Raw genomic sequence first — 60,948 nt, 5'->3', positions numbered from 1 at the left:
GTTCTCATTTGATCTGCATGTGCCTGACTAGCTTTGATATATTTGTCAAATACAGACTTCTGTTCGCTTTTAAAAGCAAAATGCAGGTCATAATTGAATACACTTCTTCTATGAAGAGCATGTTTTTAATTTCTGAATTAAATTCATTTTAAGATCTTTTGGTGGCACAAAGTCAGAAATTTAAGTGTGATTTAACTGATTTTTAACTTTCTTAAATACCATTTTTCAAGAAAGGTTTAAATTGAATGACATATTTTTCTTACAGGAAAGGTTGTAAGGGAAATATGTCATTAAATTTAAACCATTCTTGAAAATGGTATAAAAGCATTTCAAATCAAATGTAACCAACTTGAAGAGTACATTTCTCAGAATATTTCCATTTTTATCTTTTGTTTATTTGTTTTAAAGTTTCCTTTTCTTTATTGCGGATGCTCTTTTTTTGTCAATGACCAAAATACTATTCATAATAGTATTTCCAATTTTGTTAGATAAACAGAACTGGATTCTGATGTAGCTGATGAACCTGCTCTTCTGTATAAATGGCAGCCAGGGGACTGAATGATTCTGTGGCCTAAATATTGAGTTTTTTCCAGCCGCTAATGTAGACGGTGGGCAGTGATTGGGGCTAAATGCTTTAAAAACTGGGTTTTGTGCTCATTCATTGTCTAGGCATCAGATCCTGTGGACATTTCAGCTCAGGCCAACAGGATTACTGCGTTTCGGGGGGTGATGGATCCCGCTTGCAGTATGTACCAAAAGCTCTCTTTAAGGAGAAGATCATGCAGCTCTACGACCTCCTCCAACTCGTCCACCTCCCCTCAGATGTTTTATTCTTCTCGAGGACGTGTAGGTTGGAATCTCGCAGCTGGACACACCAGCTGGAAATCGCGCAGCTTCACTTCCAGTCCCAGTGGACAGAGCACCAGCAACAGCAGCAGTTCATGGGCCTCTAGTTGGGATAGTATGAGCTCAGAGGCAACTACCTGCCTAAAGCTCAACACCAATGGATGCCATCAAGTAGAGCAATGTTGCGACCAACCAAAAGGACACAGCCCCCTTAGAGAACCCAAGACCAAAGCAGGGAGCTGCCAGCAGGGGGCAGTGTTGACCAGTGGGGAAGAAGGGAGGAGCTCCACTAAAGGTGTCAATATGACCTCTGGACAGGCCGCGTCGCATTTGGCTGTGTTACAGCATCAACTGGAACTAAAAATCGAAGCCAAATTGAAGTTCTCACAGTTCCTGGATGAAGTGAGCAGCCGAGTCCTTTGCCCTACCAACCTGTTCGTGTTGTCCAAGCAGACTGAATCCTCCAGGTCTAACTCTTCCATCTCCAGTCACAGTGGCAAGTCCAGGATCCTAGACCCTCAACAGCAGCCGGGGGACGTGGACTTTTCTCAGAGCCCAGATCAGCTGAAGAGCATCCAGTCCGTGGATGGGATGCAGGAAGAACAAGGTGCTCCAGAGACTCTAGAAAAAGCCTACCTGGAGACGGACATCGACTGTGTGCGAAGAGAGGATGAGATAAAGGAAGTGAAGACTAAGAAAGAGACGGCCATCACATTTGAGAGCAACGAGAGAAAAGAAGTTAAGACTACTACAGAATGTCTTCCAAACCCCATCCAGAGAATCAGACCTTTGAGCCCGCTGCTCTACAGAGAGGAAACCCCCACTAGATATCCTTGCCGATCAGTTTCCCTTCCCAGGGACATCAACATGGTAAGTCATTCCTGTCACATTTTATTTCATTTATGTTCCTTTTTTCAGTCATGCACATAGAGTATGAAATAACAAATCTCATCCCTTAAATGTACCACTTGCTTCTTCTTGGAGATAAAACAGAGACTTCTGTGTGAATCTTTGGCTTCTCAGATTATTATCCTGAAGTAAAGAACTAAGCATCTCATATGTGTCTCCTCTAGCCTCCCCAGTGTTATATATATATTTGTGGTCCCTTGAAAGTTTTCTGGGGCCCCCAGTAGACCCTAGTCCCTTGGTTGAAAACACTGATCTGAGCATCTAAGCTTTGCTATTGATATTAATTGAATAACTCTTATCATATGTCAACAATTGTCTTAAATGTTTCTAGGTTTTATTTCCTCTACAGAGTTTTAGTGAAAATATCAGAGTTGATTCCAAGTCCATAAAGTCCCCAGAGCTTTGAAAAACAACAACCTCTAAGAAGTGATTTTTTTTTCTTTAGGTACTGCTGCCATCCAAAACTGAAAAAAATGAATAAAAATACATTTTAACTACTATCTCAGCACACATTTTGGAGATATAAAGGCCTGGCTATGTAGGATGCGTTATCCTACAAACCACAGCAGTAGTAAACAATGCAGTCTGTCCCTGACTCATAACTATATGAGAAGGCATTGCTATTGAATCAAGATTTTAGTCTAGCTGAGCTCTGAAAAGATAAGACTGCCAGAACTCATGCAGAACAGAGCAATGGCACTTTACTGTCCATATTAGACCAAAACTCATGCACATGGGCACGTGTGTGCATCTTTAATGTTTCTGAAGCTCAAAATCCTCTCCTGTGTTCTCACTGCATGTCCCGTTCTGTGTGTGTGTGTGTGTGTGTTTTCAGCAGGAGAAACTGTATGCATCAACGAATCAGATGCTAAGAGGGGGGGGGGGGGCAACTATTGGATCAATGTAGTTTTACATAACTGTACTGTAAATAAACGTTTTTGGTTACATCAGGTCATGCTGAATTAATGTGATCATGTACTTTTTAAGTATAAAATGCACAGGGAATGGAATACTATCCAATAAGCTTTAATACTCCAGATTTGCTAGTTGAACCTGTTAACTTTTAAGTGATTTAAATATGTTAACCCATTATATTTTGTGTAGCATTCATTTGTAGAACACATACATGCACGCACGCACACACACACACACACACACACACACACACACACACACAAAAACGTTGCCTTAATTTATTATCTGATTAAAATGCAGTCTTTGCCGTCACCTTAGCAACTGCTTGAAAAAAGGTGGGTGGTGAGGGGGCAGAGACACGAGTCGGTGTGTGCCTGAGAAGAGAGAAAGAGAGAAAGAGAGAGTGTGCCTGTCAAATGAAACTTGCAGAGCTCCCTTGCCATTTGTCGGAAAGTGAGATTTCCAGTCGTTTTCTGAATACAAACATATGAGGTTGATCTTTATATCAGAAGATTGAGTCGATTTCCTGCTTTAATGGACACTGAAGATAATAAGTGAACATCTGCGTCATCAACTACAGTAGTACCAAATTTTCATATAAATGTAGGCTAAACAAAATATGGATTTTGATATGTGCATTCGGTAACACTTTAGGGAACATTTACTCACTATTAAAGAGTTTTCAAATAATAAACCCCTAATAATCTGGTTATTGATAGTAAAGTAGTTGTTTTAGTTATGTTTAGGTATAGGGTATAGGGATCTAGAATATGGTCATGCAGAATAAGGCATTAATATGTGCTTCATAATTACTAATTAACAGCCAATATACTAGTAAAAAGAATGCTAAATAAGCAACTGAAAAAAAAAAGAATTTTTGTAAACCTAACCAGAATTATGAATAAATTATATCTCATGATGAATTTGGTACAATTGTGGTATCCTATCCACCTCAACCAACATTTCTGCCCCTAAAAATGGTTCCAAAAAGGGGTTTTCATATTTTTTTATTGTTTATTTTGGACCCCAATTAATTTTTTTATTTATGAAAAAGTTCCAGGGATGTTAAAGGTTCTTCCTGGAACCATATCAATAAATACACTTTATTTTTAAGAGTGTGGTAAGTATTCCATTCTATTTATTCGACTTTTTTTAACAACAGTGTTAATGTGAATATGATAATATTTTAACATACAATGCCTAGACAAATTAATTCCGTTTCATTCCAAAAATGATTAAAATATAATTTCCGCCATTGCGATTTCTGTTGCATGAATCTATCAAACACAATACATCGTTCATGTTTGATGTGGTTGAAATGTTCACGACTTTAAGGGAAAATTACAAGTATTACAAAAGTAGGAAAAGTAATTAAACCAGTCAGTGTAACAAATTTGTATAAACATTGTAAAAGTGTTTTATGTATTTTTTTACCAAAAGTGTGTGAAGAATCTTTATTCACTGATAGCCTTTTAAAAGCAGGCGCACATTTTTTATTAATTTTTTATTTTTTTTTGCAAGAAATACATAAATCACACACACAAAATATAAGAGCAGGTTTTTTTTTTTTTTACCAGTAACATTTTCCGACACAACACATTTCCGAGGGAAATCTAACGCAGCATTAGTGTTCAAGCAGCAAATATGGTAGCACCCTGTCCTCATTATTTCGGGATGCAACTGCCGTTTTGAATTGCATGGGAATACTGGGAACATTTTTGCAGTCTCCTTTCATAATTCACATTTAAATTTCTAGATGACAAATCTAGTAAAACCCTCTAAAAACATTGTGCTATAAATTTTGTATAGCATTGGTTATACATCCATGTGAGATTTTTGGACTGCATAAAGGATATATTGACATGTATATACAACATAAAAATATATTATTAAGTACTTTACAAAATCAGTGTAATGTACAAACATAACATATCATTATTATTTTTTGATAGGCATTCAGACTATGAAACTAGCGTGTTATACCACATTGGATCACATATTGCCTGCCTGGTGTTGAATTAATAGGACTGCTGCACACTAAATCTGAATATGAATTTCTCTGACATAATCTCACTCTTGCATTATTCATGGGGCAGCAGAGAGACAGACCGAGTGAAAGAGAAAGCTGTAGCATGCAGTGGATGTGAGAAACGGAGTGCCTCCCCATCAACAGATGAACCCACCTGTTTCTCTCCTAAACCCCCCCCTCTCTCTCTCTCTCTCTCTCTCTCACACACACACCGTCTCTCACACTCTTTTTCTCACCCGCTCCCTCTCTCTGGTCAGCTGTCTGTCCTCACATCCTGTGGATCTTCGTGAAGCCGATGAGTGAGTATCTTTCGGGGAGGAGGAAGGCGAGGGGGCGGCGTGTATGATGTTGTGTATCTGAATTCTGGCTGCGACTGTGCTTTCCATTCGCACTTAATCTGTCAAGATTTCTCCGCTCCTTGCACATGAGATCGGTGCAGAAGTATACTGGCACTGTTAAGTAGAGAGAGAGCAAGAGAAAAGGGAGAGACAGAAGGAGAGAGAGAGAAGGAGAGAGAGCGGCTGTGTGTGCCTCAGACTGCGCAGTGATGCCTTGGCAGCTTCGGGAACCAGGCAAACATTCGTTTCAGTAATCTCCTCTTCTTCCTTCTTCCAGGCTCCTGATGAGGAGATGCAGACCATAAGGTAAGCGGCTTCACCTTTCTGTCATTTTCTGTCCCTCTATTTCTTCTATCCACGATGCCTGTTAAAGCAGGACTGCAGCATGAACTCACCTTCAAAATGATGCCCGCATTCTCCACCAGAAAATGGGAGTTAGCTGGTTAGAAAGCGCCTGTTCTGGAAACTCAATTGTTTTGGTTTGTAATGTGGTGTGGATCACATCCGAGTGTTCTTGATTAGTTACATTGGCATTTCACGATGTGCATGTATCGCTTCCCTCTTTCCTGGGGATATCGATTTGTCGGAGAAGACCTGTAGAGATGTTGAAAGCCACATAATGGCCATTCCCAAACTGAACGGCAGCTTTCCATTGGCTGGAGGATATCCAAGCCATGTGTGTGCTGCGATCAGATCGCTGTTCCCTAAGGCGACATCAGAGATGGGGCTTGGGAAATGATTTATGAGCATGCTAAGCGTTCACCGCCGCTGCTGTATATTATAGTATAGAAGTCATGCGGGGAGAGAAAAGATATGACTCAAGCTCTGTGAGGGAGGCTGGGCGGATTTATTGGGGGTTCCCCCTCCTTTGCATGAATTATTAATAAATTACAGGGTGAAACAGAAATGTTTCGAATCATGCTGCTGGATTTCAGCAGGCTTGTCTTTTTTTGTTGCTGAGAGAAATGAAAAACTGTAAAGTAAATGTGTTGGCAAAGACCCTGCATCCACGATGGAAACCTCTTGTCACAGTGGATCGCCACATTTGGCAGAGAGCAATCCGACATTAATTTCCTGCCTGATTAAACATGCCGATATGAACTATTTGCAAATTAAATAAACTGCAATGGAGTTGAAAAAAAAAAACAGACTTAATCATCCAAGTGGAATCATATGATGGTCATTTTAGTTGATTAGTTAGGAAGTGATTGTTGGTTAACTTCTGTAATAATTGCTCCATGGGTGATGTTGTTGCATTGTGTGGAGCATGCAAGGTGCATGCAAAGGGTGCGAAGGTCTGAATCATTATATCATCGACGATTCTGCAAAGGAGGCACGAGAGCTGATGGACAGAATATGCAAACATAAGGTGAAACACCAATTATCATCCCATTTTTTTTTTGCAAATGGCCAGCTTTGACCCCTCAGTGCAGCAAATCTGATGTAACACACTGAAATCGCTTCTTCTTGCTCCTTTTTCTCTTCTTCTATACTGTACAGTACAAGAAGATGAGATCCATTGACGTTTGTTTCAGGTATTATATTTCAAAAGACAGGAAGTAACATTTATACAAGTTACCATATGATGTTTTTGGGTATAAATTAATGAAATTCACAACCCTGTCAAAAACATGCCCACCTCATTTTCATCCCAAAATAAAAAAGCATGTAGAAAATGAAGACTATGTTTTTTTTAAATGTATAATTTAATTTATATTATTCATATTACATATAATAACAATTGAATAAGTATATTATATTATAATATTTTTGGTTGTGACATTTATTTTTATGACAATTAAGTGCAACCCCACACTTGTAATTCCCATTATTCTAAATCTGATGATTCTCATTAGATTCTAATTACTATATTTTACTATTTTACTATAATATACTATAATTACTATACTATACTATATATCAAAAGCAAAAATAAGCACAAGCTTACTGCACTGCAAACAAATCTGAATATAAAATTGGTTTTCTTTTCTTCGCACAAAATATGTATAATTTCTTTGGGGGTTAAATATGATTCAGACACATTGTGGTGAGATATACTGTATCAGGAAAATGACTGCATGCATGGTTAGCCGTTTCGAAACATGGTAATATTGTAGTTTTGTGTTTCAAGGTTGTTTATGAGATTATTTTGAGTAACAAAAATTAGCTCCATGTAATCTGCGATGTAACTATTTGGAAAGTGTATGTTTTTGGAAACACTTTACATGAGTGTCTTTGAAAAGTATAATGATTATTTTCCAGAATCTTAAAATAATGGTTGCTATGCCACTCAGTGTCATCAATGTAGCACTAAAAAGTGACTTTTGATTGTACAGCAGCACAGTTAGTCTTCAAAATCTGTTGCATGTGGTCATTCTGTTGGTTTCAGTGAACTGTATGTGGCTTTGTGCATTTAGTCAGCTGAACGATATCCGCAATGACGTGTCTGAAAACAATCCATGTTTTTTTAGCCTTGGGCGCTGATGTTCTCTGTCTCTTCTGAAGAATTGTTTATTAAAATGTGTTTTAAATTAATCGGTGCTGCTATTTTTAACATGTGTGAGCTCGTCTGTTCGCTCTTGTATGTGTACATATCCCCGCATGTTCAGAAATCTCTATGTACCATTCAGCCTTGCACGTTTAATATTTTATATACCAGCAGATCCCTGCATCTCAGGGGTATTCTCTCTCTCTTTGTGTGTGTGTGTGTGTGTGTGTCTGTGTTTATATAATTTGTTGTATTTTACCACAAAATAAAAATTCTGGACAAATGTATTTTGCTGGAAAAAATTATGCAAATTTTTTTTAGGACCCATTTTTTTTGGGCATTGTGTAGTTAACATAACTGAAAGCTTCCTTGGGGACAGAACAATTAATCTCATTCGGCGTCATCCCAAACTTTTCTATTCTAGTTTTCAAGCAATTACCCACAGAAAATTAACCTAAATCCCAAAGTTGATTTGCTGGGCACCATGACACATTTTATCACGGCCCTCGGCGCGACGTGTTGCTGCTGCTTCTTGGAATCCCATTCCAATCATCAGATTTCCGTTGCTCATCCTCAATTCGGCCCGGATAGATTGTCCTGATTCTTCTCCTCTTCTTTTATCTGCCATCTGCAGGCCGCATAATCCACTTAAGCCTTAATTATTCCTCGCTGTTCGCAAGTGGGTGGCTGGTGGAAGGAGGGATGATGTGAGATTGAAAGTGAGAGTGAAAGATAGAGAGCAAAAGAGATAGAGAGGGTAACAACAAATCAAGTCAGAGCAGATAAAGAAAAGAAAAGCCCAAAATTCACACACAAGGCACAATGGCACAATCCAGTCCTGATTGTGCCATGTGTGAATTTTGGGGCTTTTCTTTTTTTATAGTCAAACGAAATGGCATTCAAAAATCATTGATCTTCCACGATGTTCTGTATTTCAGATTAGAACAAATTAGTCAATGAGAAATACAAATGTAGGGCAGGACTTGTTTTTATCCATTGGGAATTGAGTGCATTGTATAAAGTGGGCGTTATATGCAAGAGAGGAGTCAGACCTGAATGTGAGTTTACAGTCGATTTTGAGGAGGCTTTCTGGCCAGGAACGTGGAGACTGAAGGTTTAGGTAGTTTTGGCTATGACGGCATCTTGAAGTAATGTGTAAATAACTATTTACTCAGGCTGCTCCTGTTGACTATTGGTTAATGTTAATAAAGTCATAACGTTAACACCCAGAAGACTGTACTTACTATAGTAGTAATAATAATAAAGTATGTATTATTACAGTAACTTATTCATATTATTCCATACGTAAATGTATAATTACACTGTAACAAAGCTACTGTAAAATAAAGTGCAACCAAACTTTATTCTTCTTTGGAATAAAGTGTAGTGATGAATCATGCACATGAAGAGCATTAGAGTGTGTTGAGAAAATATTGTAAATAGGTACAGACTGTGACTAAAATAATTTAAATAATTTCAAATCTAGCTGCCATTGGTGACATTTTGGGAAACTTTGAGTGTGTTTAGATGTGGCAGGGCATAGCACGATCCATTTCTTGAACAAATGACCCTATTCTGACAATAAAACATATTAAGCGGTGCAACAGTTTTCATGATCATGTGTCACTGAAGACTGGAATAATGATGCTGGAAATTCAGCTTTGCTTTATAGGAAAAAAATTACACTTTAAAATATTTTAAATGGAAAACAGTAATAATATTTCACAATATTACAATTTTTATTGTATTTTTCATCAAATAAAGGCAGCCTTAGTGAGCATAAGAGACATATTTTAAACACATCAAATATTCTTACTGACCCCAAACATTTAAATGGCATTGAATATCTTAAGTCTGTGAGACTTACATCAATCTACAGTGTTTACTGTTTTTCTCTCTCTAAGACAAACATGTAATTACAGATAAATAGTCACATTGTACTTATTATAATCAATCAACACTAAAACCCTTGTGTGAGTCACACTCATGGTCACGGTCAAAAGTGACTGGACACCTGAAATGTAACTTATATATATATATATATATATATATATAGAGAGAGAGAGAGAGAGAGAGATTTTTTTTTTTTTTTGAGAGAATTTCATGGTACTAATGAATATTTATGGAATAATTATGATTTTTTTTCCCCATTGAAAATGGTACTTTTCCCCCCAATTAAAAAATAAAAAAAAGATTTTTCATTTAATGCAGATTGCAGATTAAAATAGTGACTAGGCCTTTAAAATCCAATTTTTGAAGGTGGAATAGCACTTCTTGGTGGAGAAGGGTCTGGCTGCAGACTTGCACTCTCAGACACTTGCACTCTCAATGGATTTGCCAATGGAGACAAGACGCTGTGGTGGTGATTAAACAATTAAAACTAAATTAGTAGGCCTACTACTATAACATACCGGGTCCTGCAAGAAAAAGACAAAACCGGCAAATCCGTGGCCACAGAGCAGCAGAATATGAACGCAATGCACAAAGTCTTTCGTTAAGCGTTTTCCTCCTGTAGAAAAAACAAACACTTAATATGGCACAAGATACATTAAGTTCAATTAAAAGACCAAATTCGATATATAGTTATTATTTAATGTACTACAAGGCAAGCAGATATGAACACAATGCGCAAACTTTAACCTCCCATACAGCAAAACGCTTAATGTGGCCTAATAACAGACTAAGATGATAAAGACAATTCAGTAGGCCTAGCCTATATGTCTTGTTGTTGACTCAACGTATATACAGACCAGCAGATATGAACGTGCATTATGAAATGCATTAAGTGATTTTAAAAGGATCAACTCAGTACAGGCAAGCAGACGAGTAGAGAACGCAGTGCGTTAAATTGTACATTAAACGTATTCCTCCTATATAAATAAAACACATAATGTATCTTAAATGACAAAGACAGTGATATAAACAAGTTGTAGACAGTTTATTCTACATGAAAAAATGCTTAACGCGAAACTTTGCGTGTTGCGTTTACTCTGGGCTCACCTGCGTGCCTGTACATATTAGTTATGTATTTTAATAATGTAGAGAAGCATATTGAGTTTGGCCTTCATCATCTTAGTCCATTATGCCACATTTTGCGGTATGTGAGGAAAATACTATATACATATTTATTAAAATAATGAATTGTATTTTTAATTTGATATTTTAAGCCATGTTAAGTGTTTATGTTTTTCTACGCAAGCATTCATATTCTGGTGATCTGGCCACGGATTTGCCGGTCTTATCTTTTTCTTGCAGGACCCTGTATGTTATAGTACTAAATTAGGTTTAATCATTTAATCACCACCACAGCGTCTTGTCTCCATTGGCAACACGCATCATTTGTGTTGCAGGTAGCAGAGAGTGCAAGCGATTGCAAGTGACATTGTATTTTAGTTTATTTTTTCTTGTCTTCGCCACCTGGCTACTGTTATAAAATGTTGGGAAATTCAAACAAAAAGTAATAAAAAAAATTCAACTAAATAAAAAATAAAGAGTGCAAGTGATGTTACTAGTGTCTGAGAGTGTAATTCTGAGAGTGCAAGTGCAAGTCTGCAATCAGACCCTCTTGTCTTGGTGAGAGCAAAAAAAAAAAAAAAAACACTAAAATTTCATAGTGTAACCACTAGATTCCTGTATAGGACTTTTGAAACAATTGTTTACTTTTATTAGGTTGTGGAATTTAATGTATATTTAGGCATTCTCAAAGACTTTTTGTTCATAAAGGTTTATATTTATTTGTTGTTTAAAATGTTGATTTGTAGTGTAGGTTTTTGCATTATACTACATTCAAACCTGAACACAGAAACATTTTGTTACACAAAACATAAAAATTCTATAAAAATGTAACGAAAATGTACAGGAATGCTTTATCAGAGCTAAATCTTTCTGGGTCTGATCTGATTTTAACCTTTATGAGTCTTCTGACTCATTTTGGCTATATGGTTATAGCCATACCAATTCATTTGAGTATGTATAATTCTGTATGTGTGTGTCTGTGAGTGAGTGTGTGAGAGTGGATGTATCTGTTTTACACTCTTGATGTTTTAACCCCTTCCTTGCTGTCCACTTTTTTACTCCATTGTACTCTAATTATTGTTATTTTTTTTACAGTCACACCAGTTCATAGGTGTGTATTTGTGGGTACAAGTGTGTGTCCGCGCGTGTGTGAGTTGGTGTGTTGATTTTGCATTATATTATATGTTTTAGAGTTTCACCCCTTCATTTCTGTGCAACTTTTGTCTGCATTGTGGGGGATTTGTAAATTGTACCTATAAAATGCTCTGTATTTTTTTCCCATTCAATTCCTATGGTCGGTCATTTCTGACTGAAGACAATGAGTGTGACTACTTTTTGACCGAAGACCACACAAGGGTTAAAACTATTTATATATTATTGGTGTTAATGCAATTGCTTATCATATGAGATCCAGTTGTAAGTTTGGTCTCTCACAGTGTTGCCAAGTCTGTGGTTTTCCCTCAGAGTTGAGCTACTTTTACACTCTTGTTGTATTTTTTTCGTTTAGTCTGTGGGTTGAAGCCTTTCTTCCATCTCACTCCTGCCCCTCTACTCTTCCAGCTCCACTTGTCTTTCATTCCCTCCCTCGTGCCTCTAAAATGTCAGCTTCTCTTTCCGAAAGATCAAATGCAGCCAATGCAGCCCCCCGTGATATAAGATGCATTGACTTCCATGGCCTGCTGTGGGAGTAGACTTGCCCCTCGTGATGTGGTAAATGTTCGTGGGTGAGGATTTAGGGAGAGGTGTTATATTGACACCCTGCGGTGATTCAGATGGCAGAGAGAAAAAAATGAGTGTGCGATGAGTCAGAGGTGGGGGAAACCAATGAGAAACGCATAACCAATTGTCACAAAAATCTCTCCAACCTCACCTGATGGACTGGATGGAAATAGACAACGAGATGACAGGAAGAATTATGTCTTTCAGTGCAATATAATAATATATATAACACTTTCCATGAAAAGGGTTTAATAAATTCTATTATTACATTTTTAAAGCATTGGAGGCATAAATAGTGTTTGTTTATTCTGCAAAGTATTAGATAAATCAGATTATCTACTAACTCTCTTAACTATTCACAGTTTTAGTATCATTATCTAAAACTAGAATCATAATTTTTTAAAATTTAAATTAACATTATAACATATTTTAGTTCAGCTAGCTTTCAAGGTATTTTTTTCGTTATTATTTAAAGTAAATTAAACATAAAAATAAAACAATAAAAACTATAGACATTTAAACAAATAAATAAAACAATAAAGCATTACAATACAAATGACAGAATACACAACATCTAAAACTTACTAAAATGTTAAAATGAAAAAAAAAAAAAAAAATCTAAGTCACAGAAACTATAATAGTATATCAATGATAGAATAACTCAAACTAATAGATCCTGTATGCGAGATTAAAACACTTTAAAGGTTAGCACATTTCTGATTTTATCTTGTTGCACGCCAAAAATTCTTGTATATTTAAAAATGAGTGTTAAATCAAGATTATCAAATATGTGAAAAAGACGTTAAATAATTCATGATACCTCATTTAGAATATAGTACATGTTAAATGGTAGTGTATACTGTAACCTTGATGTAAAGAGTTTGGACTTACAAAATCATAAATCCCCATTATACATCCCAAAAACATTTTCCCCAACACTTACAGAGTAGTGGTGGCACCCTTTAAAACTGAAACAAAATGATTAGAATAACACAATGCAATAATCTTCACATAATCTGTTGATATGTAATTCATTTTAGCAAAAATGATTTTAATTCACTCATTTTAACTGTCCAAACAAAAGTAATATCTTGCCATGTTTGGCTGTATTAACTGCATTCATGCTTTAATCTCTTAAATACAGAATAATACAATGAAATTGTGCAATTTTATAACAGCTTAAATTAACTGTATTCTGTTATAATATATATATATATATATTTAAAAGGTAATTTATTCCTGTGTTGCAAAGCTGAATTTTTAGCATCATTACTCCAGTCTTCAGTGTCACATGATCCTTCAGAAAACATTCTAACGTGCTCAATATTTTCATCATTTATAACAAGAAATGTTGAGCACCAAATCAGCATTTGAAAACACTGAAAGGGATATATTACTCATTTATTGTATTTTTGATTAAATAATACAGTCTTGCTTTGCATAAGAGACTTCTTTCAAGAAAACAACAAATTTAGCGTTTCCCAAATCTTGGTAACGAATTTAGCAAAAATGACAAGCTTCAGCCAAAATACATTTTCAATAGCTCAAATAAGATATAGTGGGACGGACAATCCTTTTCTAAAATTTAAGCCCCTCCTTTTAAAATTTTGAAGAGTTTTGGGACTTGTTTCGAACCCTCTTAGTGGAAAAGGTGCCATAAATGTGAGGTATAATATTCCCCAAGCTGCAGCACTCTACAGATGAACTATGTGCTTCCAGCTAGGTGAATGTTTTTTTGATGAAGTCGCAAGCTGTCTCATCGTGTTCCTACCTTAATTCATCTTGTCGCTCACAAACGCACCCGGCCCAAAGAGGTTAATTAAGCCTGTCGCCGCACGCTCATTCTCGCCGTGACAGTTTCATGCATGAAGCTTCGAGATGAATCACAAGTTTGATGAGACTGTTTTAATTGCTGTCGCTATTATTTTGTAATATGATTGCAAGCGCAGCCCGCCACTCTCTTTACTCTGTTGGCAGGATCTCCAGCGGTCTGTCAGGGCTGCATGGGAAACCTAACCTGAAACTCAAGCAGGAATAAGAGGAATCCCTGTTAGGGAGCAGAGAATTTATACACAGCCCTTCATGAGAGGTGGTCTACTGCCAAAACCATGAAAAAGATATATATTGGAAAAACAGCCCTTAAAACCTCTCGAAATGGTTGTAAACTTCAGAAAAAGAGGTAAGACGCTCTCTCAACCCCGTCGTCCGCCCACCACAGTCATCCCATCGACCATTTCCATCTCCGTCCAGTGCTGACCATCAAGACTGCTGGTGCTACAAGTGTTGACCAGTGAATATGCTATTGTACACACATACAGGACCATAATCATGTGCTCTCCAATCCACTCCTGACTACGGAAGTGTTATTGTTTTGTAAAATAGGGCTGTTTAAAGAAATTAGTCAAATCAACTTGTATATATATATTTATATATACAATGTCGGTATACAGTGGGTAATGTGGAATAAATCATGTAGTGTCATATACAGACTATAATCAGTGTAGAGACCGACTCATCTCCTTTATATAGCAAAGTTCATAGCAAACCAGGCTAGTTGTCACATATACTGTATCTCAGCAATTGTTACGTTTTGAGTTGAGAGTACACACTGGTATATATTATATATAAGGAGAAAAGGGATATGAATTATATGATGAGGGTAGATTATAACTAAAAGTTTGAACTGTGTTCTTGTGAGAAAAGTAAATAATAATAATAATTGTGGCAAGCCACCATGAAAAATATAGACTGGAGAAAAAAATTCTACTAGCATCGTCTGTCCAATACTTTATAAAATACATTAATGTGGAGATGTGAAAATATATTTAGGAATTAAAATTTTAATGAATTAAAGAAAGAAATATGTGCCATTATTATTTTTTAATTATTATTATTTTCCTATAGGCCTATAGTTTTTACTATTTTTTTGTATGATTTTTTAACAAACTAGTTAACTTGAAAATTAAAATGACTTTCAGTGTAAAAATTTTAGTGCTATGTGCAATTATATATTTTTTTATCTATTGACAGACCTAGTTTTTACTATTTCAATTTATGAATTTTTGTTTATTTGAATTCTCTAGTTCACTTGCAAACTAAAATTACTTGCAATGTAGAAATGTTAATGTTATGTGCAATTATTCACAATTATTCACAGAAATCTGTGCAATTATTTTTTTTATATCTTTTGACAGCCCTAGTTTTCACTATTTCATTTCGTGTTTATTTTATCATGGTTATTTTTTAATTCACTAGTATACTTGCAGACTAAATTTATTTTCAATGTGATCAGCTAAACATATGCTGCGAATATATATATATATATATATATGTATATATATATACACATATAAATGCTAAAATAATAAATAAACAAGCACATAAATCAATAAATAAATGGACATGCAGAATTACCTACAGAGCAGTTCAGTGTCTATTGGGTTCTTTGACATTTCATGGAGTACCATGAATACCATGATATCTGAATATGTTATTTATTCATTTTCATAATATTACCATGGCACCACCATACTACATTTTATTAGGGGAATCCAACTTTCATTTGATGTCAGACTTAATGTTTTGGCTTGTGTGTGTGTTGTGTGTTCTACTGCGTCCTGCAGAGAACAAGTGTGTGCTGGCTTGTGCGTGTGCTCATTTTCAAATACACGTGTGCATCGATTGTGTTGCATCCTCACTGCTTTAGACACGTGTTGTCTGCACGTCTGATCAAGTGTGGTTTGTGGCATGCTGAAAGCCGCCGCCTCTATCAGCAGGCAGTAAGTCATTATCGTTCACCACACATCTGTCCATCAATACGAAATCATTAGGGCCCTCAGTGGTTCTCTTGTGTATTGTAAAAAGCTGTGTTTGGTTCCATCCATCTCTCTCACCCCATCCCCACTTGTGTGTTTGATCTATATATAGACCATTTGTACATGGCATAGGTCATGTGACTAAGTATCGATGTGGGAAATGAGAAAAATGAGTGTTGGGGATTAAATAGATCAGTAAACCTGATTTACCAAGGCACTCTTGACGTGAGTGTGTTTGGGTTACATTAAAAAAGTGAAAAAAAAAAGTGAAAGTGAAGTGACATTCAGCCAAGTATGGTGACCCATACTCAGAATTTGTGCTCTGCATTTAACCCATCCGAAATGCACACACACAGAGCAGTGAACACACACACACACACTGTGAGCACACAACAGGAGCAGTGGGCAGCCATTTATGCTGCGGCGCCCGGGGAGCAGTTGGGGGTTCGATGCCTTGCTCAAGGGCACCTAAGTCGTGGTATTGAAGGTGGAGAGAGAACTGTACATGCACTCCCCCACCCTCAATTCCTGCCGGCCCGGGACTCGAACTCACAACCTTTCGATTGGGAGTCCGACTCTCTAACCATTAGGCCACGACTTCCCACTGTGATTAAATGTGATCAGTGGGTTGTATGGCAGTTATCGATCATGTCAGCACAATGAAGTGAAATACATTCAGAAATCTGGCCCAAACTGAGATTTTACATTGCCTTAATTGATCCTGAATGTCTACCTGATCCATGTAGAACGGATTCAGGGACTATTTTTGTCATTTCTCGTCATATGAAGTGAATGTAATCGCATGCACATCTGTATGCAGCTCTCTGCAGGAACAAAAAGAAGACCTGCGCAAACGTCTCTCCTACACCACTCATAAGCTGGAGCTTTTAGAGCGCGAGTTTGATTCCACGAGGCAGTACCTGGAGACCGAGCTGCGCCGAGCCCAGGAGGAGCTTGACAAGTTCACCGACAAATTACGCCGGTAAGAAGAGTGTACACAATAGCATCTGGCTTTTAAATAGTGTGGCTTTCTGTTCACATATGGAAACTCATTGAACAATTTATCAGACAGGACAATCAACTTGGCTGCATCCCAATTCGCCTACTATGCTCTCTATGTATGTACCTGCTGTTGTTGCAAAATACACAGCAGTATGTAAGTGCTAACATCTTTCCAAATTCGTCACCTTAAAACTTACTCATATTTAAGGTTAATACAGTAGTGTAAAAAAAAAAAGTATTTGCACCCCTCCTGATTTCAATTTTTATGGGTTTATATTGGTCAAAACACAAAGAAAGCGTCCAAATATGCCTACTTCTATTCTATGTAGTAGGCAGTAATCAGTCAATGAAATTAGTAGCATGTCTAAATTTGTAATGTTCATAAAACACTTCTACTACTATTTTCGCCTACACTTCTGAATTGCACATCCAGCGGACACTTTACTATCCCATGAACCCATGGGAGAAGATTTGTTAATGGCAGCGAAGTGATGCAACTGATGTAGTCACATGACAAAGCCAACATTGTGGATGTAGTACATCTGAATTTCATTTATACAACACACATTCATCCAACATAGAACATATATTTTCTGGTCACAAAGTGTGTTCCTTAACAAATTTTGTACCTATTTAGATGATATTCCATTTAAGACTTTTAAATCAATGGAATTTATATAATATAAAAAGTCAACGAAACAGCTGAGACTCTTTGTGCTCTCATCACATGATTGTTGGAAAACCCTTTTGAAACTTCGCGATAATAACCTAGACATGAATCAAAATATACAATTTTAAAGGTTGTGATTCTTCTTTTAAGGAAGTCAGTAAAAAGTGAAACATGATGGTGGAACTCTGATTATTTTGGGATATTTTGCAGCAGTTTCCCAACAGCATTGTTAGCCAACTATGGACGCAAGTTCCATCATTACCAACATAGTTCAACGATTTGATGTTTTCCGTATCTATAGTTCCAATGAAAATTCACAAAACAACACATAAGTTGTGCGGTTGGAACTACAGTTCTCAACCTATGCTTAGAAGCGTAGTTTATTTATGTGACTAAGTTCCTGTTTTCAGGTAACAGTCTTGACTAGCTAGTCATGATGAGCTTGTGAAAAACAAAACAGAAAAAAAAAACGAAATAATGTTTGTAGCTACCAAGTTTCAGAAGCACGCAACATCCGGTAGGTGGCTATTGTCAGAGGCAGCCTAGTCCCAGCCTCAGACGTCACGCCCACGGACCACTGGCTAAACATCTGATGCATATGGGACACAAACGTGGAAACACTTCAGGAGTGTCAAAGTCATCATCCGATTGGTTGAATTCTACAGGATTTCCAGGAGACGTGCGTGTCGCGTTCTTTAACGTTCTGCCTCAGGATCAAGTAAATGCTGGAGTTATAAAAGTATGTGAAATTAAAGTGCGCGGCATGGCATCTTTAAAATATGTCAGAGAGTTTTACACTTGGTCTGTTATCGTGGCGACATTTCCACGCCTCGAAACTTGAACCTGAAGAAAACTAACTGTGATTGGTTGTTTGACATGTCGGTCAAATGGCCTCATGGGTGGGCCTTGGCCAATAAAAGCTGCGATGGATTCCAGACTTTCAGCCGTCAGGCTAGAGTCTAGAGACTAGAGGCAGCCGAATCAAAACATGTTTTATATTTATGTTCGGGGGACACTCTGTCTTGATCAAAAAAACCTTTGCAGCAAGTCTCGAATTCGGCCTGCCCCATGCTAATGAAATAAAGTACTAAAGACTGACAAATAGCACATATAAGCTACAGTGATGACATACTTTTGTAAGCCTACCTTGAAGTTTGAATCATCCTGGTTCCCTTGACACAAACCCAATAGTATTTTTTCATTGGCATTTAAATTATTGCAGAAAATAAGATCAAGAAAAGTTCATGATTTTTATAGATTTTGTTCATCACAATAATCTTCACAAATTACCATAACTTTTAGGAAATTTAGAGCCTAAATACAGTCACCAGAAGTAAAAAGCAAACCATAGGCTATAAACTAACTACACCATGGTCACTTGAATGTGTGTCACGCTGTCTGGTCTCTGTTTCCCTGAGTCTCCACTAGTGGTCTCACTTCCCCATAGGCACCTCACCGTAGGCACTACAATTCCCACAAAGCCTTCTCCCTTCATCACATTGATTGCACTCCTGTTAATTGCACTCAGGTGTCTTCACTTGATGACTTGATAGTCATTACCCTGCCTATATTACCGGTCTTTTTCTGTTTGTCTTCATGGAGTCCTTTCACTCCGTCACCCAGTTTCCTCGTCTTCCGAGTTTCCTGTTCCAGTTCCTATTCCCGTTCCTGTTCCTTCCCTGTTTGTTTGATGTTTGGATGAATTTATGGTTTTGACCCCTGCTTGTTGGATTCTGATTCGGATTACCCATTAAACCACACTGCGTTTGGATCTCTCGTCTGGGTTCCGATCGTAACAGAAGGACTCCATCAATGTCATAGACTCCAGATGTGGTGGTCTTCTGCGCCGCCTTGGTGGGCTTCTGCCTCGACCGCACGGATGTGGTGGTCTTCTGCGCCGCCCTGATGGGCTTCTGTCTCGACCGCATGGCTGTGGTGGTCTTCTGCGCCACCCTGGTGGGCTTCTGTCTCGACCGCACTGATGTGGTGGTCTTCTGCGCCGCCCTGGTGGGCTTCTGTTTCAACCGCATGGATGTGGTGGTTTTTTGCGCCACCCGGGTGGGCCTCTGTCTCGACCGCACGGATGTGGTGGTCTTCTGCGCCGCCCGGGTGGGCTTCTGTCTCGACCGCATGGATGTGGTGGTCTTCTGCCTCGACCGCACGGATGTGGTGGGCTTCTGTCTCGACGGCACGGATGTGGTGGTCTTCTGTGCCGCCCGGGTGGGCTTCTGTCTCGACCGCACGGATGCGGTGGTCTTCTGCGCCGCCCTGGTGGGCTTCTGTCTCGACCGCATGGCTCCAATTCCACCTTGCTCCTCTCTGGATTCCTGCCCTGTCGGTTCGGCCCTGGGCCACTGAATGTTATGTTCCTTCCTGGACCCGTGTTTTGTTGTTGTTTTTGTTTTTTGCTCTTCTTTTCTCTGTTTCCCTCTATGGACCTGGTCCTCTGTCCCTCCCTCTGATCCTCCGCTGGTCCACCTCCCTCCTGGGCTCCTTGTTTTTGTTTTTCTCTCTGTTTCCTTCTATGGACCTGGCCCTCTGTCCCTCCCCCTGATCCTCCGCCGGTCCACCTCCCTCCTGGGCACCTTGTTTTTTGTACTTCTTGTATCTGTTTCCCCATTTTACCTGGCCCTCCGTCCCTCCCCCTGGTCCTCCGCCGCTCCACCTCCCTCCTGGTCTCTGTGTTCCTTGGTCTCTTCTTGTGTTCAGGTGGAGCATCTGGTAGCTGCTCCGTGGAGGAGGGGGTAATGTCACGCTGTCTAGTCTCCACTAGTGGTCTCACTTCCCCATAGGCACCTTACCGTAGGCACTATAATTCCCACAAAGCCTTGTCCCTTCATCACAGTAATTGCACTCCTGTTAATTGCACTCAGGTGTCTTCACTTGATAGTCATTACCCTGCCTATATTACCGGTCTTTTTCTGTTTGTCTTCATGGAGTCCTTTCATTCCATCACCCAGTTTCCTCGCCTTCCGAGTTTCCTCGTCTTCCGAGTTTCCTGTTCCAGTTCCTATTCCCGTTCCTGTTCCTTCCCTGTTTGTTTGATGTTTGGATGGATTTATGGTTTTGACCCCTGCTTATTGGATTCTGATTTGGATTACCCATTAAACCACACTGTGTTTGGATCTCTCATCTCCTGTGTTTCCCTGGGTTCTGATCGTAACAATGTGACCACCATTATGCTGTGTTCCCACCAAACGCGAATAGAGCGTCAAATTCGCGTCTACCGCGTCTAGTTTGCCGCTTGAACATTTTGAATGCATTCGCACGTATAGAGGCGAAATCCACTTCTTGTGGGAGGGGCAAGTGCTAGTGGATGTCTGTTTGCAAGATGGCTGATGTTGATCGAGCACTCAGGTCTTTTCCACTTTTTCCTGCACACGTCCTCGGAATAAACGCATTATCTTGTCAGCGAAAAGTAGCTGTAGGCTATATGTGATACTTGTGTCATAAAGCTCCGGTTGACTGCTCACTGACAACATCAGTATTTCCTCCATGTTGAATGAGTGACTCCTAAGCAGGCTCCTGATTGGTTAACGCGCAAATTAGACGCGCGAATGAGGCGAATTCGCGTCTTCCGCTCCGCACTAAACGCCTCATTCGCACCGCGAGACCTCCAGACGCGCGTAGACGTGCCTTTGCATTGACTTATCATTGAAATCATTCGCGCCAGACGCTCTATTCGCGTTTGGTGTGAACACAGTATTACGCTTCTGACAAGTCTTTATTAAAAAACAAAAACAAAAAAAGTTTTAGAATAGTTTGCATGAGCGCAATCAAAAACACAACAAGGCTGTAAAAGCAGATGAGTGTGTAGATAAGTTTACCTTTCTCCGTGATAATGTTAAATGTCATGATAACCACTGAACTGTCACTTCATATCAAGTAAAAGCTTTTTAAACAATTGTAAAGAAATGTAGGCACTTAACCAAAAACCCATATAACAAAAACATTGACTTTAGGACGATACTACCAGAAGTGCTAAAATGTTTACATGATTAATGGTTTTAGCCTACAGCCTAAAATGCAGTACTCTATGCCCCCGTCCCAAATGGCACCACCTTAAACCCTTGCGTTCTTTCTCTGGGTCCACACTTTCATGACGTAATGCCACTTTGACTGTTAGGTAGAAGTCTGCTGTGGAGCTTACCTCAGTGCGGGCTTGGCAGAAATATGCATCAAGGGCACAGAGTACTGTAGCTACAAAGTCGACACTCGCAAGCACCGTTCAGAAAGCTAAAATTATGAATATTGACTAGAGTGAAACAGCTACAATTTTTCAAGGAAAGAAAAACAAAGCACATTACAACACTGCATTATGCCTATGGTCATTGCTTATGGTATTTTACATTAATTATCTTTGGGGAAGAAAATAGCAACCATTAAGCTGTGAATACAGTTAATAATAGTGAATAATAGAGAATATCACAGACTTCTTGACATCATATACTTTTAACCATTTTTAAGGCAGCTACCATCATGTTCCTTTCATGCCACTTAAAAAGGTGCCTCTGCGCTAATGTTTAAACATACTATAATTTGGGATGCACTGTTTCTAGCCTTGCCTACTATTGTGGATGGAGTGAATTGGGACACAGAGATTGTTTTACTTCACTTGGCTGATGCCAAATATGTAGGAGTCAGTTATACAGTTATAGCTTCGCCATGTGTTGGGCTCCTCGGTCCACTGTAAAATAAATGTTATGAATTAATACTGCAACAGATACCATAATGATGAAGATAAACAGGCGGTGAGAGTTTTGGTAACTGACTTGTGTCCATGGAAATAAGGAAAGCATTTAAGACTTCCCAGTGCATGTTGGATTAAAAAAATATATATATATATGTTTTGTTCATGTGTTTCCCACAGAATACAGAGCAGTTACTCGGCACTGCAGAGGATCAACCAGGACTTAGAGGATAAAATCCACCAAAATGTGAGTGCACACATCGGCCACACACTAAAAAAGCCCAAATTATACAAGAGGTGTTAGGGTAAGTGCACACGCACTGCTTTTTGTTTTAATGTGTGAAGGTTTTTGTTTGCATATGTGTTCACGAGTACTCATCATACTTTAAGTGTTTTTCAGATGGAAGTGTTTACATCGCTGTCCACACTTCTGTACATGTGTGTACTTGTTTTTCTGGTGTGAAAGATTAGGGAATGTGTTAAACATGTACAATAGCGCTGAATGCACTTAGAGTCTATTTGAATATCAATACACTGCCACTGGTGCGCCTGACGTTAATTATAGTCCATTACATCAGCCTATCCGCCTTCACATGACAATGTGATAGTGAGTCTATTATACTCACAAAATCTGCATCACAGCCTGTTTGTTAAGTTTGAAACAATTGAAATATAATTAGCCTGCCTGCTGCAGTTCATTGTATGACCATTACATGTCTCTATTAGGATCCACTCCTCAGGGTTTATTCCGAGCTTGTTATAGTAAACAAATGTTTTTAGCAAAAGATTGCGCCCATAGACATCAATAATGACCCTGAAGGTTAAGGGTTCAGGTATGAAAGGAAAATCATGTGATATCAGCCTTTTATTGATGTTCCTTTGAATACGCAGATTAATTCCCATCTGCTGCAGGAGTATAGAATGACTTAACACATGCATTGACTTCTCCCTTTGTGAAATTGTCTGTATTCATACTGGCGGTATGAATTAGGGTATCAGGGTATATATTATTGTAAATGCATAGCATATAGGTTTTTTTTTTTTTTAAATGTGCTCCTTTCATCCAGTCACAGCACCACGATGATGAGAAACGGGCTCTTAGCAGAGAAATCATCGTCCTTAACAATCATCTCATGGAAGCTAAGATGACCATTGAGAAACTGAGAGAGGACAATGTAAGAGAAATAATGACAATGTGATTTCTTTTATACACTGAGGCTTAATGGCAGCCCTTTAGAGGAATGTGTATTTGCTTTTCTATATCTAAAAGTTGCTTTTCTGCCACTCTCAATAGGACTTGTACAGAAAGGACTGTAACCTGGCTGCACAGCTCTTGCAGTGTAATAAGTCACATTACAGAGCCCAGTTATCTGAGGTAAGTTATCACATTTTACCTTGATTTGAGCAAATGTTGCCAGTATTATGTTTATGGGTACTACAGTATGCAGTAATTTGTGACATGAAACACTTGTTAGCTTCTTCATTGTTTCCTTTCTTTAGTTAACATTTTTTTTTTAATTAACCCATAATTTTATAAGAATGTTTAATTTTTGTTAATTGGTTTATTGACTATTAAGTTTAAAACTTTTCAATCCTGTTAGATTCTATCCTGTTAATTTTCTTGCCATTATGTAGACTCATTATAACTAATACATGTATTTAAAATTAATTGATTGTGATTAATTTCAATAAATAGCTTGACCAGAGCCTATTTAAAAAAGACAGAAATACATCTTTAAATTAAAACAAAGGTAGTAATAAAACATGTACTTCCCCGTTATATGGACATCTTAGATTTCTTTCATTATGACTGATAAAAATAAGGTAAGTGTCCTAATTTTAGACACATTCCCATAACAAATGATGCTAATAGGCATAATTCTAATAATAATAATAACATAGATCACTTATTGCCTCTGTGGTACACTAACATGTATGAGCGGAGTTTACTTAGGCCCAATTCTACCCCTTAGCCCTTCCCCTTTCCCCTACCCCACCGTTTCGCGCATTCACGTGAAGGGGTAGGGGTGTCTCGATTCTCTTTTGGTTGGAGGGGTAGGGGTAAGGGGAAGGGCCAGATAGCCCTTCAAACGAAGATTTTTCGGGACCACACTTCAGACGAAGGGGTATGAATTATCACGGCAACATGGCAGCTACAGCGAACAAAAAGACACATAAATGTAAGCTTTTCTGGCATAAATAAAGATTTTAACGAAAAGTAATCATTTGTTTTATGTTACATTCAATTGTGAGTTCATATTAACGGTCATGTTACTCAAAGAAATGTTTGCAAAAAATCGCTAATATTTGCTAACGTCATATCATTACAGAATGCGTGATAGTGCCACAGCATATGTCTGATCAGGGCGATAACTGCCGTAGACTAATCCCCCCAATAATTAGAAATCGCTAAACCATTTTCTCAAATATTGCCTATTCGAGAGAGAAAGAGAGAGAGAGAGAGAGAAAGGGAAATTGTGTGTATTCGCGTCTGTGCGTTTATCTTTTTAGAGTGAGTTTACTTAAAAACAGCGATTGTATCCTCTCATTGCTGGAAAATATAATGTAGCGATTCAGTATTTAAACAAGTTTATTTTCTCCTGGATGTGTGAGCTGCGCGATTTCCGATATGTGTGTGGGTCAGTAAGCAGCTCACTAATACAGAACGATAATTAAAGGCTCTAATGCACACCAGCACACCAGTATATGGGTGTATTGTAAGAGCTAGACGACGAATGATGGCGTGTGACGTCATGGTAGTGGTGTCCCAATCCTTAGGGGAATATTTGTCTCCCCTACCCCTTGACACGCTGTTTCAAGGAACAAGGGGAAGGGGTAGGGGAAGGGGAAGGGGTATAAAATAGAATTGGTATTGGGCCTTAGCTTACCTGCTACATTAGGCTATCTGTTCAGTTTTTGAATTTTTTTCAATTTGACAGTTTTTGGGAAAATTAAGTATCTAAAAATTAAATATACAGTGAAATGTAATTGGATATCTTTTTAACAACGATGAATAAAAAACCCACTCTGTCAGCCTTTTTGGATGTCATCCACACAATATATTTTCCAAAATATATTTGATCTAAATAAACCCAACTATTCCCTTTAGTGCAATATCGTTTAAGTTTAGCTACAGAAACTTTGTTTGAAAGAAACTAATATTTAGGTCAGCCATAGTAAATCAAGTTCTTGTTTAAAGAAAAATTGAGGCTCTGTCCCAATTAAGAATGGGTGACTCTTCTGGCAAGGAAGAAGTAGGAGGATGTTCAGTAATAATACTCTGTGCCAATAAACCTGGCAGTTTATTCTTAAAATCTGCTCCAAGCCTTACTCCAGTCCCACGATGTTTAGAGAAGAGACTAATGTTGAAATGCTGCCTTCTGTAAAAAACCTGTTCATATTTGGCAGATATATTTGAATGGAAACATCAGTGTGTCTGTTACACAATGTGTTGAGGGAATTCAGCATTGCATATTGTTTTATATGAAAATGTCAAAGATTTGGCACTGAGCATTCATAGATGGACATAGCTGGACAAGAGGTGTCTCGTGGTTATGAGGAAAAATCAAGTTTCTGAATAACCATAGAGAATATTTTTAAAAGCAGCTCAAATGTCTCAAAAGCAACAACACTCAACAGATGTTGTATGAATTAGATATCAACCAAAATCTACCCTATTGATTTTGAAAGAATACATTTTTTGATTTGTCTTTGCTCCTCTTATTATGTTTCTATAATTAGCCATATACTGCAATTTACTTTCTTCTTGTTGCTATGGTGAAAAAACTGAGAAGTAAAAAGGGTTGTGATATTGGATTGATGCTTAGTACTCTGTGTGTTGTGTCAGTGATAATGAAATCTGTGGTTTTCTCTCTGGCCAATTTTCACTAAATGAAATACTAAAAACCATGTACTTACGTAGACCATTTGTACGGACTTGTCTGAACACTTAATACTGGTCTTTAACAATATCTTTGGTGGTTTGCTTTACAAATGTATGTGTTCACTTGGTGCTTTGGTTTCATTCACCAATCTCTTGCATGTTTCTTGCAAACTTCTTACTGATATTGACCTTACCTATTATTCCCCACTTATCCCTTCCAGATACGTTTCCATAACCGTTTACCTTTTTCTCTTTTTGTGCAAGTTTCTCAACTCTTATTGTTCATTGGTTCATCTAATATAAACATTTGGTTTACTCTCTCAGTTGCCTGCAGAGTTTCAGGAGCGTGTAAGCTTGCACATGGAGGGTTCTTCTCTCTGCCATTCCCCGTATGCCGACACAGTGCCTGCCTCTGTCATTGCTAAGGTCCTGGAGAAACCAGATGAGGTCTGCGGCAGTCAAGCCTCTCGCTCACCCAGCCCACAACCCAAGGAACGCCAGGGATTCCTTGTGGGCACAAGCCTTGTGGGTAGCACTGAGCGCCTTGGCCTCCGAGCTACTTACAAGTCAGACCTACATAGCAGTGACACAGCACTTTATTGCCCTGATGAACGGAGACGAGAGCGCAGACCCAGCATGGACCTCCATGGACAGCGGAAAGGGTATGAACCCCAGAACTCCACTGACAGCAACCCAGAAGAGGGATCCATGTCCCTGCAGCCTGGCTTCTCCCAGGACTTCAGAAAGTTTACAACCTCTCTGGGAGGAGGTTCTAGCTCTTACTCAAGTTTTAGTGGAGGAGGATCAGAGGACAAGGGTCAGGATCCTCCAAGCAGTGCTGCATCTTCTCCGCGCCACCAAGCTCTTTACATGGACTGGAGGGATGGAGGTGAATACGAGCACAAGAGTGACTCTTCCTGGGAGAGGGAGAGTCCAAGCGCCTTTACGAAGGCCCACACTTTTCAACAGCCTGAGTCTAGCCACCATCAGAATGGAAGCTCACCCATTTACAGCAGAACAATGTCTTCCTGTTACAGTGAACCTTATGAGCCCCTGCCACCTTCCACCTCCCCCAGCATCACCTATGGTGACAGTCGCCGTGGAAGTGCTTTTAATCCTGAGGAAGAAGAGCTGATTGGTCGTTGGAGGCAACTGAGTGTGGAGGACCTGAGTGCCCACTCATACCGTAGTCCCGGCCGGGCATCACCCTACAGCTTCTCTGAGCAGCACTTCTCAGTCCGGCCTGCAAAAATCCGTCTTGGTCCTCTCTACAGTAGCTTTCAGGAAGGTACTGATGTATACCACCATCATGCCGGGGTAGTAGATCCCTTCTCTAGCCCCAGCCCTGATTGCAGCCCAGGCTTACGGCAGCAGCAAAGCCAACCTCACCTTTACCACTCCAAGGAGGACAGCCAAGAGTCTGAGCACAGCCTCTACAGCCCCAAGGATGGTGGGGTGGCAGCTGGGGGCCAGGCAACAGAGTATGTTGACGTAAGTCCCAACAGTTCAAATGAGTCACTGGACCATGGATCTCTGGAGATGGCTGCTGAGCTGCAGCATTACCAACCAGAGAGGCACAGCATGTCCCCTCAGGGAACCACTCCACCACCTCCTCCACAACAACCGTACCAAAAATTTGGCACACTAGGACTGTCAAGAAAGGACAGTCTCACCAAGGCACAGCTCTATGGTACTCTACTAAACTGAGAGCAGAGTTTCCTGGTAACTCTCTTTCACAGCTCTGTAGTACTCTACTAAACTAAGAGCAGGGTTTCCTAGTTACTCTCTTTTGTCAGTAGGTTTTGAATGTTAAGCTACAGTTTGAGCCAAACATTTGATGGGATTTTCTCTTGAATATTTTCAGTCCATAAGCTCTCTTATCTTTTTTCTCCCTCTATTTCTGTATCTGTTACAGTGTTTTCTAAACATTGAACATAATTTGCTCATGTTCCTACAGTTAATATAAAGCTCTAACACTCAGCACTATTTGTATAGCCTATTTTGAAAGTTTATTAATAGTTCTGTGTGGTTTTTGGAAAGTATTTTAAGTACATTAGATGCATTATTAATTTTTGGAAACTTGTCTGCAGAGAGAGAGAGAGAGAGAGAGAGAGAGAGAGAGAGAGAGAGAGAGAGAGAGAGAGAGAGAGAGAGAGAGAGAGAGAGAGAAAGACAGACAGAGAGAGAGAGAGAGAGAGAGAGAGAGAGAGAGAGAGAGAGAGAAAGACAGACAGAGAGAGAGAGAGAGAGAGAGAGAGAGAGAGAGATTAACTTTGTTTTACCAAAAGCCTTCTGGGCTCATAAGGGTTTCTGAATGGACAACACATGCTTTGTAAAAAAGAAATGCTAATTTTGACAAGACATTTGAACTTTTATTTAATTTATAAATAGCTGTATTTATTGTTAAGTATGCTATATCTATAACTGTTTAATAAATGTAACACTATGGAGAGACTGACAAATCTATATAATTGTAAATTATTTATATTGCTATAAATAAGGAAGTCAGCACAATTACACGCTGCAAACTACGGTGCCTGTGAGAAGACATGGTCGGTTCACTTAGTTTTGTCATTGCCACGAAATAATAATTCGTGGGAATGTGATAATGTGTCGTGGCCATGAGATATTAATTTGTGGGAACGTCATCATGTCGTGGCCTCAAGATGCTATGTTGAGGGAACGACATCCACTTCTCTTATGTTGAGGGAACGGCATATTTTTCTCGTGGCCATGAGTTTAATGCGTAAACAAACCTGCGTGACCATAGCAACCCAGGATTATCAGAGATGTATTCATTATAATATTTATTTTGAATTAGGAAAATATGATATTATTTATTATAGAAAATATTTTATTATTAAATTATTATATTAACCATATGCATTGGCTACCGGACTTTATTACGTGCCAGTGGCTGCTCTAGAGTGGTGCTTGACATCAGAAACTTGCTTAGCCCCTAGATTCATTAGTAAATGAAAACACAACAGGCTCATTTATCATTTATCTGACAATTATGCCAATACAGTTTTGACATGATGTGATGATAAATAAGCGTGTTGTGTTTTCATTTACAAATGAATCTGTTTATTCATTCATTATTATAACAATTATTCATTCAGTTTATTATTTATTCATGATAAACTTCATTTGAATGCTGACTATCACACCCAATAAATTCCCGTAGCCAAGGCATATGGTTATTATAATAATCTAATAATGAAATACTTTCTATAATAAATAATATAATAATTTCATTAATTGAAAATAAAATATGAATGAGTTGCTATGGTCACGGAGGTTTGTTTATTATCGACTTATTATCACGTTCCCACGAGTTATTATGTCGTGGCCACGACAAAAAACTAAGTGAACTGACCATGTCCTCTCACAGGCAACGTAGCAAACAATTAAAAATGCCCCAAATGAGTTAAGTCATGATAACAATTTGATATTTAACTGCGACCCATTAAAGGATCGTTCTACAGCTTTGCGAGCGAGACCTTGTGAAAACATTTTTTTGAGAATAAACTCTGCATGGATTCATAATACACTAAGTCAGCCCTTCAAAATGAAGTCTCAACCAAAGTGATACTTCTAATCTATTTCTATTTCAAATAGATTTGATAATACTTGAGTCTATTACATCATCAAACAAGCAAACATTTTTTGAAAGCACTGGGCATTTATTTAACTCCTGATGTGTTTTGTTGGGCGATGGAATTTCCGAGGTGATTGTTCTTTTCAGTGTTTTCTCTCTTTTGTTTCTCAGTGCTGTAAGCCCCTCCCTCAGGCCCTCTCTACCTCATGATTCAATCCCTCTCTTCTTTGTTAATCAGCGGGGATCCTGTGTCAGTTGACACAATGATGCATGACTCTGTTTCTTCTGTTTTGCTTTCTATATCTAATAAAGCACAAAATTTGCACAATGCCCGTCTCTTTAACTCCCCTTTATTTCCTACACTGCTCCTGTTGGGGAGTAAAGCTTGCTGCTGAGGTGTATTGGGGAGAATTTATAATTTAGAGTTCTGTATCCTGCATGAAATGTTTCCTTATTGTACAGTGTGAATGACAGCATACAAAGGAAGGACCTTGGTCCTCCTCCACAAACGACAGGCTTCTTTTCCAGCATTCAATTTATTCAGGATTTAGAGAATAACAGAAGCACAGCATTTACACTCAAAACATTTCATGTTAGTGCATGTGATTAAGGACAGTAGCTTGTAAACTACCTACACCTCCAGTGCAAATGAAAATGATCCAATAATGGCTAATGTACAGGAGTATATGGCGGATGGGGGTATATAGGAGGTATATGAAATTTTAGCTATTACTCTGATTCCCTTTTTTTTTATTTGAGTAGTGACACCACACTATCTGCAGAGCTGCAAGAAAACCGTGTTTCCTTTTACATTTCTTTTGGACACTGGGATGTCACAAATATTTTCAAATATATCTTGAAATGAGTCACAGGGTGGGAGCTACCAAGTTTACTTTCAGCATTATGAGAAGAGAATATTCTGGGAGGCTAAATTGTGACGAGTTCACTTCATAGATGAATAGTTCTGTCAAATTAATTGCTTCAACAAGATTCAACAATCTTGATGTATTGTATTAACTTGGACACATATCACCACTTAATCTACACTGAGAGATATACAATGGTGCTTGCATTATTCTATATTCACGATAGCTTTGAGCCATATGTTTCTCGGGCTCACTGCTCCTGTCATTTGTATTCAAGAGATATGTCGGACTCGATACTTTCAGGCTCTCATTCACAGAGTAGAATGAGTCACAAGCCTGAGGCCATCTCTGAAAACACTGCAGCAAAGATACGGGGAACAGATGGACATTTTAATTTCCTGTCTGTTATCCAGTAAGTCCCTCAGGCACTTGGCCAAAAACACTCCCCAAAAAATCCATTGCACTGATGTTTGATGTTTGCATTTGGCACATTTGTGAAGGGTAGGTCTGCTTCTTCCCTTCACCTCCTAAGACCCACCATGCTTTCACTTAGGTCCCAGAGCCGTTTAGCAGTAAGGTCATCGGTGGCTTTAGAAAGCAATTGTTCTTCTTCGCAATTAGAGAAGCATTTTCCAGACACACCCTCAACTTCAGGCGAGCATGCCAGGTACAGTGGGGTCTGAGCACCCTCCAGTGGGCTTTTGAAGAACAACCAAGAGACCAGCAAAAAAAGAGGCTTAATCAGCAGGGGGATGTTGACGTGCCGGCCCAATCTGGTCCTTACGATACCTGGAGTGAGGGCATTTACAGTTACCCCAGTACCATCCAGCCTGCGTGCCAGCTCACGAGTGAATAGTAGGTTGGCAAGCTTGCTCTGGCTGTAGCAAAAAGCTTTGTTGTAATTCTGTTCGCTGTTCAAGTCCTCGAAGTTGATGCTGCCATACTTGTAGAGCTTGGATGAGACCACGATGATACGGCTGGAAGCCGACTGCTTCAGGAGGTCCAGCAAAAGATTTGTCAGAAGGAAGTGACCCAGGTGGTTTACTCCCAAATGCATTTCATAGCCCTCTTCTGTCCTACTGTATGGACACTGGTAGAGACCAGCGTTGTTGATAAGAACATCAATCCTTGGCTCTTCCTAATTTTGTAACACAATTAGGAGTTTAGAGATTTGAGTTTGTGTACATCTAAAACACTTAATTTATCTTAAGAAAACAACTATTTATGTGGTAAAACATATAGTCATTTGGTTGGTTAAGACTGAAATTTAAAAATACAGATAGACTAATATCCTCAAGTCTTCTGGTATGCTGTTTCAGAGGCATAAACTGTAGATGGTGAAAACCTCAAGGAGGCTGTCTGAAGAGGTTGTCATGGGACACGGGTATAAGAGTGAAAATGCTTATTCTATCCAACAGGATTTTATGTAGCCAGATTAACACTTGTTGCAGAAAACGTAACTAAAATGGCTTCATATAAATGTCTGATAAATCTAAAATGGGACATCAGGACTGGTTGTTACATGGGGAAGTTGTTACAGTGGTTGTATGTGAGTAACTAGAAGGTTAAGTAAAACCAATATGCATTATATTAACTATATAATGAAGGGTCAGGCTCAGGCCTGCACATGTGTTATGCCATAACTTCATTTAATTTTAAAATAGCTGTATTTATCGTTAAGTTTTGTAATAAATGTTAACACCATGGAAAGATTGAAAAATCAATGTAATTGTAATTTTTTTATTTTGCTTTCAATAAGGCAATCAGCAAAATTATATATACTGAAAACAATTAAAAATCCCTAATACGAGATAAGTCATGATAACAATTTCGCTGCGACCCATTAAAGGATCGCTCCAGAGGTTTGTGAGTGAGAATATTTCAAAATATTTTCGAGTATTAGGATTCATATTACACTAAGTCAGCCCGTCAAGATCAAGTCTCAACCAAAGCGATATCTGACACTTCTAATCAGTTATAGTTCTAGATAATTCATTAATTTCTGTTGGCCAAAATAATAGTTTAGCAATTTTGTGTATTTCATGTGATATTTTTTTCCATCTCTGCTATTTCATTTTTAAAGTTGAATGAAAATCTATTAAATGGGTATTTAATGGCAGGTTCCTATTGATGTTAAGACAATAACGTGTGTCCCATACCCGGAAATTTACTTTAAAAAAAAATCAACCCTGTGAAAATTATTGTCTGGACCTAAAAGTGTGACAATCAGTCCAGTTCCCATTTATTTCATTATTTACAATTTATCAAGGTACAGTACCAAAACACCTGCAGTTACTACAATAATGGTATAATAATCATATTAATATGAGATGATAATAATATGCAGTTACATTAATATGTGCTTCAAACATTGGAAGAAGTTATTTTTCATGACAGTGGTGGCTAGAACTAAGTTGCCACAGTTTAACTGCGCTAACAATAATTGTAATAACTACAGTTATTATATTTCACATCAGGTCATACATCATATTTCACATTATATATGACATTTCACGTCATATTCGGGACATTGGATAGCTCATTTCACTGAGAAACAGGCGTGCTCACTGCTTGACCTTAAGTTACACAAAATGTGTTAACACTTTTCATGGCTTATGTTTCACAATTTTCTCAATGATTTCTGCCTGTTTGAGCCATTTCTACGTTCAAGTATTTATACTTCATGGTGTTGTAGCCTATATTTAATACCATGCAACCCAGTTTCAATGCTAAAAGAGAAAGAGACAGCTGTAAACAAACCCTGATAACTTCCTCGCAGAAGCTGTGCACAGACTGGAGCGACGCAAGGTCCAAGTGTCTGATCACGACCTCTCCCTGATTCGCACCGGCTTGATTCTTGATGTCCTGGGCCGCCTCCTCAGCCCTCTTCCTGTCCCGACAGGCCATGATCACACGGGCCTGCAGCTTCAGCAGCTCCGCCGCCATCGCCTTCCCGATGCCGCTGTTCGCCCCGGTCACTATCACAGTCTTTCCGCGCATCAGACTAGCTGGGTAGCTCCGTGATCTCAGCGCTTTCCGCCTGGAGAGTATTCTCCGGGCAATGAGGAGAACCCCACCGCCAAGGACAGCGGCTAAAATGACCGCCGCAGACATCAGCGCAGTGTTGAATGACAGAGTGCGTGTGAGCGCCACGGACCACATCACCCAGAATGCATTGCGTTGTTATGGTTTTAAATACATTTTCCTATTTTTGATATTGACAGTTCAAGCCTTCTGGTTTATTACACGATATACTGCAGAGCTTAATCACTATAATCTGATTGAGAAGTACATTCATTAATTATTTCATTAGTTACTAATTTCTAAATTATGTAGTGGATATAACGTGTGTGTGTTTGTGTGTGTGTATATATATATATATATATATATATATATATATATATATATATATATATATATATATATATATATATATATATATATATATATATATATATATATATATATTCTTTGGAAATCTTTACTTCACATCAATCCAAAGCAAAATATATATTTTACTGCACCACTTAATTTCCTAAATAAAAGTTGTTTGTTTTATCTTTAATACTTAAGAATAAAAAAAAAAAAAACGTGACCTTCCTTGTATTTAACCCTCTGGAGTCTAAGGGTATTTTTGGGGCCTGGAGAAGTTTTGTCATGCCCTGACATTTGTGCTTTTTTCAGTTTCTTATAAACATCTGAATGGTTAAAGTCTAATCTCACTGTAATCAACACAAACTGGGCTATAATAATATGTGAGCAGCATGTATGTACATGATTGTGTTTTTGAGAAAAAAAATGTTATGCGTGGTTAGTGAAAAACTAAAAATGTTAAATCACTTGAATAAGGCAATAAAACACATGGAGAACTAGAGCTTGTAGCCTAGAATTTTTCTTTCTAAATTATGTGAAAATTATCTTGTTTACTCACTTACAGAAAACAATATATTGATTAAAATTTTCTAAGACACTTTTTGTTGGTAAAAGTCATATCCGAGTAGGCGTCAACTATCATGAATATCATTGTGATTTACACCTGAGAAGACAAAGGCCTGCATAATGAGCTGCATAATGAGCCGTTCAGTCATCTGTGCCACTGAGAGGGAAGAGTTACAAGTAAGAATGTAAGGACAAAATAAATGTATATTATTTTATGTTTGTAGTTTATTTAGAATATATTTAATTATCCCACAACATAATTTAATATCCACTTGGGAGTTCAGTTAAACAGTTTATTAGGAACAATCAAAGCGAACTTTTAAACTGAATTTTTTGCACCATTAATCAAGTCACACAATCCTTCAGAAATCCTTTTAACAATCTGATTTTCTACAAAAAAAACACACATTTATTGTTATTATTATCTTTATTATTATTAATGTTGAAAAGAGCTGAGAATATTTTTTCAGTTTTTTATTTTTTTTGGGGGGGAGGGGTAAATTGAAAGAACAGCATTGTTTGTTACATTTATTACAGTTACATTTATTTGTTACATTTATATTATTTACATCAAGCTTTTGAAGGGTATAGTGTTGTATATTGTTATTGAAACTTCATAATGTTTCACTTGATTATACATTTAGTCAGGAATTATAGTTTGGAAAAAGTCTAACTAGTAAAATGTTTACACGTTATGTGAAAACTAGTACAAGTATATAAATGAATAAAAAGAGACTTACTCATGTTTATGATCTCTGCTGAATAAAGTGCTTCATTCTTTTTTTCTGAGGAAATCCTCAACCACATCACATCTTCTTGGGGTGAATTATGTCTTATTCCTCTCATCGCGAAGCAAACAGTAAAATAAAAAAAACTTGAAGAACAGTCTCGCTGTGTTGTCTTCTGTTATGGGCGTATTCAAGCCGCACGCTTCATTTTTAATCTGAATAGAGCGTTCAGCGCGGGGGCGTGGTCACATTAGAAGATAATGAATGGATCCGTGAAAAACGGACATCGCATTGTTTTCATATGGATTACTTTATCACAGAATATTTGTTCGGCAGCATTTGTTTAGTTTAAAAGACGACATGTCAGGCTTTCTATAGATATATCTCTCATGTCTCTTCGTTGAGTATTCAATTAGTTACAGGTCATTTTAATGACGTGTTTGTAAATAAAGATCAGCGCAGACAAAGGCTGCAGACAGCACATCTTGTTTTTTTTTATTTTTTATAAATGCACAAAGTTTTGTTGTTATTATGTCTGTATGCAAAAAAAGTAGACCCTTTACAGATTCGATTGATGTATTGCTCTTATCTGTACGATCAAAACTGAAAGTGTAATTTAAGTACTTGTCAGGATTATCAGGAGAAAATAACTCATGACGCGTATACGCAGGGCCGTAGCTGGGGTTTGCGGGGCCCCGGTGAAGGTTGTACCAGTGGGCCCTGTTTGATATTGTTTAATTTGTATGTTCATTCATTTTTATTTATTTGTGCCATTAACACAATGTTTCAGTTTTTTCAAGTTTGTAGGTGACCAGGTACAGAAATTTAATAATTAAATGTAAAATAGCACTGAATAGTCTTCAATGTAAAAATGAAAAATACAGTCAAACCAAAATTTATTCAGACACCTTCAACATTTCTCACATAATTACAGTTTATTTGCTATCGCTTGTAAAATGGTTATAAAATATGACAAGAACTTAGAATTAAACTGTGTCAGAACAAATTAGTCTTGATAATGTCATAACTTTGATAGAAATATATGTAATGGGTTACAATCAACCAAAACTACAGACAACTGTTATTATGACAATATTAACACAACTATAAATACTTTGTTGACCGATTACCAAACAATGCTTAAAGGGATAAATCACCCAAAAATCAAAATTATGTCATTAATAACTCACCCTCATGTTGTTCCAAACCAGTAAGACCTCTGTGTATCTTCGGAACACAGTTTAAGATATTTTAGATTTAGTCCGAGAGCTCTCAGTCCCTCCATTGAAGCTGTGTGTAAGGTATACTGTCCATGTCCAGAAAGGTAAGAAAAACATCATCAAAGCAGTCCATGTGACATCAGAGGGTCAGTTAGAATATTTTGAAGCATCGAAAATACATTTTGGTCCAAAAATAACAAAAACTACGACTTTATTCATCATTGTCTTCTCTTCTGTGTCTGTTGTGAGAGAGAGTTCAAAACAAAGCAGTTTGTCATATCCGGTTCGTGAACGAATCATTCGATGTAACCGGATCTTCTTCAACCAGTTCACCAAATCGAACTGAATCGTTTTAAACGGTTCGCGTCTCCAATACGCATTAATCCACAAATGACTTAAGCTGTTAACTTTTTTAATGTGGCTGACACTCCCTCTGAGTTCAAACAAACCAATATCCCGGAGTAATTCATTTACTCAAACAGTACACTGACTGAACTGCTGTGAAGAGAGAACTGAAGATGAACACCGAGCCGAGCCTCGTTCACAAGTCAAGAACCGGTTGCATCGGTTTTAACTCAGAGGGAGTTACAGCCTAAGTAATTAGGGGGGGGGGGGCTATGCATAGGGCCCGGGATCTTGTGCAGCGCCCCTGATTATTGTATTTGTTCGTTCAGGTGCAGGAGGGACTTCAAGGAGAACTTCGCAGAAGAGAGCCCGGATCAGTGTTGCTCTCCGTGATACGCGGCTCTCTCTCCGTGTGCGCACAGAACACAGCGCGCGAGAAACCAGCTAACGTTATTCTGTTAAGCTTTTCCGCCTCTTGTGTTTGGATGCTTTAACATTTAAATGGACAAGTGGTACGGCTTAAAAACACGTGAAAACCATTAACTTTCGTAATGCCACGCAGCAGTGGCGGTCAACTGTCCTGATCGTTGTGAAAATGTTGTGAAATAAAGTTTTCTAAAGGAAAACACTCTGTACTTTTACAGCAAAGTCAAAATACTTCACTACTGTCCGCCTCTGTATGTATGTATATATATATATATATATATATATATATATATATATATATATATATACAGTACAGACCAAAAGTTTGGAAACATTACTATTTTTAATGTTTTTGAAAGAAGTTTCTTCTGCTCATCAAGCCTGCAATTTTTTTTTATCAAAAATACAGAAAAAAATGTAATAATGTGATATATTATTACAGATTAAAATAATTGTTTTTACATTTATTATACTTTAAATTATAATTTATTTCTGTGATGCAAAGCTGAATTTTTAGGATCATTATCACATGATCCTTTAGAAATCATTCTAATATGATGATTCATTATCAACGTTGGAAACAGTTCTATATTTTTAGCTATATTATAACATATACAACAACAAAAAAGCATCTATGTTTCCATCCGTTTAACTGGCCTCGATAGCTACATTTCATGCTTGATTTTCTTAAGATTGGGTATGTACTGTATGTACAGTATGTATTTTCTTATTTATTTTTTGTAAGATTTTTGTGCATTTTCTGAATAATTGTCTTCACTGGTATTAAATTCAAAGTGGTTGGAAAAAGTGCAGTGAATGTATTGGCAGCACTTATACATTTAAGGCAGTATATCCCCCCAATATCCCAAAAGTGAAATGAAACAAAACAATTCAATGCACTAAACAATTTTTTTTTTCTAAATTTCAAATACAAAGTGTTTAATACATAAACAGACCTTAAGTGCAAAGTTCAGAAAACATATACTGACAACAGTAACTAAACATATGTTAGAACTAATGAAAAAAAACAGTTCATTCCGAACAAAATTTTCTTGTGTTACCTGTAATTCAATGTCACAGTCAAAAACAAATCAATATCTTAAGAACATTCTTAAAAATATAGAAACCATATACTGTATAAATACAGCAAAAAGGCTAAACACATATATTATTCCTGTTAGTAAATAGTAACACTAGCTCATTTTAGTACAATTTGTATATAAGTGGCACTCTGTAAATGAACAAGATCAGTGCAGATTCACGAAAGAGAGGAAGTGAATTTAAAGGAAGCAGACAAGAGGCTTGAATCTAAGGTTGCTGATAATACTGCTGGTGTGGTTGTGGTTCTTAGGACTGGCTCTCAGTGTTTGGGTCCTCGTATATGTAACTGCCAACACCTCCAGTGTTCACTCCTGAACAAAAACAGTGAAATAACATCATGCACGGTCAAAGAAGAATAGGGGTTTGCAAGCATCAAAACAATAAAAGTGAATACAGTTTTGTTTTGTTTTTCCTGTACACTAGAATATATCCTGTTTAATTGTATTTTTACGTGAAAAAAAAAAAAATTATATATATATATATATATATATATATATATATATATATATATATATATATATATATATATATATATAGTGTATATAAAGAATGAAATTGTAAAATGGACAGTGGAAATGTACCTTTTGGCCCAAAAAGAACAGCATAACAGGGTTTATGGCAGTATGGCTGGCCATCGTGCTGTAGTTTAAAACAGAACCCATGTACATTATTAAATCATACTTGTCTTCAAATGTCATTTCTAATTGCACAATAGTTTAATCTGGACATTTCTGACCTCCACATTTATGATGTTACTGAGAGAGGGCAGATTTTAATTTTTTTTTCTGACCCAATTATGTTTCAAATATATGTACATATATGTTGTGAACAGCTGTGAAAATATATTTAGTTGAAATCTTTAAATGCTTAAATAGATCACAAAATGCAATAAAAATAAACTTTAAATCTTAAATTACATTTTGGGTAATGTCAAAATGTATTTTTATAGTTTGCACAATATAACTGTATTTAGATTCAAATATATAAAAGTGTCCCTGACCTCTGCATGGCTGCCGGGAGCCAGAGTCTTGCTGCACCTCTCACAGCGCAGACAGGGCCTGTGCCAGTCTTTACCCAGGGAACTGACCTTTTCAGCTGAAACACAAAGAAGGAAACACAGGCCCTTCTGTAAGTATCGGGCAACCTCAGCAAATGCATATGTATGTCCTGGCACTGCTGAACACACACGTTCCAGAACAAGTCCATATCTGCTGAACTTTACTGTCTGAATGTCAGCGCTTACCGAAGTACACTGTTTTGTTGCACCTGGGGCAGACGTTCGGCTGACCAGAAAACGAACTGAAGCTTGCAGCTGGAGAAAATTAGGTAGACAATTATTCTCACAGATATCATTCATTTAAATAATATTAACATTTAATTCGAATAAATGTAATAATCCTAATATTTTACAAAATTCATTATCACTACCCACTTTGTTTAAAAAAACAGTAGATGGTTGCACAGTAAATTGCCAAGTTTTGGTTTGGGTTAAGTATATTGTAATGCAGTTGACAGGGTGTTATTGGTGCTTTCTATTGCATTATTGGGATTTTTCTTTAAATTAACAATATTATAAAAGTGTTTCACCAGAAAAGTTGGATTTCCAGTAAATGAAAATTAACCTATTAAAGCCTAACATATGAATTAAAGGGATAGTTCACCCCCAAAATGGAAGTTGTTGGAAACCGAACAGTTGCCGGTAGACATTGCCAATGACAGCAACTGTTCTGTTATCCACAATCTTCAAAAGATCTTCTTTCGTGTTCAACAGAACATAGAAACTCAAATACAGATATGAGGGTGAGTAAATGATGACATCATTTTAATTTTTGAACAATCCCTGAACTATATACAGTATATATACATATATGCAACAGTTTTTTTTAACCTTTAGACAAAATTGAGGGGAAAACAGTTTTTAGTTTCATATTTGATACATCAATCTTTTGTGGCTCGTATGTTATGATATAGGAGAATATAAAGTATCATTAAATATCATATTTCTAAGAAAACGTAAAAAAAATTGCTTCAGTTAATCACAATAACAAAAGCTATTCTTACATTCACTGATTTTATAAAAATCAGTAAAGATCTCTTAGAAGTATACGAAACATGGACTGAAGGTGACCTGACCTGACAATTTTAGAATTATGCTAAAAAAGTCTATCAGAAAAGTATCAATCAGACGACGTTATAGATTTTGTTCAACAGGGTCTTCATCAAAGTTTTTATCATGTTGAGAATTTAAAGGCCTATTAAATATGATACAGTAGTCTGTGTAGGGTTAAGTGTTTGCATTATGATCTACAGTAGCACAAACTCACCCTTCACTGGGCCCCTGGTGGCCTTTTTCTCTTCAGCCTTCGGCTTGGTTTCCATGGCAGGGGTAGTGTCATCATTGACAGGTGTGTCATAGACATATGAACCAGCCCCCCCGATATTCACACCTACAAGAATAGGACAGGCAGTACAGTTGCTTCTTTTCTGATTATATTATAAGGGTGGTATTCAAACATTACAAAAAGAATTCAAGAAGGTAATTTTCATTTTTGGGTCAGCTATACTCTATATATGAAGATCAGAGATTTCAGTGATGAAGCTGCTCTTGTGCAGGCTGGCTGTCTCATTAAGAATCTGTGGCATCAAAGGAAAGAGTGTCCTACTTGCTGCAAGCCCCACAAATGATAAACAGTTGCATCCGAGATATTAATTAGATGTACTGCACCTTTTGGTCCATAGAGGGCAGCATAGCATGGCTTGTGGCAGTATGGCTTCCCATCATGCTGTTAACAGTGGATAAAACACATCACTGAGATTAATTAGGCATCCAGTTCCTGCCATCCTTGTCTGTTGTCATCAAAAATTACATTACACTCATGCTGTCCAAAGATTAAAGTATGACATATTCTCAACATTTAAAGAGTAAACAACTGCCCTTGTGAAAAATAAGTAGCCTATATTTAACATACTTTTAAAATAGTCTTATTATAGAAATAATACAATTTAAAATAATATATTTAAGTGCTAATTGAATGTAATGTTTTCTGACACTTATTAATCTTACAGTAAAATTAAAAATGTATTATAGTTTATTTATTTTTTAATACAACTACTTGGACTAGGACTTAAATACATCTTTATATGTAATTTCATATTTACTTCTATTGTCTTTGACATATGGCTGCCAAATAATGATAAATGAAGTGACGAGCATTCATGGTAAACTAAAAAATACCTTAATGTAATGAAACGTGTATGTCATGTATTTTAAAATATTTTTAATTGATTTTTTTTTTAACACAGGTGCACTTCTTTTTGGAGTCTCTAAGAGTTTAAAGAGTTTGGTGAATTTTAGTTATTGGTTTTAATCAGATAAAATGTATAGGGAAAATGTAGACTACAAATAAAATTTTTGACCAATCGAAAATGCTGTAGAATGAGAATGCCCCTCCCCATACCACCACCAGCATAACAATAGCAAGTACTGAATCATGAGGTGTGTTTGATGTCAACAAATTAGTTTACCCACTAATACAATGCTTTTGAGTCAATCATCCAACCATTTCCTCAACCAATTCATTCAACACCAGTTAATTCATTCAGGAAACAGAGAGTTGAGCATCTCTGCTCTGTGTACCGTAGTAACCAGGGTAAACACAGTATTTTTTATCAGTAAGTGATAAGCTTTTCTATAAGTTACACCTGTCAGGTGTGTGATTTACCATGTTCATTCAGCCCGTCTGCCATTTTTTATGCATTGTTCTGAACAGACACATAGCATTAAAAATAATAATATACAGTATATAGCTTCCCACTGCTCTGTGTGTGTGTTCATGGTGTTTTCACTTCTCACTTCTGTGTGTAAAATAAAAGCATCTGCTAAATTAATGAATACAATGTAAGTGTGTGTGCACTTGGATGGGACAAATGCAGACCACCAATTCAGAGTATGGGTTACCATACTTGGCAAATGTAGTGACTTTCATAAAGCAACAAATACTTTTTGTGCACAAAAACAGACTTTTTCAATCTAGTGAAGGACCATCTCAGAACCGTGATTCAAGAAGCTTCGATTCTTAATGATATTTGTTTCGAATTACTCCCGAATTGAATCTAAAATATTTAAATTTGTGTTTTAAAGTCTAACTAAGGTCTTACAGGTTTTGGAAATCATGAGGGTGAGTAATTAATGACAAATTAGATTTTTGGGTGAACTAACCCTTTAAGATGGTGTTACATTTTAAAGTAACATCACAAATAGCAAGGTCACATTTCGAACTTGAAAATAAGTTTAAAGTTCCCACATTGTGATATTGTTGTACATCACCAGAAAATCTTTACTGGAACTGTCCCTTTTTTTTTTTTCATCCATTATATATAAATTACTAAAGGTATACATGAGCGATTAAAGCCAACGTTCCTCAACATCTGTAGTTCTTGTATTTAAACACCTCCATTTCATCTGTTAAACACAAAAATATGAACCGTGATATTTTACTTTTATATATAGTTTGTACTAAAATGAAAATTCCTTTCTTAGTGTAATTAAAGTAAAAAATATAAAAAAGCTTTTTTTATTATTATTATTTGGCAGATGCTGTGATAACCAAATTCCCAGCAGCAGCGTTGGACTTGAGGAATGCAGATGGGAAGCAGTTTTATTTGTTAAAATAAGTAAACCAACAAAAGGGTTAATTTTTATTTTTTTGAATGTTGTCATTTATCCATAATGTTAAGTGTGATAACTATTAGAAGTGTAGATTTCTTTTAGAATTAATTTATTTTAAATATATTTTAGTTATTTAAAATTCTTATATTTTTATCATCTTAAGTTGTTAAAAATTCCAGATTTGATCATATTCATATTTAAGGTGTATTTTATATAGTTTTTTTGTCATTCATTCTTTTGTATTTTTGTATTTTTATTATTTTGTATTGTATTGTCTTCAGTGTGTGCTGGGTTTGGGGACGGTGGGGAGGGCGTGGGTACAGTGTGGGCTGGGTGAGGGGACGGTGGGGAGGGCGTGGGTACAGTGTGGGCTGGGTAAGGGGACGGTGGGGAGGGCATGGGTACGGTGTGGGCTGGGTGTGGGGACGGTGGGGAGGGCGTGGGTACAGTGTGGGCTGGGTGAGGGGACGGTGGGGAGGGCGTGGGTACAGTGTGGGCTGGGTAAGGGGACGGTGGGGAGGGCATGGGTACGGTGTGGGCTGGGTGTGGGGACGGTGGGGAGGGCGTGGGTACAGTGTGGGCTGGGTGTGGGGACGGTGGGGAGGGCGTGGGTACAGTGTGTGCTGGGTGTGGGGACGGTGGGGAGGGCGTGGGTACAGTGTGTGCTGGGTGTGGGGACGGTGGGGAGGGCGTGGGTACGGTGTGGGCTGGGTGTGGGGACGGTGGGGAGGGCATGGGTACAGTGTGTGCTGGGTGAGGGGACGGTGGGGAGGGCGTGGGTACGGTGTGGGCTGGGTGTGGGGACGGTGGGGAGGGCGTGGGTACAGTGTGTGCTGGGTGTGGGGACGGTGGGGAGGGCGTGGGTACAGTGTGGGCTGGGTGAGGGGACGGTGGGGAGGGCGTGGGTACAGTGTGGGCTGGGTGTGGGGACGGTGGGGAGGGCATGGGTACAGTGTGGGCTGGGTGAGGGGACGGTGGGGAGGGCATGGGTACAGTGTGTGCTGGGTGTGGGGACGGTGGGGAGGGCATGGGTACAGTGTGGGCTGTTTGCTGTTTCTTTTTTTTCCTTTCTTTTGTTTTTTGTGGGCAAGCCCAGTGGGTATTCAGTATTCGGGAAATCCAGCCCAGATCCACTGCAGGACAAATAACCCGATATAACCCCACCCATCTGCTACCAAATTACGATGTAACCAAGAGCTCAATTTACGCTGGACAGCATAAGAGGTTCAAAGTTAAGTTTTAATCGTATTTCCTGATCTTGTCTAAAATAGGCCTATTTAACTTCGGACTTGGATGGAATGTCACAAACATTAAATAAATTAGCCTACTTCACATTTGTGAATAGTAATTAGACTAGGCCTATGCTTTATTTCTTTCACATGCGTGTGCAGCATTAGGCCCATTTTAGTCTGATTATGATATATTATTGACTGATTGCTATCTTTACCTGAATCGAGCCGTGCATCGCATGGAATCTTCTTTTGGGCCTGGGGTAAATTCCAGGCTTTACAAGGAATAGGCTGCGCTGAGCATGAGTGTGCGGCGAGGACAATGCAGATAAGAAGATCAGACACCGCCCGACCCCGAGAAGTGCAGTGTTGCTCTTTATATGAGATGTATATTTAAAAGAAATATAGCCGAACAATATGAAGAAACGCTGTGTCTAACTTGCAGAGCAGTACATCAGAGGAACTCTTTTTCTGCTTGATGGGAAAGACAGTAAAGACATGCTGAGTTGAAAAGTGGCGTTTTAGGGAGCTCACGCACAAATGCATAAAGTCATTTTTGATCCACATACAAAAAATACGAAAAATATAGCTTAATTTTCGTTTTTACATTCTTCAGACAGAATGAAATAATAATAATAATAATAGTGATAATACTACAATCAAATTATCATTTAACTTTATTTCTTTTTGTTCGTATTTAGATTTGTCGTTAAATCAAACTTGAATCACCACACATGTAAAATAATTATTAATGCATAGTCTAAGTTTATTTGTTTTTACCCACGAAAAAAACCTAGCTTAATTTCATTTTTCCATTTCTCAAACAAAACGAAATAACAACTACAATAACAGGCAAATAATTATAAAATCAAGCCGTTTATCATTTCTCTTTACTACTTTTTTATAGTCACTTAAACAAATAAAATATAAAAAAAAAAAATTTTTTTAAACAGCAGAGAGAAGTGCATGTGGGTGACGTAATACAATTGCATGGCATTGCTGGTATTGTTAGCTAAAACTTTTTAAAGGCTAAATAAAATAAAATGTAATATACATTATTTAAATAACTAAATTAAATAAGTTCTAAACAAAAAAAGAAAGAAAAAAGGAAGAGAGCATTTGCAGTATTTGCGACGCAAAATACGCTGTTGTGGTTACAAACGGCGTAAAAAAACGTGCGAAAATGCGTCAATGACGGCGTTTTGGTCTCCATGAAAAACGTCATTTTTTACACCGTTCATGTTGCCATATGACGGCGTAAAAAACCGCCGTTTTGGTTGTACAGAGCTCTCGTCATTCACAGCGTTTTGCTAATAATATAATGAGCCACGCCCACTGATTCCCGCAGCTATGGTTTTCACCCAATCGGGCAATTGCAATGCTGCTCATTAAAACTGCTGGGCTGGTGCCGAATGATTTTATATTTAGCTGTTAATGTTTTATTTTTAGAATGGAATGTAAGCACATGGGTCAGATGTGATCTGTGAGGTCCTGCAAACAAATGGGCAAAATCAGGTAAGAAAATTGCTAATTTAACTTTCAAAAATAGTTAATTTGTAAATGGCTAAAGGACATGTAACCTGCAGAAGATAAATATGTCCGTGTGTATATTTGTATTTTGTATCACAGAAGCTAAAGAAGCTCATCTGATGTGTGATGCTGCTAATTTGTTAATGTCTGTCCTTTAGAGACTTTGCACATTTTTCTGATGTGAATCCCATGCATTAGGCGCGTTATATTGTTTATCGTTCAATAGTCTCAAAGATAACATACTCTGTTCGTGTTTTTCTTAGTAATCGCAAATGTCAGTACAATTTAAATGAATTCAAGATTGTTTAAAGCAGTGGTTCTCAAAGTGTGGTACGAGTAGCACAAATGTTAGTTAGTTAGCTCCCTCTAGTGGTATGCAGAGGAATCACTACACGAAATAGTGTTAATACATTTTAATATGGAATTATATTCCGGACTTTATTCAAAAGGAATTGCAAATTGTATTTGCAATTGCGTTTTCAATTTGTGGACGCATAAAATGTGACATAATCAAACGCAAATGCAAATTGTGCATTACCGTTTGCATTTTCATTTAAGCGAATGCACAGTGTCTGCCAAATTAAATTTTTTCACGGCGTTTGTAATCACAACGGCGTATTTTGCGGCGCAAAAGCAGTTTAAAACGCCGTATTTTACGGCGTATGGCTGTAAACGCGATTCATCTATAGCGTAATTCTGACCCTTTTGGCTTGCCATATATTTCCAATGTATGCGTGCTCATAATGGAAGCGACGCGGACGCGCATTGAGTTAAAAACATTTCAACTTTTCAGAATGCCGCCAGCGCACCACGGGTCATGTGACAAGAACTAACCAATCAGCTCCATCCTTTCCCGTAACAACGTTGAAAGCTCAGCCAAGATGAAGGAACAGCTGATCATAGTTGTATATGGATTGCCATTTTGAAATAAATTTAGTAGCAGAGCTACTGCAAGCGATTTTTAGAGATTTTTATATATATATATAATTTTTTTTTTTGGGGGGGGGGGGGGGGGGGGGGTATGCCTTTAGTATTAACACTACTGGCCATATAAAGATGACAGAAATACAGAAAATAGTAGTATGTTAACATGCTATTCTAAATTCAGACACATAGTTGTGGTGATGGCTGTAATACCTGCTATGGCTCCAGTTGAGCTGATATTTGGAATAACACTCTTACTTATGTAATATTGCTAAATTACATGAATTTGCTAATTATAAATCAACATTGTGAACACATTAGATTATGGCACATTATTGCAGATTTCAATGAGATGCAGCCAGCTTCCAGTTCGGTAGAAGAAATACATGAAAGAAATGTGCATTTAATGGGATCTTTATCTTCAACACTGTCTTTTTCTCCATTTTTTCTTTAAGCTGTATTCCTCTCACCTCTGCATGTCCTCCTGGATTCAGGGTCTTGTTACAGCGTTCACACTTCAGACAGAATTTGTGCCAGTCTTTTCCCAGAGATGTCACTTTCTCCGCTATAAGACACAAAGAGATTTATTCCCTTTATAGATCATCATTCATCTGAAGATGTACATTAACTGAAGCCACTATCTTCATTATAACAATTGAGCTTAAATTACTCTGTAATGAGTCTCTTCTGACTGTGTCTCATCAGAAAAAAAAGAAAAAAAAACCTGTCTATCCTGGTCCACCTAAATGTGTTTATCCAGTTAACCTTTTGTCAGTGCACCTCTTAATGTGTTTAACTAAGTCCAGAGATAACGTGAAGCCTAATGTGCATCTGTTAACTGTCTCATCGAGGATGTCAGGGAGAGGTGGACGACTGTGAAACACTATCACAGAGTGCAGGGCCATACACAGACATTTTGAGGGGCAGTGGCCGAAACTAAAAAAGGAGCACTATGGGGTTGGGGCAGGAGGAGACAGCACACGCTCTAAGAAATTTCAGACTTTATTAAAGATGTTTTGAAAGAATAATCACAACTACGCATTGCTGATAACAAACTATTCCTTTTTTTTTTTTACAGCAAAACCTTTCTATTCGATACCATGTCTTGGAAGATCTTGATAACCTCGTCTTTGATGATTGGGATGTCTTTTTCAATGGCTAGAAGCAGAAGATCATTAAGTCGCATTACGAAGTTTAGTTTTCAGCAGCTTCAGCTTTGAGAACGAGCGTTCAACAGAGGCTGTGGAGACGGGCAGTGTCGCAAAGACAAGGCATTTTCGGAGAGTCTTTAGGGCTGTTTCCCTGCAGCTCCATCAGGTGTCTGAAGGCATCTGTGGCTCAAGGGCACTCTGGCCTAGATTCATGGTTTGCTGCGTTCGTACAAATGCTGCATGTCGTTTTGTGGAGTTGGCAATGAAGGTGTAAAGTTTTTCAACTACTGTGAAAAAACTGACAAAGTGTATGCTTGACTAAGCGCTCTCCACTAGAACAAGGTTCAAGCAATGAACATATAATGCCTTTTCATTTTGCTTTTGTATTCTTGACTCTAGTCCTTTATAAGGCCCGCTCATGTTGGCAGCTCCATCGTAAACCTGGCCATATAATGTCCTCAACTTTCAGCTGGTTCTCCTTCAGCACAGTCATTACTAAGTTGTTCTCCTTTTGTTGACTGAATATCACAGAGCTGAATAAAGCGCTCCTTATTATGATGTCTTGCACATAACGCACAACAAAGGACACCTGTTCGATTTGTGAAACAGTCATCTCATCAAGTTAAATTGAATATATTGATGCTTCCCTAACTTCGTCTTCATAAAGTCTTCTGGCTCTTCTTTCTTGTGTACACTAATGTGGCTGCCTCGCTTTCCATATCTTCTTGTTCTGCCTCTGTCTCTTCTCTCTCTTTCTCCCTGTATTGCCTTTCTGTCTCAATCTGAATATTTTCTCACTCTGAGGCAGAATCATCATAATATAGAAAATGAAAAACACACTTTTTACAATCACATTGTAAATACAGCTTAATGCTAGTTCAATTTATGTTGCTGTAATTGTCTATCTTTCTTCTTGTCACACTATAGCACATGGGTGCTCAAGCTCAGTCCTTGAACGCCATTAACCTGCAGATTTTAGCTCCAACTTGCCTCTAGCACACCAGTCAGGAAGTTTCTTTTATGCTTATTAAGAGCCTGATTAGCTGTTCAGGTGGGTTTGAAGGACTTGAGCTGCTACTTTCAGCCAGTTTAACTGTCCCTGTCTGATTTGGTTGATGCTCAGTGGGCTCTTCCTCACTCTCTGAGCCTGCCTCTGCTGCCTCATCCTGAATGGAAGTACATTTACATTTATGCATTTAGCAGACGCTTTTATCCAAAGCGACTTACAGTGCATCTAGGCTACACATTACTTTACCAATATGTGTGTTCCCTGGGAACGCAATGCTCTACCACTGAGCCACGGGAACAAATTAAATGTCTAATACAACAATGTATTAGACATTTAATTTAATATTATACAGCATAAATCTATATATTATGCAATATGTTAACATAAAAATATTTTAGAACATTTATAGTAGCCAATATTGCATTTAGATTATGTATAGTCCTACTAATAATATGATCTGAATAAAATATTATAAATATTATATGATGCATGCTATACAGATTACTGGTATTAACTAAGAAAATAGATTATAATGGGAAATGTACTGTACAGAAGTTACAGTGTGACAAACTGCTAAATTTATAACGTTGATTTACCTGCCGGCTAGCTGGAGCTTTTAATAACTTTTCTGGAGCTTTTGAACTGCCTTTAGCAGCCTCCCTTAGCTCTTTCTCTCTCTGTTTCTGTCTTCTTTTTTGCGAAGGCATTATTTTTCTACAAAGTGTGCCAATAACAGCAAATTTGTTGTTATTTAGATCAGATCACATCGGCTTCAACATTTTGATTCGACATGAATTCTAATTATCGTTCGAGAATGTGGATATTTTGTACACACTGTTAACTTAGCACCATATTAAAAGACCAGAAGCTTCACTTCACTTTACTTCACTTCGGAACATGGACTTGATTTGGGAACCGCTGATATAGCCTATTGTAGTTATGGTGTCTCTGGTATTCTGGTCTGTGAGCATAAATGCGTTCGGGGGGCGTGGCTTTGGAAGGCAATTGCTGGGAGGGTGGAACGTTCGCTTTCAGTGCTATCAGGCTAATGATAGCATTTTCTAAGATCTCCTATTGCACCTTTAACAGACGATCAATCAATCTATCTATCTATCTATCTATCTATCTATCTATCTATCTATCTATCTATCTATCTATCTATCTATCTATCTATCTATCTATCTATCTATCTATCACAGTACCACACAAGTGTTCTACATGTTTTCATGTAATAAAAGTGTTATAAAAGATTTATGTTTTAAATAAATGCTGCTCTTTTTAATTTTCTATTCATCAAAGAATCCTGAAGAAATAAAAATATCATGGCTTCCACAAAAATATTAAGCAGCACAACTGATTTTTTTAACATATATACAGGAAATGTTCCTTGAGAAATTCTGTATATTAGAATGATTTCTGAATGATCGTATGACACTGAAGACTGGAGTAATAATCGGCTTTGGCATTACAAATACATGTTATATTAAAATAGAAAACAGTTATTTTAATTAGTAATAATATTTCACAATAGACTTAAAGGGTTAGTTCACCCCAAAGCTAAAATTCTGTCATTAACCCTTTAATGCGTACGATCACACCGGTGTGATTAGAACTTTCAGTGCGTCACATCATCAACATCATCCGCTTTCACACTTTGGCTGGCGCGGAGCCAGATCGGACACGCTGAGTGCTTGTCATTATCACAGATATTCAATGTTTTCACCATATAATGCTTATTTTAGGTTTAAGATATTTAAATACACATTAGTACTAGCAAAACCATACATTTACCGTTTGTAAAATGCACGCAGATGTCTATGGAAACCGTAATAATGATCCTTACAATTATAATCTGACAACATTTTTATTGATATCAAGTACAGATTGTGTAGGTAACTATAAAGTTTACTCTGCTCTTCTCCCAGTTTACCGGAGGCTTACTTTAACGTTTTTCATGAGGAGAGGATGCATTTACATGTTGTAAATCCCACAGCTCAGATTCAGTGTGAACCAACATGGCGGCACCCATCACCCCGTACGGTCCTTATAAAAGTGTTCAAACTACCAAATATATTCACTTGCACATATTTCAGAATCACAATATCAGATATTCATAATATAGTGAACATGTTTGTGAATATTTTGAACAAAACAGAAAAAACAAAATAAATGCGATCCATGTGTCATACAGATCTATTGTGGCTGCGTGACACATCGCCATGGAAACAATAAGGCGGTGCATTCTAAAATAATGGTTGCCTAAATCATGTTTACCATGATGGGCTGGCGTCGTGTGGATTACTTGTGGATTATTGTGATGTTTTTATCAGCTGTTTGGTCTCTCATTCTGACGGCACCCATTCACTGCAGAGGATCTATTGGTAAGCAAGTGATGTAATGCTAAATTTCTCCAAATCTGTTACAATGAAGATACGTTCAAACTCATCTACATCTTGGATGGCCTGACGGTAAGTAATTTTTCATTTTGCATTAAAAGTTCCCTTTAACCATTGACTGGAAAGAGAAAGGCAAACTGCTGTTAGATGGCATAACTACACAATTATGTGGGCAAAAAGCATGTTTCTAAAGCCAGTTAAAGATAACCGTGTTCCAGGTTGCAGACTTAAAAATTGTTTGCACTATTCAAGTGAATAGGAATGCTTTCTTTCTCAGGTCAATGCTATTAAAGTCTCAAGAGAGCGAGTAGCAGCCAGACACAAAGTGGATCTCAGATTATAATTATTCAAGCGTTCAGTGGGAGGGAGTCAGCTCAGCATATGATAAACAGGTATAGATAAGTAAATAAGGTATAGACTGGACAGGAGAGAATGTTTATCAGACCCCTAACACCCCCCCCCCCCCCCCAAATGGGTCGAATCAGATTGATTGTGGCTAAAAAATCTGGTGTGTTCAGTTTGTGATGGTGTATTGGTTGACACTAATTAAATTGTTTCACTTAAGGCTGTTCACATAAAAATAATAATAATAATAATACGTCTGATATTGAGAATCTACCATCAAACTAATTATTAATTTTCGCATGTTTTAAAGTCACCCGTTTTAACCAAAGAATGAATTCTAGTGCAATGGGTTTATCATCTTTAATAATTTCATGTAATAATTGTCATATAGTCTACTTTCATTCATCCTGATTCTGCATTTCATGTGTCATCCATTATCAAATCAGAAAACTCTGTCTGTGATTTTCATGGATCTTATTTAACTGCACGGGCTCAACATTTATGGTATCTCAAATAACATGCAGACAAAATATGATTTGCTGCGCCGTCTCATGCAGAAATCATGTGGATCTTAATAAGAAAACTCATCCATTTTCTAAGAATAACGTGCACTCTTGATTAGCCAGGTAATTACCATCGAGCCCACGTTGTGTGATTTGCAGACGTTGTTTACAATGCATGCGAGAATGAAAATAACGAAAGTACATTCAGACACTACAGTGCAGTCGTTTCAGCCAGCGCGGGCATGCTTTGTTTTATCCGAGGCTTTGCAAAATAGAAGAAAAATGAACAACTTACCAAAATAAACAGTTTTGTCACATTTGGGACATTTTGATGCCATCTTCCGTGCAAAGCTGGGATTTCCTTTGATTTCAGCACGTTGTCTTTTATTTAGATCTGAATGCGTGAATGCGACTCGCTCGTTCTCAGCGATGCTCAAAGCGCGAGCGCATCCTCCCTTTGAAGATCTCCAGCGCGGAACCTCCCTCGATGACGTCAGGCAACGTGACAAGTGAATGTGCTCACCCTTCATTTCATTAAACTCTAACTCTGCGGAGCTACACAGCATTCACAGACATGGTGTCAAAACCTTATAATTTATGGCTGTTTCACATGAACACTATAGGCCACTACACTGATAAACAATTCTTATATTATTATCAGAATCAGAATCAGAAAGAGCTTTATTGCCAGGTAGCCTATGTTCACATATGGGGAATTTGTTTTGATGACAGAAACTCCCACAGCACAAGCAGAATGACAGTGACAAGACTATGAAAAAGCAATATACATACACAATATCCAAAATAGACAATAAATGGTATTTGTGCATGTGCACAGGCGTGTTATGTGCAAATGCAAGGAAATGTGAATAAGAAGTGTTGTAATGTATAAATAGTGTTGTGTGTTACGTTTATTGCCTAGTTAGCAGTTCATGAGAGGGGTTCTTCTTATGCCGGGCTGTTCTGGTGCACATTGCTCTGTAGTGCTGACCACTCGGCAACAGTTCAAAAAGGAAGTGGGCTGGGTGTGAGGGGTCCAGAATGATTTTGCCAGCTCCTTTGCCCTTGGATGAGTCCAGTTCTTGGAGAATGGGAAGGGTTGTAACAGTGAACCGGTCAGCAGTCCAGACTATCCTCTCACTCTAAAAACTGCTGGGTTGAAAACAACCCAATTTTTGTTAGTTTGGCAACCCAGCGCTGGTTAAAAATGCTGGGTTATTTTAGTATGTTTAGTTTAGTATGTTTAACCCAGCATGCTGGGTTTTCTTTTTTATGGTTTACAATTACTACATTGCTAGGCTAAAATGAACCCAAATTGAGCTTGGCATTAAACCTACAAATCTTGTTCATTTCAAAATCACTTTTACAGACAAAGAATAACAATCAAAAGGTAAACATTTATTAAAAACAAGAGAAAAAAAGTCAGTAACCTGCATGTTAGAAGAAATGCAGAAAAGTATGGCATGAACAGCTACAGAGTTTATAAATAGAACATTGAACATTTGTTGAATATAACTTTTAAGATCAAATTTGACTTTTTTGGTACATTTTAAATATAGTATACAAATATACAAAAACACTATTATACAATAATTGTACAATTAGTTAAGTTCTTTAAAACTATTCTGGCATGACAGTTCACAAATAAACCACAACATTAACACTGATATTATAACATTTAACAGACGCATGTGTGTGTGAAAGAATGTGAGCAGCATGTGTATGAGTAACAGTGTAAACTCCATTTCTAAACAACACAGAACAAGCATTTAACATTTTGTTTTTACAAATTATACACTTACAGTTTGTTTCTTAGTCCATGAATACAGATCATGCATCACCTTCAATTTTCATGATCTTTTCAGCATAATTGATGTAGTCATGAAGAAGCCCCATCAGCACATGTGACATCTTCTACAACATCCAGGGCAGTGTCCTCCTTTAAAACCACTGCGGCGTCAGTTTAGGGGAAAGGAAAATATCTTCTTTGACCAGCATTCACCCCAGTCACCACCTGCTCTTCATCAGTGGCCTAAAAAGAGAAACACATTTGAAAAGAGAAAACATTTAATTAAACTCTATCCATTGTCAGATAGAGGTGTATTCACATCAGTAAGGGTAGGTAAATAAACTGTTTTAAAGTTTCAACACTTTGTGAGGTTGTTTAATGTCTCTGTCTACCGCAGTGCTCGAGAAGGATATAATGGCAGCACTAGCGTGAGGGCATGTAATGAATAAATACTTTGCTTTCAGAAACATTAAAACAGTCATGACTTTCACATACCTCACAAATTGTCATGTACGTGGAGGACTGCTCTTCAAAGGGTTAGTTCATAAAAAATAAAAGAAATGGTCATATTTTCCTCTCCCCTATGTTGTTCCAGACCCATACAAACTCTGCTAATTTTTGGAACACATATAAATATATTTAAGTCAAAAAAAAAATTTTTGTCCTCCATTGCTAGTCTGGGAGACCAGTATTTTCTTTTGAACATACATGTTCGATATCATATCATTTAAAATGCATTCATACATAAATATCAGAATGGATTTATGAGGCTTGAAAATAATGATTATCCGGACTCTCAATGGATTAACTAAAAATTATGATTATTAAAAATATATTAATTTGTGTTTTAAAGACAGACAATAGTCTTATAGGTTTGGAATGACATGAGGGCAATTACATGATTTTTTGTGTGAACTTTACCTTCAAGAAGGAAGACCAAGAATGATGACTCTCCAAATCAGACAACTCCAAAGCTGGTTTGAGTTCTGCAATGAAAAACACAGACATCAATGGTTTTAATGAAATATATTTGAATCAAAATGTGAAGTAAACGGGCAGGAGACAACAGAAACATTAATTTCCTAAAAATAACTTACATAAATAACAAAATAATGATGCTCTCCTCTCTGGCTTTCAACATCTACAAAAGCAAAAAACTAATTTTATTATAATTAATATTAATATTATTTTACTCTTAGTTAAAAAAAAAAAAACCTGATCACTTGAAATTATGAAGATCACTTGCCTTAAACTGTCTTTCCCTCTATTCTGAAGAAACTTGAGTAAACCGCCTCCTCCTCACACAAGCAGACTTCTGTGTAACGTCAGTTAACTCATGGCACGAGCACAATGAAGACTCAAGCTCAACAAGTCATATATTACATGCAAATATTACATGCAAAACATTACTTTTAACAATGACCACTTCAACAGCCTTAAAATAATTATACTAGTCTTTATTACATTACGCTGTTTCCTTTAGGAAACTAACGTACATTCAGTTTAACAGCGAAAAATAAGATAACAAATTAACATGAGTGTAGATTATTTTAGAACTATTCCATCCACTGAGATGCAGAAACAAAGCTTTGAAGCACGTTATGTCTTTCAGGAGGCAAGTGTTTATGTTTTTGAATCAGGCAGAGTTGAATGTGTCGTTTAGAGTTGTGTAGAATTATGTGGTTTATACTAATACTGGCAGCATGAAATGCTTTGAGTGTGGAGATATAGGGCATAAGCGGATGGCGTGCCCACATAAGGCCCACGATAGAGGTAGCTGAGCATAGTGCTGCTGCTGAGGATGTTCAGTAACAAAATGAAGATGTCCAGATTAATACCGATGAAAAAAATCCAGAGAAAGTATTAATTAGTTAGTGATTAGATCAGAAAGATGATATTGAGGAAAATGAGATTTCTATTGGAAAAAAACCGATGCATTGATTCTGAAGTATTTAACAGTGCTGAAATGTGTTCTGGTTCTGAAATGGGAGATGATGATAATGTCTCTGAAATTTCAGATATTGGTCCACAAATAATGGAGGACACATATACACTGCAAGAAATAAATGACTTTCTAGATGCAACTTTTGGAAAGACTATGGAAAAATTTATTTAGGAAAGAAGTCAAAGATTTCTTCCCACACTTCAGGTAATGTATAGCGTCTGTGACTTTGTTACAAAGAAACGTTAGTCACGAGGTTCTTAGCAAGCAGAAAAGATTTCGGTTAAGGAAGATCTAAAAGGCCGTGTTGCAGGGTAAATTTTTTTACGAATTTGTGCAATTTGCTTGTTGGTAATAAACATTTAAACTGTTATCCATTGTATTTTATGTTGTTGGGTACCACAAAACGGAATATAATACGAAAAAGTAGGTACTATCTTACAGCGGTCTCCTTTCCCCCATAATGCATTGCATCACGTCACGTTGGGGAGAGAATTTACCAAAGCCCGCCTTGAGAGCATTGAGAGTGACTAGAGAGAGACGAGTAGTAGACGAGAGTATTCAGATAGCGCAGATTATAGATAAATACATAGATATAGATAGATAGATAGATAGATAGATAGATAGATAGACTACATATATAGATAGATAGACAGACAGACAGATAGATAGATATCGACCAACAGCGACCCAAACGTACTCACTTCCCTACAGCACAAGCTTTTCAGCGCAGTTTCCATGGGACAGCACCCACACAAGCACCTGCCAAACACAGCGACACACACACGGCTACGTTTGCAACAACATTTTCACCAGAGGAAGAGATAAACGCTTAGAAACGTCCATATAGCTAGCATGATGCCTTCTATTTCTAGATGACAAAGACAACGTTTACCAGTTCTACGACACTATGACAAAGGTTACCGGTACTTATCTGAACTAACGTCATGATCACTGCCACTAGATATAAAGAAAACGTTGATTTTTCACTCGGTGCTACTCAATGACAGTAAAAAAAATACTATAAAATAAAAAATAAAATACTGTAAAAAAAATCAAATAAATAATAATTATATATATATGTGTGTGTTTGTCGTTATTGTGCACTGCTGCTCGTAGACTAGCTCCAGTGCTCTTTGCTGCGATGCTAAATGATAGCAACTCACCAGGACACTTCACCAACTCTCCACTCATTCTCTTCAGACCATGCATTTAATAAGCTTTGACGGACATCAGTTTTTGGCAATTTCTCATTTGCCCTCTCACGTCTGGCAGGTTCGAAATTACACAGCTGCAGGTCATCATACATGTTGGCTCTTGCCACCTCTTCCTCCTCCCAGTCAGTCGCCATAGTTCTGATGCTGCATTCCAGGCAGGTTTTTGAGCTCGTAATCACCATTTCATACCACGACTAATGACTTTGTACCGTTCCAGGCAAGTTACGCCAAACTTTCTGAGTGCAAGGAATTGTAACTAGATTTTTTTTTATTGCAACGGAACATTGACCTAAAATCATTTTTTCAACGTATGCCACTTGCATAAACTGCATCCGTAGGCAGTATTATCCGTAGGGACTGTCATTGTTGTTTCGCGTGCTGTGTGACCTCGGAACTCAGGAGTACATCGATCTAGTACGAGACACGAGTTCACGGGTGGGAAGTCACGAGTTTGATTGCCTGATTTCCTGTGCACTTTCACGGGTTTAAGGTTGGAAAAACACGGGTTACGGGTTGCCTGGAACGCGGCATCATACTAGGCTGAGGCTACCTTTCCTCGACTTCTCCCCAACGTGACGTCATCGCCGAGTTGCATAAAAAAAACGTTAATACCAAAAACATAAAAAATAGGTCTTTAAGACTATTTTTGAGACATTTTAAAAATTATATACATATCTTGAGTGATTTATGTACCCATTAATCGAAAGTGGTGGTTAACCTGCAACATGGCCTTTAACAAAGTTAATATACATGGGTTAAAGCATCCCAGAATAGGGTTACTGAGGCAAGACTAGATAGATTTTATATTGATAAAACATGGAATAATAAGGTGATGAATGCTGTTATTTTACCTGTTGGGTTTTCATATCACTACTTGGTTTTAAAAAGCTTGGAGAAAGACATTCAAAGAATGGAAAGTACTATTTTTTAATGATAATGGAACTGGGCAGCGTGAGCTGTTGAACAAGAAAAAGAAAGAACTTGGCTCGTTATTACAGGAGCAAGTGAAAGGAGCAATTGTAAGGTAGAGAGTCTGTTCTATTAAAGACATGGACACTCCTACATCATTCTTTTTCAACCTTGAAAAGAAAAGCTCCCAACAAAAACAAATATATCATCTTTAACGGCTTAATGGGACTATAACGTTAAAGCCGGTGAAAAAATGAAGCTGGCAGTTAACTTTTACAAAAACTTGTATGACGCTGAGAACTGTGACATTGAGAGTGCCTCTGATTTGCTGAGTGATTTACCTCAGGTGGAAGAAGAGTGGAGAAAATCACTAGACAAATAACTTTTCAGGAGATTACAGAAGCAATGAAACAGCTATCAAGAGGACGTTCTCCGGGAATTGATGGACTGCAAGTTGAGTTTTACCATGCTTTTTGGAATATATTACGACAAGATTTGTATGAAGTACTCATTCAAAGCATCAAAAGTGGAACCCTTCCTATAAGCTGCCGAAGAGCTGTACTGTCTTTGCTTCCGAAAAAAAAAGGATTGGAGACCGGTTTCTCTATTATGCTTGGACTACAAAATTCTGTCAAAGTGTTTAGCAAATAGGTTAAAGTGTTATTTAGAGTTATATATAAGGTCGATCATGGATAATCTCTTTTTATTAAGGGATGTAATTGATTTTAACCAATTTAATCATTTAAACCTGGGTATTCTTTGTTTGGACCAAGAGAAAGCATTTGATCGGGTTGACCATGTGTATCTTCTTAAGGTTTTAAAACAATTTGGATTTGGAGAGAATTTTATATCTTATTTTAAGTTGTTATATTCAAATGTTTTTGTGATGGTTAAAACAGGCGGAGGATTAAGTAATATAAACACCAATACCGGTCTCAAGGGGTATATGACAGGGTTGCCCACTGTCTGGACAATTGTATAGTCTGGCTATTGAGCCATTGTTGTGTAGGATAAGGAGAGATCTGAATGGAATTTTACTTCCTGGAATAAATAGTACAGTAGTAGTAGTTGGGTGTCATTATCTGCCTATGCGGACGATATCACAGTCTTTATCACGAGTCAAAATGACGTTTACATTTTAAATGGGAATTATTAGAAAATATGAGAGGGCATCTTCAACAAAAATGAACTGGAGTAAAAGTGAAGGGCTTATTATTGGTCAGTGAGGAGGGTTAGGACCTCCAGAATTACCGGGGTGGATTGACATGGGTAAGAAAAGGGTTAAAATTTGTAGGTGTTTTTTTAGGAAATACAGCATTTAAAGGAAAAAAATTGGGAGAGAATGCTGGAAAAGGTGAATGCTTGATTGTCTAAATGGAAATGTCTATTACCACAGTTGACGTACAGAGGAAGAGTTTGGTGGTAAACAACCGGCTGCCTCTATCCTGTGGCATACCTAGACTCATGGTGGAGCCTCCTGATGAACAGATCTGCAGGTTACAAAGGACTTTTGTGAATTTCTTCTGGAGTGGAGAACACTGGATTCGTGCAGCAGCGATGTATCTTCCAGTTGAAGGAGGAGCAGAATCTGTGCTTTCAGAATCCAAGCAGCACAGAGACTTCTCTACCATAAGAACTTGGTTTGGTCTCAGACTGCAAAGGCAATTCTTCAAAAACTGGGGATCTTGGACTGGATAATCATTTATTTTTAATGAACCTGGAGAAGATAAACATGTCTGAGCTTTCGCATTTTTACCGGACAATGTTGCATTCATGGAGAACTGTTTTTAAAGTTGAAAGAGAGGTTGATGAACCTGGGAGCTGGGTTCTAAAGGAACCATTGTTTTTTAATTCAATGATTCAAACCAGACTTTTGTCTTCTGTAAGTGTAAGTGCATGCTTACAGAGAAAAGGCATTGTCAAGCTGGGACACCTCTTGAACAGAAATGGATGGAGGAACTTAAAGAGATGACTGGCTTAAGATCTTCACGCTTGGCAGAAAAGTGGATGGAGGGGATTGTCAGTACCTTACCAAGTAGTTACAGAAAGTACATTGGGAGAGGAACTTTGATGGACATGACGAATGAACAGGAACTCACAGGAACTCACAGGAATTAAAATCTCTCATCCTAAAAAGACAGAAAATGAAGATGAAGATGTGGGGCCAATTCTATCTTTTAAAACCCTGCAGCTAGAATATTTTGAGTCTGCATCAAAAAAAGCAATATATCACTCTATAGTCAAAGTTTTACACCAGGACTCTCCAAAGGACAGAAAGCCTCCAGGTGGCCAGGTTTGTTGAAGCCAGACTTCCTTGTGAGGGACAGGTGGAGAGCCCTGTATAAGCCTCCCATAGAGAAGCGCACTGCTGATCTGGAGTGGAGGCTTATTCACGGGGCGATAGCTACAGACAGACATGTGGCACACCTGAATCCGGCAGTGGGTGAACAGTGTAGGTTTTGTGGAATGGTAGAAGATTTGGAACATTTGTATTTAAGATGTAATAGGTTGAAAGGTCTTTTTAATCATCATGACAGATGGTTTCAGGCATTTGATGAGAAATTCTTAGAAGAAGTGTTTATTGGGGGTGTGATGTAGACATTCTTAATCAAAAGGAAAGCGTGTTTGTTATACTTGATCGGAACTGTGAAACTAGCAATTTGGAAGACGAGAAAGAATGAAGGGCTGAATCTTCTTAGTTGGTTCTGAATTTTAAATTAATTTTAATTTGATCAATGAGTATTTGATGATGTTGTGAATAATGTTTTTATTATGTAAATAATAAAGTCT

The 60,948-nt window shown here is 37.7% G+C and overlaps 3 protein-coding genes across 3 annotated transcripts; 1 reads left to right on the top strand and 2 right to left on the bottom strand.

Annotated features, from left to right (window-relative positions):
• The first annotated feature begins 1,128 nt into the window (after positions 1-1,128).
• LOC132092685 (brain-enriched guanylate kinase-associated protein-like) lies at positions 1,129-28,516 on the top strand. Its single transcript, XM_059499018.1, has 7 exons — positions 1,129-1,716; positions 5,315-5,343; positions 16,895-17,056; positions 22,617-22,683; positions 23,504-23,611; positions 23,731-23,811; positions 26,644-28,516. The coding sequence occupies exons 1-7, from the start codon at positions 1,150-1,152 to the stop codon at positions 28,024-28,026; spliced, it is 2,397 nt and encodes a 798-aa protein (XP_059355001.1). The 5' UTR covers positions 1,129-1,149; the 3' UTR covers positions 28,027-28,516.
• A 1,488-nt stretch (positions 28,517-30,004) lies between these two features.
• LOC132091938 (retinol dehydrogenase 14-like) lies at positions 30,005-33,900 on the bottom strand. The gene is made up of 2 exons (XM_059498012.1): positions 33,547-33,900; positions 30,005-31,924 (listed from the first exon to the last, which is right to left on the bottom strand). The coding sequence occupies exons 1-2, from the start codon at positions 33,898-33,900 to the stop codon at positions 31,307-31,309; spliced, it is 972 nt and encodes a 323-aa protein (XP_059353995.1). The 3' UTR covers positions 30,005-31,306.
• Positions 33,901-38,272: 4,372 nt separating this feature from the next.
• LOC132091937 (cysteine-rich protein 2-like) lies at positions 38,273-52,780 on the bottom strand. Its single transcript, XM_059498011.1, has 8 exons — positions 52,597-52,780; positions 47,368-47,462; positions 41,271-41,328; positions 40,870-40,992; positions 39,789-39,857; positions 39,546-39,640; positions 39,127-39,184; positions 38,273-38,856 (listed from the first exon to the last, which is right to left on the bottom strand). Exons 1-8 carry the CDS (start codon positions 52,637-52,639, stop codon positions 38,792-38,794), a joined length of 606 nt encoding a protein of 201 aa, XP_059353994.1. The 5' UTR covers positions 52,640-52,780; the 3' UTR covers positions 38,273-38,791.
• Positions 52,781-60,948: the final 8,168 nt, after the last annotated feature.

This window comes from Carassius carassius, chromosome 18 (assembly GCF_963082965.1).
Source record: "Carassius carassius chromosome 18, fCarCar2.1, whole genome shotgun sequence".
NCBI classification, from domain to species: Eukaryota; Metazoa; Chordata; class Actinopteri; order Cypriniformes; family Cyprinidae; genus Carassius; species Carassius carassius.
The sequence above is the reverse complement of the archived record's forward strand: the minus strand, read 5'-3'. Positions and strand labels throughout refer to the sequence as shown.

Excerpts from the sequence above, each read along its gene's own strand:
- LOC132091937 (XM_059498011.1), bottom strand. The coding sequence starts at position 52,639 with ATGGCATCAAAATGTCCCAAATGTGACAAAACTGTTTATTTTG. Across the intron at positions 47,463-52,596 it reads TGACAAAACTGTTTATTTTG|CGGAGAAAGTGACATCTCTG; the intron begins GTAAGTTGTTCA and ends TGTGTCTTATAG. Across the intron at positions 39,185-39,545 it reads CTCCCGGCAGCCATGCAGAG|CACGATGGCCAGCCATACTG; the intron begins GTCAGGGACACT and ends TTTAAACTACAG.
- LOC132092685 (XM_059499018.1), top strand. The coding sequence starts at position 1,150 with ATGACCTCTGGACAGGCCGCGTCGCATTTGGCTGTGTTACAGCATCAA. Across the intron at positions 1,717-5,314 it reads TTCCCAGGGACATCAACATG|GCTCCTGATGAGGAGATGCA; the intron begins GTAAGTCATTCC and ends TCCTTCTTCCAG. Across the intron at positions 17,057-22,616 it reads TTCACCGACAAATTACGCCG|AATACAGAGCAGTTACTCGG; the intron begins GTAAGAAGAGTG and ends TGTTTCCCACAG.
- LOC132091938 (XM_059498012.1), bottom strand. The coding sequence starts at position 33,900 with ATGTCTGCGGCGGTCATTTTAGCCGCTGTCCTTGGCGGTGGGGTTCTC. Across the intron at positions 31,925-33,546 it reads TCTGCGAGGAAGTTATCAGG|GAAGAGCCAAGGATTGATGT; the intron begins GTTTGTTTACAG and ends TTACAAAATTAG.